Genomic DNA, 72,089 nt, shown 5'->3' on the forward strand with positions numbered 1-72,089 from the left:
CTCCTCTTCTTCCTTTCCCCACTCCCTTTCCCTCTGGTAATCACCAAAGAGTTTTGTTTTGGTTTTTTGGTTTTTTTGCTTAATTCCTTCACCTTTTTCACCCAGCCCCCTAACCCCTCTCCCCTCTGACAGCTGTCAGTCTGTTCTCTATATCTATGAATCTGTTTCTATTTTATTTTGTTCATTAGATTCCACATATAAGTGAAATCATATGGTACTTGTCTTCCTCTGACTGACTTGTTTCACTTAGCATAATACTCTAGGAAGATTATCTTAACAAAAATTTCCTGACGCTCACATGAATAAATGCATGCACACATCTGAATCGATTTAAGGATGCTTTCTCTAGAATTCTTTGCTAAAAAGAGTTTTAACTTGAGACACAAAGCACAAATTACTTTGCAGGCTCAAGCTTAAGCAATTTAGCATTATTTTGAAAGCCCTTGTCATGAAAGCAAACAGAAAACAAGCAGGGCTTTGCAGCGTCTCAGCTTCCCCCTCCAGTTGGATGGACCCACTACTGTGGGATTTTACAAGGTGAGTTGCAAAGGTGGACAAGACAACTCCAGTGTGAGCTGTTGTCTCAGAAATAATACATTTCGAAGTCAAGAGCCAGGCAAGTGGCAATGCTAATCAAGCAAGTGACAGCATTAATCTCCTTTGGCTCAGCTCAGAATACGATATGCCACAGGTAACCCTGAGTCCTTCCCTCCCCTTCTCAATCCATTAACCGAACATCACATTTCTTTCTGCTGCCAACACCGGCGCCAACAGCAGCACAATTCCAGTGGGGGAAAGAACACACGTGATGAGAACAGCTTATTAACTCCATCTGGGAATATCTGTGCTCATCTATGGCTAGTTCTAAGGTGGTCTCTTAATTGGCCAAAAGTCATGACAACATAGCCCGCACCCAATTATCCTACACACATTATAGGAGGCTGAACAGTTAAAAACATTAGGATGGAAACTTAAATTGTGTGTTACAATGATCACAGAGAGGCTTATGCCAAAAGAAATTTCAGGAAGTGATTTAAATATGAATGAATTGTCAGAAAAATATGCATGTTGCTCTTCTGTTGCAGTATCTCAACCATGGCAAGGTGCCACAAATGAACTAGAACTGAAGTGTGACAAGGTATCATATCTCTTGAAACCTGGACAAGCTCTGCCCTGATGGGATGTTTTAAAGAACAAACCAGATATGAATGTAAAAATCAGTCTCCATAAACAAGGGTCCTATAGAGAACCTAGCAAACCCAAACCCAAGGGCTGTCATCATCCATAAGAATGGGAAAATGTCCTTCAACTCTAATTTCCATCCCTTCAAGTTCCAAATGCCCCTAAATGTAAAGGCCAAAAGGCTGGCAATCTTCCTTTTAAAAGTTCTTTACTGTGTCATGCATATTCCCATGTGCCCTTCGATCCAGTTCATAAGAACCCAGTTTTTTCCCTGTGTCGTTTCCTTTGATGCTCTTATGGAGAACATGAATGATGGTACAGAGGACATCAGCTTCACTTCTTCTCCAGCCCCGGCTCTTGTGAAGCACGGAGGCTGAATCCTCATGCTCATTTTCCAGACGGGAAATGCATCCTCAATTCTCTTCTCCTCCCTGGAGCACATGTTTCTCAGGATGGTGCAGTGCCCTCCCCTCTGAATTGCAGGTTCTAGCAGAAGTCTTTGGGTCTATTCCCTTTGGGCAAGGGAGTTAGGGAGGAAATTACCTTGAACATACTCTCCCACACACCTCCACTGTGAATAACTCCATGAGGCCACTGAACGCCCGGCCCAGGGTCAGAAAGCCAATCAGCAGGCTGGCAAGTGACCAGAGACAGAATCTCATACACAAGGGACTTGGGAAAGATACATAGTTCAGAAAAGAACAGTAAGATGCAACTTAGAGTTGGAAATGTGTGGCTCAAAATATAACACCTGCTGTTTTCATAATACTTGCTATAAAATATAATTAATGTTTGACAAGATTTTCTGGCCTGTGGAACTATGATGTGAGATTTTAAAGGTTGAATATTGATATTGAATAATCCCCCAAAAGAGAGTTGGAATGGCCTAATAAGTGGAAGACACAGGGAAGACCAGCATGCCTATGTCAGGGTGGGGATGGCCTTCCCTAGGCTCCTGGTAAGTGTATCCTGCAAGAAAACCCTAAGTACTCGAAGTAACATAGTAAGTCACCCTTCTTAAAACTAAAGAGGCTAAAGAGGACATTAATTAAATAGCATTTCAATTAATACCTATGAGTAAAAGCGGTGATAAATTGAATTATGACTGAATTATCATTATATTATTTATATATTAGTAACTTAAACTACTTTCCCTTAAAAGTTTTCATTTCTAAGAATTACACTTTATATTAATTTGTGCCTAAGTGACTGAATGACCGAATGACTGAATGACCGGTTGACCGGTTGCTATGATATATTAATAACTTAAACTACTTTCCCTTAAAAGTTTTCATTTTTAAGAATTACACTTTATATTAATTTGTGCCTAAGCAACTGAATGACCGAATGACTGAACGACCAAATGACTGAATGACCAGTTGACTGGTTGCTGTGACATGCACTGACCACCAGGGGGAAGACGCTCAACACAGGAGCTGCCCCCTGGTGGTCAGTGCGCTCCCACAGCGGGAGTGCCGCTCAGCTGACTTACGGGCGCCAGATGCAGGCAGCAGAGGGGCTGGGATGAGCAGGAGCAGTGTGGCACCCAGTCTGGCCTCCTCCCTGGCAACCTGCTGCTTCGTGTACTACAGCAGCCCTCGGGGGATGACAGACTGCTAGTTTAGCGCCTCCCCCCCGCCCCCAGGGGTCCTGGATTGTGAGAGAGCTCAGGCCAGGCTGAGGGACCCCACCGGTGTATGAATCTGTGCACCAGGCCTCTAGTATAGATATATATTCACTGTTAAAGAGTAACCAGCTGATGTACTGTGTGTGAAGTTCTGTGTTCCACTTGAGATGTATCTGATGAGAAAAGGGCTAAACTGTATTTTAATAAAGTTAATTCACACAACTGGTGCTAATGATTGCTTTTGAGAGACTGAACATCTAAACAGACAATGAGCAGATCATACACAGAAGTAGGTTTACAGTTGTGAGTATGCCAAACACTGAGCTTATTCTTGTACTGTTATTTATTAATCATTGCATTTTTATCCATATGAACAACTGTAAACCTATTTTGCCCTACCCTGTGTATAAAAGTAGAACTCTGACCCACAACCTGCAGCAACCAGCCCAGGAAACCAACCCATTATCTCTGCAATCAGCCCCGGAAGCCAGCCTGCTCTCCATAAGTCAGACTTCTGGGAAGTCAGACCAGTGTCCCTAGTGACAATCCAGGAAGCTAAACAATCACTTCTGTAGCAATTGGCCAAAAATGTTCAGGACTTGATTAATTACTGATAGCGTCCCTAATTTTGCCTCCACTTCCACCTTGGGGACAACCAGAGAAAGCCAAATGCGCACCCCAATCAATCACATAGGACGCCCCGCTCCTAGTGAGTCCTCCTCCAGCTTCCTGGGCCAGCAGCCTCCCCTGTTCTCAGTATAAAGCTTCCCCACTCCTCCGCCTGCCAGGAGCCTCTGCCAAACACAAACGAAAGGGCTGACTCCCTTGTTGTAGCAAGTAAAGAGCTCACAGGCTATGCTCACTCTCATTCGGATGGTCTTCATATAGCTCCATGCTTTTATGGGCATTTCTGAAAAGAATTCTTATAAAAACAAGCAAGACAGTGAAGCAAGGAAGAAGAGGGGGAGGTGACGTGTCACTCTAGCACCTGGACGTAAGAATCTTGTGTGGTGTCTTTTCCGCCACCTCGTCTGAAAGAAAGACTTGAGTCTAAATCCATCCTGCACATGGTTATGTTTCTGAGGCCTTTTGTAAAGCAGTATTTCCACAGTATATAGATCTTATGGTCGAAACGAGAGTACTTTTCAACACACTTCCAAATGATACAATGAAAGATTTATAAAAGAAAGCTGGGCCAACAGAGAGCTCCCCAAGTTGTCACAAAAATGAGAAATAGAAGAGTAGAGAAGACACCCTTACTCTACATAGCTTATGGATTTCTTTTAAGCAATCTACTAAGAGAAAATGAAAGTAATAATCTGGTGAAAGAAATAAAAAGAAAAGCCAGAAGCCAGATGTCAACAGCTCCACTTCTCACTGCACCTCGAGCCACGTGTCTTCAGGCCCAGCTGTGGGGTTTTGATCTCTGCCCAGTAGATGCCCTGAGGTGACAGCACCCCCAGGAATGGAGGAATCATGAAACAATGGGAGGAAAGTGCTAAAGAAACAAAACAAAACTGATTTTCCTCCCCACTGGTTTCCTCCTCAGGGAAGAAATATGTACATGAGTACAGGGAAACGCAGGCCAGAAATTAGTGAAACAAACAAAAAGCCCCTCAAAGCCCTAGTCAGTTTGGCTCAGTGGATAGAGCATCAGCCTGTGGACCGAAGGATCCCAGGTTGGATTCCGGTCAAGGGCATGTACCTCGGTTGCAGGCTCCTCCCCGACCGGGCCCTGGTGGGGGCTCATGCAGGAAGCAACCAATCGATGTGTTTCTCTCACATCAATATTTCTCTTTTCTTTCCCTCTCTCTTCCACTCTCTCTAAAAATCAATGGGAAAATATCTTTAGGTGAGGATTTAAAAAAAAAAAAAAGCCCCTCAAAAGGGAAATTACAAAGAAGCTTGCGCACTGTAGACCTTTGTGCCAGGTAAATCAGTTATCCCAGGAACATAAGTAGCTAAAAGCCAAGCACAGTTCCCACTGATATTCCGTGGGATCCAGTTCTGCTGAGAAGCTGCTTTTCACTGCGCACCTCAAACCTGTCTGCAATGATTACCTGAGAAGCAGAAAGGTGGCGTTTTAAGTTTCAGTGACACATTAATGAACAGGGCAATACTCTGGACAGATTCAGAGAAAGATCCACCACGTGAAGCCAAGACAGAGCTCCTCCGATCCGAACGCCAGCCGCCTAACTGGTCTTGGCAGCCCCTGCGAGTGTCAGGGCTGCACTTCAGAGAGGCGCATCCCCTGCAGGCCCCTCACAGACACCTAAGGTCACTACTTTGATTGTCCCTGGCAGGCGCTTGGCAGGCATCTCGTCTCAGAAGATTCAAGCCTTTGTCTTGGAGTCCAGAGTTAATAGGCTCCCTTAATTGCAGTCTCGGTTATAACAAGGTCTACCTTTTTCAAGCAATGCCTTCTTCCAGCTTAGTAACTCATCTCCCAGTTTGAGATGAAATAATGTCAAAGTGCAAAAATTCAAAGTACAAAGCTAGAACATTAAAGGAACTAGTTTTCCCATGGAGTAGGATATTTATGGTGGTGAACATGTCCCCAGATGCATTCTATGGCATCTTTGGCTGACCCCCGAGTGAGAGGAAAGATGGATGCTGGGCTCCTGGGTGGCTCTCCGAGGCCCCAGCCGGTTCCTCATGGTGGACAAGTCTCCTGCAGACCAGAAGGTTTGAGCAGTAACTAAGCTCAGGGTCTCCATTAGGGGTTGAATTGTTCCTCAAAAAATCATATGATGAGTCCCCAATGCCTCAAACTGTGATCTTACTTGGATCATTATAAATAGTCAAGATGATGTCATTAGGGTGGGCCTAACCCAACATGACTGGTGTCCTTATAAAATAGGGAAGTGGACACAGAGGCATGAGCACAGGGAGAACACGTGTGAAGATGAAGGCAGGCAGAGAAAGACAGCTGCTGCATGAAATCACTTGTCAAATTTCTTTTTAGGTCAAACACAGAAACAGTAAAAAAGCGGTTGCCAGGGCTGGAGGGTGGAGGCAACAGGGAAAGGCTGGTTAAAAGATACAAACCTTACATTATAAGATGAGTAAGGTTTGAGGATCTAATGTATAACATGGTGACTATAGGTGGTAATACTGTATTGTATAATTGAATTTGCTAAGAACTTAAATGTTTTCACCAAAAAAAAAAAAGTGACAGGTGTATTAATTATCTCAATGGGGGAATTCTTCCACAATGTATATCAAATGACCACATTGAAAAACTTTAAATATCCTACAATTTTACTTGGCAATTATACCTCAGTAAAGTTGCAAAAAGGACATAAACATTAAAAAGTAGAGCAGAGGCCCTAGCCGGTTTGGCTCAGTGGATAGAGAGAGCGTCAGCCTGCAGACTGAAGGATCCCAGATTCAATTCCGGCCAAGGGCACAGGCCCGGGTTGCAGCCTCGATCCCCAGTAGGGGGCGTGCAGGAGGCAGCCAATCAATGATTCTCTCGCATCACTGATGTTTCTATCTCTCCCATCCTCTCTGAAATTAATAAAGAAATATATTTTTTTAAAATTAAAGCAGAGGATGCATCTACTAGCTGAGGAACACCCAAGATTTCAAGCAAACCCCAGAAGCCAGGGGAGGGCATGGAACACATTCTCCTTCATCTCATTGGGAGGAGCCAGCTCTGCTGACACTCTGACCTCAGACTTCTGGCCTCCAAAACTCTAAGATGATACATTTCTGTTGTTTACACCACCCAGTTTGTGGTACTTTTTTACATCAGCTCCAGGAACAAACACAGTCACCTTCTGTCATTCTTGTAAACACCACCTCAACTCCCAATAACCAGCCACATCACCTTCAGTACAAACCCTTGACCTGATGTGAACACTGGGACTAAAAAAAAATTTCCAGCACATTCTTCTTTGGTCTACTCTGTCAACACACCAGCTCTTCTTATATTCTGAAATCCCTCATTTCATATTCTAAAGCATTAACTTATATTCCAGTGAAGGTACTATCTAGTCACTGGAATGTAAAAAAAAAAAACAAGTGATCCTGGACTATGATAGTTTCTTGACTTAATGGCATAGGTTGGAAAGCATTCCAATTAAGAAATCAAAAGGAAGAGTGGCAGAGAACAAGGAGGTGAAATTGAGCTGCCATCCGTTGATGGTTGTTCTAAAATCCAAGACGGTGGTTCTCAAAGTGTGGTCTCCCCCACCCAGTGGCATCACCAGCAAATTCTCAGGCCTCCCCCAGGCCTATTAAATCCAAGGGGGTGGGGGCTAGTTCCTGTGTTGGAATAAGACTTCTAGATGCTTCTGATGCCCACTGAAGTGTAAGAACCACTCTTATACTCAAAGCCAAATTCAGTTAGGAGTGACTGCCCAGGAGCACTGTGTTAAGAAGGGTGCTGAAGCGGACTCTGAGCTCTGATTTGAAAATAAGGAAAATCTCTTGGACAGGACAGAGAAGGGGATGGCAGCTGGCAAGGCACCTAACAGCCACCCCATGAGTCCCCGGCTCGTAAGCCATCACCGCTATGTCTTTCTTCACATCTATGATTCAAAATAGAAAATGTCCCAAATTTCTGAGGTGACTTGGACCCTACATAGACTGATATAAAAATGAAAAGAAGAAATAAAAAGCTGGTTTTCAGTTCTGAGACAAAACTCAAAATTTAAGTACTTGGCAGCAATGCTCTTTCTTCTACTGAATATTTATTTCCCCTTTTCTCTTCATGCCTTGCTTCTCTTTCAGGATGGCATTGTTTTGGTGATGAAATAAAAGAAATGGAGTGTGCGTCCCCTAATTCAGGGAAGCAAGTGATATACAAAATCTAAACTTATAAGGTAATTAAATTGGGAAAGTTATTGTCTGTACCGCATTTACAGGATAACGGATTCTCTTCATTTTTAAAAGGATTTACGAAAGAGTTCTTCAGAAGATTGTGTTCCTCTGAGCAATTTCATATCTGACTTGATTTATTTTAAAAATCGCCTACTGCTTCCTGTTGCCTTCCTGCCTGAACTCCTGGGGATCAGGGCTGCAGCCTGAGTACAGCCTGCTGTCTCCCCGCTTCCCTCCCTGCCCACACCGGCTCCTCCCTGTCCCAGGATCCCACAGAGGCTCTCACCCTTAGTCCTAACGCCTCTCCTGTTGCCGTGGATACCTTGCCTTCCTCCACACCATGGTAACATCCTCCCTTCCTTTGGGCCCTGATGTGGCCCCTTTGCCTCCCAGCAGCCTCCCTGCCCAACCTCTTCTCTGAACTTCCAGCTTCCCATGTCTGCCTTTACTTGCCCTAAAGTCCCATACTTTGTGCTATTCCACGGTTCCCTGGCCACTCCCGGAGAGAAGCATGTCCATCATGTCTCCCACAGCAGCACTATAGCATTTAGTAGATTCATTGCATGAAAAGATTCCTTGCTAGGAGACTGCAGCAAGTCATTCTCTGTTATTGCTTCCACTATGGTTGCACGCATATCACTGGCTCCCATTAGAATGACTGGGTTTCTTACCTCTTAAGGGTCATTCTCAGCCTCAGGGAAGCACTCAGAGAGATATGGCTGCCAGATAATCTATGTGAACAGTTGGGGAGGCTGTGCGACATGTATAGACTGGAAAACTAGGAAATCTGATTCTGTCACTCAGCGGCCCCTAATGAAGTGTGTGGCCTGGGGCACTGTGTTTCTGGCCTGCGCTTTGGCCATTGGATCTCTCTTGACATGCTGAAGAGTAATTCACCTGAGGATCAGATAAAGCGGCTTAGAGCATCAGCCAGGCTCAGCATCCTCTGAAGAGTGCTATTAATCCTTTGCCCTGTCCTCCAAAGACATTCCTCTGATCCTTATATTTTCTAGTACAAATGACAGGAAGCATCTTTATCTTATTTATAGCTCTAAATAAATTGGTATGAGCAATGACCAAACATATTAATTTTATTTCCCAAGAAATATACCCTCAGAAAATGTCAAGGAAATGATCTTTGAAAAATGCACCTCCGAATGCAATATAAAATATTTAAAGGAATGATTATTCTACAGGTTCTTGTAAAAGTGAAGTCAGTGCTTTTAAAGGGAGAAAATGGACACGAGTTAAGAAAAACCCGCAAAGCCCCAGGGTTCTTCTTGATTTCCCTTTTACTTTCAGCATTGGGCCTTGACTGAACGACCTCTAACAACTTAGATATTCAAAAACTGATGAGCAGTACTTAACAAAGTAAAACTCAAAGATGGTGAGAACTAAGCCAATTGTCAATGACTTGAATATTCACGACTACATCTGGGGCTTCCTAATGAGGTATCTCTTTAGGAGACTTTCAACGGGTTCTTCCCATCAACTAACCTTCCCGGAATCCTCCACAACTTAAGGAAGAGTTCCGTGTTAGCCTGTGGTGGTCAAACTAGCAAATCATGTGCTTAGCAAAAAGAACTCCAAAACAGAACATTATTATTTAGATCTCACCAGCAATCTATTCGATTGGCTGGGGAGTGACTACTCACACAGATGGACTCATTTAATACAACCCTGTAAGGCAGGTACAACTGTATCCCCATCCTAAGATAAAGAAACAGAAGCACAGAGAAGTCAAATAACTTGCTCAACAGCCACACAGGGTTTTGACCATTTAACAGGCTCAGAAGTCCATGCCACAGGGGGACACAGGCAACGATGTCACAGTCACACATGCCGATTTCCAAATCCCATATCCTGAGCAGCAGCAGTACAGAGCAGAACGTGTATATCGGTCTATCCCTGGGAAAATGCACCTCCCCTGTAGGGATTGCTCTGAAAACGATCTTGAAAAGAAGAGCTTAGTTAGAGCTAAACGATGCTCGATGCCACACAGGAAAACCCAGAATTATTGGTGTGGCCTAACATTACAGGTTTTCCTGTTCATGGGGTCGAGTGTGGGTCAGCACTTCCCCATCCTATAGCAGTATATGCCGTCCAGAACATGTCCAGCAAGGTTGGCCACAGTCAGGGGAGAGAGGATGAGTCCGGGCATGGGATGGTTTCATCAATTCTGCCCACCTCCTCCCAGCCCCATGGCCTGTCTGCCTGCAGGGAAGTAAGTGGGAGCAGTCTCTTCCCTGGAAAGTAAGCAGCTCTGGATGTGATTCATTCGGACCCGGCACAAAGCCCATGCCCCCAGCCGGTCTCTCTGCTTCCCATCCCCATTCACGCACCTGAACCCCCACAGAGATTCCTCCCTTGTAAGATTACAGGCTGCTTGGAATTCGTGACACTCCCGGACTCTACACACCCCCTGGAAGGGATGCTATATGGTTTTATCCTTAATGCCATTTCAAGGTACTAGCATGTGGGAAGGAAGCAATTATAAAAACCTAGAAATCATTCCTGGCCAAAGGTCAAGTTTCGGGAGTCATAGATGGGTAATGAAAGCTAAGAAGAGGCAGAATGAAAACAAAAATGAATATGAGCCCACATCAGAGTCATGACAAAGAATGAGCTGATAAACTTGCAGCGGGGATAGACGGCCTTCTGAGTGCAGAGCAAGCCGAGTCTGGTAAAGAAGCATGAAGGGGCTGGAAGCACAGGGAAGATGGGGTTGCTTGGAGCATCACTAATGAGAATGCAATGCAGGGAGAAGGGGGTGCCTCTCACTGGACCTCAGTTATGTGAGTTCAGCTCTAACTTCTCTGACCCCCAGCTCACTGAGCCTTGCCAGCCAGACCCACTCCTGTGCCTGCCTACACCTTGCCTGCCTGAACTGGCCTCCATGAATTTGGCCCTTTGTTAGCCAAATGGAAAAAAATAATAATAATCTGCCAGACCTTTTCTTTTAGCTGGTTCCTGAGTTGCTGGTTCTGTGCTGGGCCCCCAGTCCTGGCATCATCCACAACCCAACATGAGAGTGAGGTTTATCTTTTCCTTTTTCTTCTTTTAATTGCCTATTGTATAGTCCTTAAACTTGACCTTTCAAAAGATTTCCTTTCCTCAGTCTGTAATCTTGAATTTTTCTTAAGCCTCTTCAAGAAAGTGGTCTGCTTCCTGTTCTGCCTACTTACTGTAGATATTGAATAAAGCCTTGATTCTCAGCATGAGAACATTTATCCCAACAAATCGTGTTTTGAAAAAGGTTAAAGCAATTGAAAGAAGCCTTTTCCTTGATATCAAAGCTATAAACTTAGATGCTTTTTAGGCCAAAAGAAACCCACTATTAAAAAAAAAAGGCATTTCCTGAAAAGAAGAATGCCTGCTGCTTTTTGTGGCCCAGAAAATTATTAGTTCACGAGGTGACTCTCCCCATGAATAAACTCAATATGGATGGGGAAATAAATCATTTGACTGTCTACATTTCTCCTTTGTGACAGTCATCTTGTTGAAAAAGACCATTCTTTTTTATGCTAATGGAAGTGTCTGGCTAGATAAGACTTACATGTTATCCAAGATATATAGAAAGCTTCATCTCTTCAGTGCATTTTATTCTCTTTAGCCAATAATTTTCTGCAGAAGTGCTACAAAAATAGGTTACAGTATCCACATCTGCCTTCAGAGATATGACTATTGAGAAACCTTACTTGAGTTCACCTTCAAATGACCTTAACATTATCTTGGCTTTTCACTTCTTCATACACTGTACCAATGAACTGCCATCCATGCAGAGATAGGCTATGACTTAACAACCACCTGTCCCAGGTTTATCATCTTTTTTCCAAGACTATATGCTCCAAACAAGCTATGTTACCTTTTTGTTTGGGAAATATGTCCATCAAACCTATATCCAGGTCTGGTATCAATCAGAATACTTTGGTATGATACCAGCCAGCAGCCATTCTGATGTGTCAGTGCCCACGCCATACCAGTTGTTAAATAGCTTGAGTAACTGCCCCACCCCTCACTTCAGCTCATCCATCACCCATTTCCATAGAGGCTTTCTGCTCCCCTCTTCTTGCTCTGCTCCAGTCTGACTTCCATCTGCTATGGTCCATTTGAATTACATTTGTCAAAGATTATTCTGGATATGTCAGTGAGGGTATTACTAAATGAGATTACCATTCGAATTGGTAGACTAACTAAAGCAGATTGTCCTTCCTACTGTGGGTGGGTCTCATCCAATCAGTGGAAGATCTGAATAGAGGTAAAAGGCTGACCTTCCCTCAAATTAGGGAAACTCCTCCTACTTACCTGCCTTCAAGCTGGGACATTAGTCTGTTCCTGCCTCCAGACTCAAACTGAAATATCCGCTTTCATTGTGTCTCAAGCTTGCCAGCCTTCTGACTGAAACTTCACCATTGGCTCTCCTGAGCCTCCAGTTTGCCAACTGCAGATCTTGGAACTTGTCAGCCTCCATAATCATGTGAGCCAATTCCTTATAACAAATCTCTTACTATATATACATACATTCTATTGGTTCTGTTTCTCCTAAGAACCCTGGCTAATGCAGTGCTATTGTACATGCTCTGTAAAGAAGAATTAAAACATTGCAGAACTAATAATCTCCCCATCTGGAATTCATTACACTCTCATTTTCTAAAAATTCAACAAAGTCAACTGATCCATGAGCGGCTTGCTATGGGGTTCAGTGGTCACTCCCTTGGAATGCTGCTTTGTCTGATGCCGCAGGTCTGTAGACCTCCTGGCACATTCAGCACATAATCAGAGCTCATGGGGCCAACTTGCCCTTCACCCTCTGTAATGACACTTGACTTCTCTTAAATCCTAGATGCCTCTATGCTCTTTAAATAAATGATGATGATAATTAATATCAGCCTAAAAATCGAGGGTTAAAAATGAACCATTGATATTAAATATTTAGCAAATGTTATGTACGAATGTAACTTTATTATTATAGGAGTCCTGCCTTAAAATAAACACAATATGCCATTTCCTATGGTTAGAAAAACATTATTCTGTTTAGAAAATCACCCCATGTATACATGTAGTAAAAACAAATAGTAAGAAAATTGCCTTTTTCCCTCATTTATGTGCTCATGCTCAAATATACAATAAACAGGTAAGTCAAACAGAAGCCTTTTCTAAGAATCCAACCACATGGTCATTATAAAAAAATGGGCCAAGAATTAAGTCCAAGAGAAAGTATTGAGATTACAACAGAAAGCTCCCCTGCTAGGCAATGGGAGGATAGAAGTGGAAGAGAATAAAAAATGAATGGGGCAGGATAAAAAACAAACAAACAAACAAAAAACCTCAGAACTCAAGGGGCGCCAGCTGTTGTGGCTCAGTGGTTAAGCATCAACCTATGAACCAGGAGGTCATGGTTCGATTCTCAGTCAGAGCTCATACCCAGGTTTCAGGTTTGATCCCCAATGTGGGGCATGCTGGAGGCAGCCAATCAATGATTCTCTCTCATCATTGTTGTTTCTATCTCTCTCTCCCTTCCTCTCTGAAATCAATAAAAATATATATTTTTTAAAAAGAGGCAAATGGCAAGCTTGTGCTACAACACATTCCTATCCCCATTCATACATTTATATCCATGGTGAGTATTACTAGAGTAGTGGTTGCAATATAAAGCCTATGTAGAAATGGACACATGAAATCACAGGTCCCTAGGACCAAATGGTGATGATTGGCCATGGTTGGAACTAAAAAAATCTTTGACCAGTAAAAGAACTATTTTCTCCAATGCAACACGGAGGCCCACAAGTTCAGAAGCCAACAAATTGCCATTGCTGCCTGGGGATCACCTGTGTAAAACACCCACCCCTTCCCAGGGCTTCAACCCAAAACATCTGAGTGTCACAGATGTCATTAGCACCAGTCATTTTCCCCAGTCTGGTCCATCCCCAATAAGGTTACAATTCACTTTTGTGTCAAAATTTCCAAATGTCTTTTTCTTATGTCCATTAACTATAAATGGAATGCTTGCCCCAGGTAAGATCCTGTGCACTCAAGGTATTTTAGTGCCAAAGATTTGACCCAAATCCCCAAAGACATTCCTCCATAGTAGAGATCCTAATAAGTTTTGATTGAGTGGATAATATTTGACAACAACCTGAAACTTGCCCATATCAATACCTCCATCACTGACAGCAAGAGACACATAGAAAGACAAGCGGGATTCATCTTGAAAGACATATGGCAAAGATAGTGCATGGTCTGAAATTCCTCCTAGAGCCAGAGTGCTGTAAATTGTAAAGGAGCAGCCAAAGCCCTTTGGGCTTATTTTTCAAAATAAACATATAAAAGGCCCAATCGGCATTGATGTTAGAAAAGACTAAAGATACTTAAACCTAAAGAAGAGCCTAATACAGCCTATTTTCCCTAAAATCTCCCATTTTTTTACCCGTCTACACATTGTAGGTGGGTATGCAAATTTTCTAAAGCCATTTCTGTCTTTTCTCTCTAAGTTTTCAATTATATCACCCACAACACCAAATACAGTGGGGCCTTGACTTACGAATGTCCTGACTAACGAGTTTTTCAAGATATGAGCCGTCTCTCGGCCGATATTTTGCTTTGAGTTGCGAGCTAAAATTCGGGTTACAAGCCAGCTTCAGATACCCCACCGCTAGTCGGCAGAGCAAACGTCACAGTGAACACCACAACATCAGCCCAGCATCACGTGTCTCACTCGTTCACTTTTTGACTTGACATACGAGTAATTTGAGTTACGAGCTTCGTCACGGAACGAACTAAACTGGTAAGTCAAGGCCCCACTGTAGAGAGGAAATGTTAAGCAATTTCTTAAATTCATGTAAAATAAATTTAGACCCAAAGGACTTACATTTTATCCAAAATATATAGAAATACGGGTAATATTTGTAACTTAAGAACACATTAGGAGAACCAAGATGGTGGCATAGGCAAACACCTATACTAGCCACCTCCCACAAACACATCAAAATTACTGCTGGAATACAGAACAACCATCATCCAGAACTGCTGGAAAGCTAGCTGAATGAGAGTCCTACAACTAGAGAAGTAAAGAACAAAGCACAGTGAGACCAGTAGGAGGAAAGGAGGTGCGGAATGGCTGGTCTGACACCCATGTGTGCCACTTTTTTAATCAGGAGGGAAATCTTTTCTGCGGAGGCCACCCTGAGGAGCAACTGGTCCCAGCCCCACACCAGACCCCCCAGCCCAGGGTCTCAGAGCTGGGAAAAGAAGTCCCATAACTACAGGCTATAAAAACTGTATGGATTGGGGCTCAGTGACACAGAGGCTGCTGGAGACCCAGCTGTTCCTCTTAAAAGGCCAGCACATGAACTGAACTTACAAAGTCCCACTTCCTCTGAGCTCCAGCACCAGGGCAAGTCTCTGAGGGACCCAGACACATACAAGGAGGAACTGGATTGTCTGGCATCAGGAAAGGAATTCGGAGGTGGCTTTCTCCCAGATAGAGATGCTCACAGGGGTCATTGTTCCTAAGCTGGGACCTCCCAGTCATGGGGGCTGACTGGCAGCCATTTCTGTTTGCTCCACCCTGGTGATTCCCTGAGACCCCACTTCATCCAATTTACAACTCCACTGAAGCTGTGTGCAGCATCTTTTGCATATGAATGGCCTGTCCTTGCTCAGGCTAAAATCTGTCAAACAAGCTGCAGCTGGGTCAGGGAGCTCTAAACCTATCAATAAAAGGCCCACGACCCAGCACCAGCACCAGCCTGCCTTGATTCATAGCTGGGCCTCATCTGGGCACTTTCAAACCTGATACAAAGAGGAGGAATCTAAAGATCTCTCTGTAGCTCCTGCTGAGTGGACCCAGGCAGTGGCTGACTTTGCACCTCCCTGGAGACCCAAGAGCCAGTGTACCCAGTGGTCAGTGTGAGACCACACCAGGTTACAACTCTACACATTCATAAGCGGCACACTCAAGTGGCAGACTCAGTGAGCACCAAAGCCCCACTGAAGCAAGTCCTGCTCCATAGGGGTGTCTCTGAGGGACCCAGACACATACAAGGAGGAACTGGATTGTCTGGCATCAGGAAAGGAATGCGGAGGTGGCTTTCTCCCAGATAGAGATGCTCACAGGGGTCATTGTTCCTAAGCTGGGACCTCCCAGTCATGGGGGCTGACTGGCAGCCATTTCTGTTTGCTCCACCCTGGTGATTCCCTGAGACCCCACTTCATCCAATTTACAACTCCACTGAAGCTGTGTGCAGCAGCTTTTGCATATGAATGGCCTGTCCTTGCTCAGACTAAAATCTTTCAAACAAGCTGCAGCTGGGTCAGGGAGCCCCAAACCTATCAATAAAAGGCCCAAGACCCAGCACTGGCACCAACCTGCCTTGCTTCACAGCTGGGCCTCATCTGGGCACTTCCAAACCAGATACATAGAGAAGGAATCTGCAGATCTCTCAAAGTGGCCCCAGGCAGTGGCTCACTTTGCACCTCCCTAGAGACCCAAGAGCCATTGTACCCAGTGGTCACTGTCAGATCATACCAGATTACAACTCTATACATCCATAAGCACCACATTCAAGGGGCAGACTCAGTGAGCACCAAAGCCCCACTGAAGCAAGTCCTGCTCCATAGGGGTGTCTCCTGCACAGAAGCTCTCCCACTGTAGTCCACCTGGTCCTCACAGACAATTGGCCTCAAGGTCAATTCCTCCCAGTGACACCAATAGCAATCAAGTCTCAACTACAATGAGACTGTGCACACAGCCCACAAAGGGGTGCACCTAGAATTCCCAGATCAGGTGACTGGGGCAGTTGAGCCACTGCGCCCTATAGGACACCTTCTACACAAGGCCACTCTACCAACTCAAGGAGACATAGCGGCTCTACCCAATACATAGAAACGAACACAGAGAAGCAGCCAAAATGCAGAGACAAAGAAACATGTCACAAATGAAAGAAATGGAAGAAAGCAAAATACTGGATATGAAGTTCAAAACCATGGTTATAAAGTTACTCAGGAATCTTCTAGAAACCTCCAAGGGACTTAGTGAGACTTTCAAGGATCTTAGTGATGATGCCAAAAAAAAAAAATGGAAAAGGACCAGTCAGAAATTAAGCATACACTGACTGAAATAAAGAATAATATACAGAGATTCAACAGTAGACTAGAGGATCCTGAGAATCAAATCAATGATTTGAAATATGAGGAAGCAAAAAACACCCAACCAGAAAAGCAACAAGAAGAAAGAATCCAAAAATATGAAGATAGTGTAAGAACAACTCTGGGACAACTTCAAGTGTACCAACATCCACATTATGCAGGTGCCAGAAGAAGAGAGTAAGATATTGAAATCCTATTTGAAAAACTAATGACAGAAAACTTTCCCTACCTGGTGTAAGAAATAGACTTACAAGTCCAGGAAGCACAGAGAGTCCCAAACAAGAAGAACCTAAAGAGGACAAAACCAAGACACATCATAATTAAAATGCCAAGGGCAAAAGACAAAGAGAGAATCTTAAAAGCAGCAAGAGAAAAGAAGTTAGTTACCTACAATGGAGTTTCCATACAACTGTCAGCTGATTTCTCAACAGAAACTATGCAGGCCAGAAGGGAGTAACAAGAAATATTCAAAGTGATGAATAGCAAGGACCTACAACCAAGATAACTCTACCCAGCAAAGCTATCATTTAGAATTGAAGGTCAGATAAAGAGCTTCACAGATAAGAAAAAGCTAAAGGAGTTCATCACCACCAAACCAGTATTATATGAAATGTTGAAGGGTTTTCTTTAAGAGAGGAAGAAGAACAAGAAAAAGATAAAAAATATGAACAACAAAATGGCAACAAACACATATCTATCAACAATTGAATCTAAATATCAAATTAAATGAATAAGCAATCTAATGAACAGAATAAACTGGTGAATAAAATAGAATCTGTAATAATCTCAAATAATGAAGATTTTTTTAAAAAACACACATTAGATAGATGAGTGGCATGGGTTTTTATCCCAACTAGTCCACTAAGGAGCTGTAGGCCTTGAGAAAGTCATTTCACCTCTAAGCTTTTGTTTCCATTCTTGTAAAATAGGGTGCTGTTCATGCACTAATGGCCCAGTTCTTTACCCATCTTGTAGCCTCACCTTTTGCCAAGTAACTCGGTAATTCTCTCCCACTCTGACTCTAGACTCAGTCATGTGAACACAACTCAGTCCAAAGGAATACTCAGACAGTACAAGTATACACTAACAAATCCACACATTACTGCCCCAAAGGAGGCAAGTTACTAGGTTTAAATGCATTTTTTAAAACATGCAATTACTTACCAAACACATACTAAGTGTCCACCTGTGTTAAGCACTGTACACAATACAGAGGACTCAGTAATGAGCAAAACAGACATAGTCCCACCCTCTCAAATGTTACAGTCTGGTGGAATGGGAGTCTGCTCACCATCCAACTACTGAATGAGGAGGGAGGGGGACTGGAAAGATGAAGTGATGATCATCCCCAAAATCTAGATCTTTCAAGTCTAGAACACAGTCATCATTTTACTCAACCTATGTCATTCCACTTATTCCTCCCAAATTACTCTCCAGAATAGCTGCCCCAATCTACAGATTCACGCACACAACACAAAGAGTTCCCCACATTTAAGTCAATATTTGATATTTCCCAACTCTAGTTTTTGACATTTGGGTGGATCTGGATTTAATGCATTCCTCTGATTACTAATGAAATGGAGCATCTCTCCATATGTTTACAAGCATTTTGCTTTCCCCTTTGCCATATTTCTATTGGTTTCCTGCCTTTTCCTATTGACTTATAGATGCTTCTTAAGTACTCTAGAAACTAATCATTCTTTGGTTGTGTGTCTTACAAATAACTCTCACCGTTTATAAATGCTGGCTATGGTCCCCAGATATATGCTCATTGCTAGCCTCGATACTCCCCACCCTGAGGGGATATTACACATGACTGACCCATTGATAACAAGCTTGGCCATGTGACTTCTTTTGGCCAATAAATGTGAGCAGATGTGATATGTGACCTTTTCAAGCAGAAGTTTAGATTCATTGCTTAAACCACCATATAATCTTAGGCAACTAAGTTAGGGGCTGCAGGTATTGGAAAAGAGCAGACCCACAGTCAGCTCATAGTCACCTAAGCAGAAATAAACCTTTGTTACTATAAGCCACAAGTTTAATTGTTTGATTTTGGTTTTGGTTTTCATGGTAGAAGAGCTGAACAATTCGAAGACTGACACCAGAATAATAAAACACAAAATTTGTGCATGGTCCTTCGGATAGAGTGGCAAGTGGCAAGAAAACTGACAGTAAAGGACATTAAAGGGGTTTTATGCAACAGAGAAGCATTAATAAAGCTATCACTTGTGATAACCTAGAAGGTAGAGAGTATAACTAACGAACTTGTGATTTTAGCAAAGTGGGAAAGCAAGTGTTGATAACATTGGGTATTTGATAATGGCTGTTTTTGACAAGGCACAATAAGAAGGAAATGAGCTCACAGAAGAAATAGCCATTTTGCAAGCAGAATTCAAAGAGAGTTTGGAGAGGCCATAAATTCCAGGATTTGCAGGTTAGAAAATAGAACTGTTTCTCATCACCAACCATTAAAAGATAAAACTGAGAAGCCTTGAGCTACAATGCTCAGTTAAGATGCACTCTTCGGGCAAATATGAAATCAAGTAGCCTGGTCAGCCCATTGTTAAAACTCTAATGGAGTATAAAAGAGGAGAGATCAAGTGTTGTAAGGGAACTAACACTTCACCCATCAGAGGAAGATGTACATAGGATGCCTAAAATCAATTTAGAAATATGGAGGTGTAATTACTTTTTATTGCTGTGTAACAAATAACAACAAACTTAGTTGCCTACCAGTAAACCAACACACACTTACTATCTCACAGTTTCCATGAGTCAGGTATACTGGCATGGGTTAGCTGAGCCCTCTGATCTGGTCATATCAGATTAAACCCAGGTATTATTTCCTCTGAGGCTTGGGATCTTCTTCCAAACTCACTGGTTATTGTCCGAATTCAGTTATTTGTGGTTGTAGGACTGAGAACCTCAGCTCCAAGACCCAGTGTAGATTTAAGGTACTCTCATATCTCTCTCTCTCTCTCTCTCTCTCTCTCTCTCTCTCTCTCTTTCTCGCACACACACACACACACACACACACACAACTGTGTAAGGAAATTATATGTTAATTACCTTGACTGTCGTAAATCATTTCACCATATATATGTATATCAAGTCAACATGTTGTACACCTTATATAGAAACAAAAATATATAAATTTTAAAAAGCAAAACAATATGGTTAAAATAAATACATGGGAAGATTTTTCTCTGGACAAAGAAAGTTAGTTTATATTGATGAAAGCAAAATTCACAGTGAACATGTTAGTCTTTGCTATGTAACCAGCCATGCATAACTTAGTAGCCTGAAGCAACAACCATTTATCTAGATCACTATTCTCTTGGGTTGGACTCAACTAGGCAGTTCTAATGATCTCAGCTGGGCTCACTGTTCATTTGGGATTGGCTGCCATGGTCTGCTACTGGGGCTGGCTAGCTGTCAGCAGGGCCAACAGTAGGAATCGAGCATGTGTATCTTCTCATCCAGCGGTTAGCCAGGGCTTGTCTATGTGTCTATGTGGCAGTGGTGGCAGGTCTCCCCAGATCAGCCAAAGGACAAGCCCCAGGGACCAGGTGCTTTCCAGTCTGTTTTCTGCCATGTTTGCATCGCAAACGTTTATAGGTAACTTAGCACCAAAATAAACCACACAACATAAGAAGAAACAAAAACCATAATCAGCTTTATCTTGAGTTGTCAATCTTTAAATGGACAATAACAAATAAGGAATTAGGATTCAAATAATAGAAGGGAATAAGGAGGTCAATAATACCAAATTGGTTTTCTATAGAGAATATATATCATTTTTTAATGTCTTTGGAACATTTATAAAAATTGGTCATATTTTTAGGCCATACAAGGAAAACTCAGCACATCTTTTTAAAAAGAAAAGAAAAAGAAAAAGAAGTTGTTTAGGTAACATTTTCTGGCCAAATGCAATAAAAATAGAAATTAACAAAGCTATAAACAAGAAAATTTAAACCACCTGGAAATTAAGACATTTTCCTAGATAACTTTTAGAGACTATAATTAGACTATTACAAAAATAAAATTAATGACAAAATTATAACTCAAAAACTATGGAATGCTTTATATCAGAAGCTAGTAAACTTTTTCTGTAAAGGGACCCATCTATATATATAAAGAGCCAGGGTCCGTAATGTCCAAAATGACCAAATGGACGGTCAAACACCGGAAGTCAGTCCTGCAGTCAGTGCTGGGTTGCCATGGCAAACCAGCACTGACTGCTGCCACTGGGGGCTTGGTGACCCAGCACTGACTGCCAAGGGGGCTGTGGATCAGGCCTGGAGAGAGGCCCAGAGAGAGAATCAGGGTCTGATCTGCAGCCTCCATGGCAGCTGTTGATCAGCCCTTGCCTCTCTCTTTCTCTCCCGGCCTTGCCAGCAGCTGCAGGGGCTCTGATCAGCCCCACCTCTTTGATCAGGCCTGGAGATAGGCCCAGAGACGCTGACTGGAATAGAAACTGACCAATCAGAACCTAATCTGGGTGAACTACGAGGAGCCAATGGCTGCCTAGGAGGCAGAGCTTTTGACGCTGACTGGCATAGAAATTGACCAATCAGAACCTAATCTGGGTGAACTACGAAGGCAGAACCTAAGGTGGGGCTGAGGAGGGGTTTTAAGGGCAACAGCTGTTTGGTGTAAGGTGTAAGAAAGCGGTTCAATTTTTTAATGACCCATTTGGCAGTATAGTACATATGGTTGGCTATCAGTCCAGATATAGGGATTATGTATTTTTGTCTGCCAAGAGCATCTCCTCCTGCTGAAAAAGGCTTCCCCGCCCCCCATTTAAGCAATCCTATTCTATATAATCTATCTATACTAATGAAAGGGTAATATGCTAATTAGACCGGGTCGATCGACCATCTTCCAAACTTCCAACTTCCTTCCAGACACACAGCCAAGGTAGTCGGGGCCAAGGCAGAGGCAGTTAGGGGCAATCAGGCTGGCAGGGGAGGGCAGTTGGGGGCGAGATCAGGCCAGTAGGGGAGGGCCATTGGGGGCAAGATCAGGCCGGCAGGAGAGGGAAGTTGGGGGTGATCAGGCAGGCAGAGGCAGTTAGGTGCAATCAGGCCGGCAGGGGAGAGCAGTTAGGGGTGAGATCAGGCTGGCAGGGGAGGGCAGTTAGGGGTGATCAGGCAGGCAGGCAGGTGAGTGGTTAGGAGCCAGTGGTCCCAGCGGTCCCAGATTGCGAGAGGGATCCCCAATTGGAGAGGGTGCAGGCTGGGCTGGGGCTACCCGCCCCCCTTGCACACGAAATTTGTGCACCAGGCCACTAGTAGTAAATATTTGGCTTTGTAGGGCACATGTCTCTCTTGCAACTGAGTTCTGCCACATGACAGCAGCCGTATACTGGACACATAAATGAATATATTGGATACATAAATGAATGAACATAGATGTGTTCCAATAAAATTTATTTAGCAAAACAGGCAACAGACTGATTTGGCCTATAACCTTAGTTTGTTGACCCCTACTTCATATTAATTAAATGTTCAACACTGAGAGAGAAAGTCCTAACTTTACATGTTTTACTTATTACTAAACAAGAAGAAGTAGAAATCAATGAAGTAAGCAATGCACTCTAAAAGCTAGAAAAAACATCAACAACAGCCACACGAAGAAAGCGGGAATTAAAGCTAAACAATATATTTAAAACCAAAAATTAATGAAATAAAAGACTGAAAAACAACAGCATTGATAAAGAAATCCAATATTTTAAAAGACCAATAAAATAAACAAACCCCAAACTAAATTAACCAAGAAAAATGAGGGGCAGGAGAGAAACACAAATACATGTTATTAAGAACTAAAAAGGAATTGCAACCACAGATGGAGAAAATGCTTTTTAAAATCATAAGCAAAGCCTGGCCAGTGTGGCTCAGTGGTTGAGCATCGACCTATGAACCAGGAGGTGAAGGTTCGATTCCCAGTCAGGGCACATGCCCGGGTTGTGGACTCAATCCCCAGTAGGGGGTGTGCAGGAGACAGCTGATCAATGATTCTCTTTCATCATTCATGTTTCTATCTCTCTCTCCCTCTCCCTTCCTCTCTGAAATTAATAAAAATATATTTTTTTAAAATAAAATAAAATCGTAAGTGAACACTATGAATGACTATGGTAATGTGTTCAACTCTCAGTGAAAAGGTTAATTATCTAGATATATTCTGATTACTAAAATTAACTCCTGAAAAGGGAGCAAATCTAATTAGACCAAGAGTAAGAAAACAGCTAATGTTTATCCAGCATTTGCTAGTATCAGGTACTCTTTGGGTAAGTGCTTTACTTGTATTGTCTTGACAACCTCATTTTGTAGGTCCCGTTACTATTCCTGTTTGTTTAGATGATGGCGGAGAAGTTTATAATGATTCAGAACCTTCCCCACATGTGTAGCTGGAACAGGCACACTTTGACCCAGGCGGTCCAATGGCTGGCACACGGCAGAAGAAACTGAATATTAGGTCAAAGAGTATCCCCCACGGAGACGGGTGCAACATGAGTTTCCCAGCAAGCTACATCAAGCTCTTGAGCAACTGATAATTTTTATCATAAACTGTGTCAGAAAAGGAAAAAGAAAGTGTTTCATTTTATTTTAAGAAGCTTGAACCACCTAAAATCAAGACATGATCAAGATAATTGAAAATTAATTGCACAAGTATAGATGCAAAAATCCTAGCATATCAAATCTAGAAATACATCAAAATAATAACATGCCCAAACACAGATAGTTTGTAATAGGAATGTATAGATGGTTTATCATGAGAAATAAATTCTGAACATAAACTCATTATATTAATAGCCTAAGGGAGGAAAACTATTCTTCTCAATAGATGTTAGATGTAAAATCTTTTCTTATTTAAAAAAAATCAGAAAAATAGGAATAGACCAATACTTCTTTAACATTTTAGATATCTTTTTTTTTAACCAACAGTGTGATGTTTACTGTTAAAATATTAGAGTGGCATTTCTCAAATTGTGCTTTATAGACTATCAACCTCAGAAAATAAAAATTCTTTCTCTACTGTTGAAAGAATTCCATATTTCAACAAACACAGAAAATAATACAAGACATATCCCCACTTGGGAGATTCAAAATATACCTTACTGTATTAAATCTAGAAGAGTAGCAGAAAAAGCAAATAAATTCTGAAAAAGTAGATACACAAAGCAGGTTATAAATATTCAGTATTAAAATATTGTGGTAATAGTAACTGAAAGAACAGACATAATAAAGCATTCCAAAAAGAGTAAATAAACTATTGCAGCATACAGTAAATATGCCATTTCAAAACAAATAACAAAGATCAGATTATTCGATAAAAGATACTGGGACAACTAGGAAAATATCTATCAGACCTCAACCTCATCTTTTACAAAAAGAAAATGCCTGAGGGCTTAGTTTTAAGTCAAAAATAAAATCATAAAGGTTAAGAAAATATAGATGAACTTTAGGTGTGGACATGTAAGTCTATATTTCTCACCTTCTACTCCTAGAAATCATAAAAGCAACAAGAAGCTTTACCAAAACAACACAGACACTCCATTCTCAGTGAAATTCGGGGAAAAGTATAATCAATGGACTTTGAAGTTCATGTAAAGATTGACAAATGCAGCTGAAACTGAGCAGAACCACATGGAAGGAAGTAAAAAGAAAAACATACAGGGTTGAGAGAAGACACAGTGTTGCCAGGAATCACAAAATGCCCCCAGGATGCACCTCCTATACCAGGTGGGTTCCTTGTAAACAGTGGTAGTTGTGAGAGGTGGGAGAGAGGCAGAGCCAGGGGCAAAAGCCCTCTTTGATGGTGTCTGGCTGAAAGAAGCAGAGTAGGGTTGACATTATAAATTATACAAAAAGCCATGTTTCCAAGAAGTAGTCTGTCTTTGAAAAGCTGTCTTAGCCCCAATGTACCTCATCCCCACACAGGAACCACTTACCAGCTGGTCAAGGAAAATATGATCATTCAATGATGAATAATGAAAAAGGAGTCAGTGCAGCATTAATACAAAGATGACCTAGGAGATTATGGGAGAAAGAGAAACACAATGTGTCATAGATGAAGAAGGCTCACCAGGAAAAAAACAGCACAGAGCAAGTAAAAAAAATTAACTATTTCCCCATGAATTTTAGAATATGCAATTTGACCATTATCTCTATAAAGGAAGATGAAAAACACAGGATTCTAGGAAAGATATGATCATTCAACAGAGCCGGTCTAAGAATAAATGAATACATATTGAAAGGATTGGAAATGAGTCTGATACTCTAGAAACTCACTAAAAAACATAAAGAATAATGAGAAAAATAAACTTTATAAAACAAAATTAAAGGAAAGTGGTTGTGTGGGGTTGTTTTTAATTATAGAGAAAAATGATAGATCTGGAAGACAAGTAAAGGAGATTCAACATACATGTAACTGGAGTCCCTGAAGAAACCCAAAGCAATGTAACCAAGAAAATATTTAATGACATAATTCATGAAATAAAAAAAGAAGAATGCAATACTGTGTACCAGGGGGGAACGTTGCCATGAAATGACTAACATCAAGACTTAATCATAGCAAAGTTCCTGGACTTTAAAAGAAGAAAACATTTCCAGACAAAGAAATCAATCGTGTTTCAGATTTATCCACCATTAGACACCAAAGATAATGGAACAGCCTTTATAAAGTTTTCATGGTAAAAGTACAACCTGTCCTTCAAGTATAAAGGTGCATTTGTGTTTAATTGAAAGAAATCAGGGTGTATTTTTACCAGGAGTCCTTGAGAAAGCTAGTAAAGGACAAACTTCAGGCAACCAAAAGATAACTAGGAAAACCACATAGCAAAGAACCTAGCGGTGAGCATCAGATATATTTAATGTAATATAAGACCAATACAAATGTGTGGACTAGGGTCACAGAGCAGAAGTAGATGTATTCGCCATGACAATTCAGAAATGATATAAAAACAAAAGTCGGCAGAAGAAAGGGACGAGAAAGTAAAAGGCAGAGTAAGTTCACCGACTGCCTCATTTTTTAAAACCAAGAAGCAAAGGTCATTACAGCCAACACAGAGGGTGGTAGAAGTATAAACGTAGCTGCCTTGCAAGGATAAATACGATGACAGATGGGTATTACTGACTAACACTGGGTGTCAGGAGAGACAAAGGGGCACACACTGACTTTATCATTATTTTACTGAGAGGAGCAATGTACACTGTGTAATAAATACAAGGCTACGGGTGTTAATTTTACAAAAGTAACCATTAGAATAAAAGTACAAACTTTCCTAAACTTCGGGAAGATTTTCGAAGAAACAGTCTACCTGGTGGATGACTTTATATAAATGCATAAAATTAGAAACATAATGTAAAATAATATTAAGAGCAAAGCCATCTACCAGTAATAGAGGTAAATGAGCTTAACTGATCTATGATTGACAGGAGGGAAGAAAAAAGGGAGGGAGGCGGATGAGGGAAAGGTCAATGCCAAAGCAAAACCCAACTCTAAGCTGCACACACAAGCCATTCCAAAAACAAAATATTTCATAAAGGCTTTTCAGTCTTTATGAATAAAAGGCTTTCTAAACTCAAGCACCAAAAAAAAGGCAGGGGTTGTGACCACACAAGACAGACTGCAGACCACAAAGCATTTTTTAAAAAGACAAAAATGGGCACTTATATTAGGCTAAATGGTATAATTCCACAAGAGATACAACAGTTCTGAATTTCTGTGCCCTCCCTCTGCCCTTGATACATAAAGTGGACCAAAAATAAATTACAGAAGACCTAAACAGCATAATTAATAAAGTAGGCCTGGTTTATATATACACACACACACATATGCCAACAGTCACACACACACACACACACACACCCTGAAAGAAAATATCTTCAGTTCAAGTGCTCGTGAAAGTGTCATAAAAATTGAACGCAGTGAGGCCAAAAAGAAAATCTCCAGAAAGTAAAACAGGGCAGAAAAGTTTCCATGATCACACTGCAATAAAACTAGAAACTGAAACTGAAATCAAAATACAAAAAGGCCTGGGAGGGGGGGAAAATGCCCTTAAATTATCCTTGAGTGAAAGAGAATAAGCAAACAGAAATACAAAATGTCTAAGAAACAATAATGAAATGGTCACAGCAAGAACCCATAGGAAAAAGCTAAGCAAAGCTCAGCAGAAAACGCTTCCATTCTATTGATTAAAAAGAGAAGAAACACAGAGAATAAATGGAAATAAATGAATTAAGCTTCCAACTCATAAAACTGGGCAAGCACAAAGTAAACTCAAGGAAAGATACATGAAGAATTATAAGAAAAAGCAGAATTTAATAAGTTCACAGACAGAAAAAAACATTGAAAAATAAATCTGAAAGCTGGCTTTGCTCAGAGAAGGGTTTCTTTTGCCGAGTAACTTTTGACGGTAGTGGCTGGAGTTAACTGTCTGCACAATGTTAAATGGCCATGCAGAGTAGGAAGGGGGAAGAAAATTTCAAATAGAAGGACTTGACTATTTATAAAAGTAAAAGAGAATTTCCCAAGGAAGAACCAGTATGGGTCAGGAAGACAAAGAGAGGAATGATTTGCTTTGGATAATAAAGTGGAGGAGCTTTGTAGAGACCCTGAAATGAGGGGATAGGGTTCTGAAGAAGAAAGAAAGCAGGAGATAAGAGAAGGGGAGGGAGGGAGGGAGGGAGGGAGGAATAATAATAATTGAGGAAGGTTAAGCCTCTGGGTGCTCCACTGTCATCTACATTTTGCACCCACTTTGTTGCCTGCTTGCTCCTTAGTCTTGGAGCACACCCTTTACTAACTCCCTAACACAGGAAAGTAAATTATGTTCTGGCATGTCTGAAAATGTCTCTAAGTGTCCAACTTTGACAGATATTTTCAGCGTAGAATTCTAGTGTAATTCTAGTGTGAAATCACTTTCCCCCTGGATTTTCAAGGTATACTGTCCTATATGTCTTCATAACCTGCATTGATCAATTAAAAAATAAAGGATCAATATTCACTAAAATGGATAGCTCTCCAAGGAACAATGTTGAATGAAAACTACAAGTCTAGGAGAAATTCATAAGGTGTGATACCTTTTATATCAAAAGAATCTAGAAGAGGAGATCCTCTGGGGGCAGAGGAGGGGCACTGGGATTGTGGGGGTCTAGTCTGTGTATTGCTTAGGTATTTTTCAATTTATCTTATAAATACAACTTCCCCACTAATCCAAAAAAAGTTTGAATAAAAATTTTCTCTCACCAGAAACACAGTAAGTACACAATTCTATTTTCCTACAGCTTACCACGTTTATCACTTTTTTTATTTAACTTTTTAATACAACTGGAATTGATTTAGTCGTATGGTATGACTTGACATCCCACAATATTTTTTCCTATTACCTTACTGATTGTTCCCCCACCATTCATCGTATATTCTTTGCCGTCTCTACCAATTTAAAGTGCCTCCTGGAGGCATATATCCAGTTGAAAAATATGTGGTAGAGAACTCAGGTTTCCAGCCTGGTGATCATTCCACTACATCACCAAGTAGTTTTTAAATTACTTTAGTTTTAGACATTGTCTTTTTCTCAATTTTTAAAGTGTTTCACATTTCTAACTCACCATTTTGTTCTTGGATTTGACTCTAGTTAGATTTTATTCTCTGTTTGGGGGATCTTTTTCCAGGACATGGACAAGGGATGGAAGGAACACTGGGGTTCATTCATTTATGTTCCAGCTACTCTTCCCAGTGCTGGGATATTAGGAGATGAGGGCAAGGACTTCCCTCTTACTTTTAAGTTTTGCCTTTTATTTCAAGCTATGTAGCCTTTTCTCCAAGTCTTTGCAGTTTACTTATTCACTCCACCCACCCTATGACCACCATTCCATTGGCCAGTACTGACATTTCCTGCTCGTTGGTTTGGGATAATTGGTAGCTTTGATATTTATTAACTTTCCATTGGTTTTCTCCATTGCCCCAAAAAGCAACTTGCACCCAGAACTTGCAAAGACCAAAGCCTTTCCTGCTCCCATCATGGGAATGAATTTCACTGTGTAGAAGTGGGGGTACAAGCTGCTGGCACCTGGGGAGACTCAGCCTTTTTACCTCTGCCTCCGCTAAAAGCAAAAGGGATCACCCACGAGATCTATTGTGCAGTTCAGGGGGCACTTCGAAACCTTTTCCAGGTAGTTCTAATTTATTATACAAACTCCAGGGCTCCTGTACCACGTGGTTTCATGGAACTCTCTGTGGTGTTCTGGATCTATAAACCAATGAATAGATATTACATCTAACCACAGGAATCGTCTCCTCTGTGGTGAGTATAGCATGGGCAACGGTCTTCGTTTAATAAGCCATTTAGATGCAGTAAGTGGCAGAAGGAAGGAGGAGACACTCTTCATTGTAGGTTAACTCTTGCTTAGATGAACTAGGCTCAAGGGAAACTAAAGCACAAGGGTGTTTTGTGTTTGGATCCATGATGAATCTAAAAACACGAAGAGTTGTACGTGGTCATCACCCTTTTTTGAGAAGCAGGTTATCACTGTCCTTGACTTTGACTGTACAGTATACATTACTGCCTTACTAATGGATAGTGTTTGATACCAGGGTGCAGATTTTCTTCATAAAGATAATGATTTTGAACCTGAAACAGCCCTCACGAAGAGATTTTCCCAAGCAGGGTGCCACCCTAGTGGCGTTTGGTAGCCATTTGCATAGAACACACCCAAAGCTGGCGAGGGCCCAGTGAAAAGGAGCTGCCCTCTTCAGCAGGCCCCCTGAATACCAAGCTGGCCCCCAAATACCAAGCCGGAAGGACAACCCAGGAAAGCAGAGGCTGCCTGGCACCTGCCTGAGTCCATCATAACTCTTCGCTGAAGGAGTGACACTTGGTATAGCCCTCACAGGGGAGTTTCTACAAAAACTGTTTCAATCTTCCTTTTGAATCCAGATAATGAAACATCTGTGGTGAGAGAGAAGAGGGGAGGGAGAGAAGTGTGTGGGTTTCTCGAGCTGATGTAACAAGAATTGGATGTTTAAATGTATTATTTAGAGTTCCACGGTTAAACAAAAGTGGAACTAAATAAGTGAGGTAGCGAAGGGGAGGCGGGGGAGGGTGTGGGGCTGAATCCTCATCTCTCTCAGCAAGAAGCCTGTACGGCATTTGGAGCTGATAAAGCAAGAGGGAGCCCAGTAAGTGCTTTGTTTAGAGACTCGGAGGTGACCACCCGAAGACTGAAACACGGAAACACTTCAAAGCAGTTTTGTTTGAGGAACTGACTGGGGTGAGTAGGGCAGAGCAAGGCACTGCTACTTTCATTACATGCCCCTTGGTATTATTTGGTTTCCTAATCCTATGCATACAATCCTTTTTTATATACAAAAGGAGGAGAGAGAGAGAGAGAGAGAGAGAGAGAGAGAGAGAGAGAGAATGAAAAAAGAGGGAGAAAAGAAGGAAGGGAGGTAGGAAGGGGAAGAAAGGAGAAGAGGACATAGACTCCACCTCTTGGTAGAAGAGCCTGTGGGATGAGAGATATTATGGGGACCCATCTTTGGACAATACAATCTGCCATAAGACCTCCTCACATGTCCCTCATCCTCTCCTCCATCCTCGGGGATACAGAAACCTCGAAATCCTGGTGACTTGATCATACAAAGTAATTCACTGCTCCCTGTGCCCCTCCTGACCAGGCCCTGGGAGACTCCCACTTCACACCAGAGCATTTCCCTTAGTAGCCAACACTGTTCACAGCCTGCAGGGCTTGAATCTAGGAATTACTGTGAAATACCCAGTCAAAGGGTATCATCCATAAGATTGATTTTGAGCTACTCAGGCACAGAGAATTTGTTTCACCATAAGTTATGGCAGCCACATCTGCAAAGCTGTACTAATACTTTACCCATAGTCAGGAGGCAAAAATATTTAGTGAGTGAATGGATAAATAAATGAATCAATCAAATATGGACTATCAGCCAAAACATGGAAATAATCTCATTACTAAGAACTGAGTGTTTTAATGTTATTCATTAAATAGATTCTGTCTGTATTTTTGATATATGTGTGCTTAAAATCCATGCAGAAAATGAGGATTTTAATTACAAAATGCTGAAATCATTAATAATTTAAAGATCATCATTCAGCATCCCTTTCTACGTAACCAAGTCTGCTAAGTCCTAGACAAATCAGACAAGTACAAGGGCACAAACAAAGGGAAAGGAGAAAGGGGCCTAAGCCCAACCAACCAGAATGTATGAAGTGCACGGATGCTGTGGGAGAAGGGGAAGAACTGGGGGTCTCAGGGGGACTATGACTCCTGGGTGATCCCAGCCTCTGCTGAGAGACCATGGCCCTCCCCAACATACAACCATCCCCAATCTAGACAACCTCCCCCAGTGGCAGCCGAATTCTCCACCTTGATTCCTTTGTAGACTCTGCCTCCACCACCAGAGCAGCACCTCTCCTCAAGTTCCATCCACTAACTCAAACCCCCCCAATCTAGACAACTTCCCCCAGTGGCAAGGGCAGCCGAATTCTCCACCTTGATTCCTTTGTAGACTTTGCCTCCACCACCAGAACAGCACCTCTCCTCAAGTTCCATCCACTAACTCAAACCCACCCCTGAGGACCCAGTCAAATGCCAATTCCCCCAAGAAGCAAAAGGGTACCATCACCCAGCCCAGTATTGATTCCGCCTCTTCTGTGCTCCTCCATTCTCTGTACTGTCTCTGCTACTATACTTCTCATATTCTCTTGTCTCTAAACAATCACAAAAGCCCAACATTCAGGATGCTTTGTGTCCTCGCCGGCTCCATTTCATCCAACCAGCAGTCCCATGAGGCACTATGACTATGTGGACTGTCATTTCACAGAACTGAGGCTGGAAAGTGAGTGGCTTACTCCAGGACATACAACCAATGCTTGAAATACAGACGAATTCTGGGGCACCCACTGGTCAGTGTGATGACCAATCATGAGGTCACCTGGAGTGAGGGGCAATGGCCTCAATAGGGAGGTCATCGTGGCACCCCCATGTCAGGACCAGTGGTGCATTATAGTTACAGCTGCCCGGTTACAGAGATGTGCAGATTATATGCCTTTAAATAGCAGAATATGTAAAGAAATAAGGGGCCACAGATACCTTCTACTACTTCACAGAGATCCTTTAGTGAAGGCAAGATACTTATAACAGGTGTCAAATACAAAGAAGTTAGTTACACTTTACTTGCACCAAAACAATTAGTTTTCCATATTGGCTTGGCTTTTTTAAGACAATTAATGGGCATTCAGTTATCCAAATACTTAAAAAAAAATAGACACACTCCATCTGTCCCTTCTAAGTAAAGTATATTTTAATCTGAGTATAAAAGAGAGTTGTTATGCAGAGAGCTTCTGAATACAGATATACAGAAATGTTTTCATTATTACATGACTTGGTGCCCAAAACAAGATAGATAAGATGGTATCTATTAAAGCAGAACGCCAACCTTAGTCAAGGTTACTCTGCGAGCATGACAGAGTGGGACCAAGCAAGCCCCTTCCGTATTTTGCCTAAGCACAGACATGTCTGCACACTTAAAACAGAATGTTCAAATCAGTTTAAAAGATTACAATGAATCTTTTCAATGGATTTTTATTCCATATATTTTAAATTGCATAACTGGTGGATGGAGTCTTTAAAATGAGTTTAAGTTTTATCAAATACATAAACTCAATTTCTGGAATTTATCATAAAATGGGATTTTTATGAATCTTTGCCAAACTTATCCATTAACATCTTAGACATAACTTTTCCTTCTTCCTATGATTTAATGATAAAAAGGTGTTCTTCAACTACAAGTGAAAACAGGTAAACAAAGCTGGCTATATTATGTATTGAAAATAAATATGCCAAGATCAAAATTTATAAAAGTCATTGACAAATCTGAAGAAGTTAGACTTAAGAACAGAAACTCTAATGTTAATATTTGCAAAAAAACACACAAAAAACTGGTATGTACATATAAACTTTTATTCCTTTTTCCTAGAAATATATTAATGGATTTTTTTAAGTATAAATCTGTAACTTTTTCATTTTTTACTATAACTTATTTTTCATTTTTTAAAAAAACTGTACTGAAATTATTATATAAAATTCAATAAAGAAAAATTTTCACTGTCACAAAAATGAGTTTCATGGTTTAGTAAGCACAGCCACTTTGTTGTACATATATTTGTGAAGTCTCAGCTAAGACAATATTAAAACAAGCTGAACTTAGAATCAAGCCTTCAGATAACCATATCACAATAGATTAATGAGATTTTTTAATAAAGCCTATTTTATCATATTGCTATCATTAAAATTTCTTCATATATTTTAATGACAGTAAAAAGAAAAGGCACAGAAAAGTTCAGTACTGTTATAAATAAAGAGAAATAGGTTATTTTAAACTATTGTATATTTTATCTATAGATCATTTTTAATTTCTATTTTCATATATTTTTTTATTATTTTTTAATTTTCATATACTTTACATATGTGTATTGTCAATGCCCTCCAGCCAAAAGCCACCAGAAATACACTTGTCATCGGACAAGTTTTGTTGGTTACGCATTGTGATGAGGGAAACCACCCGCAATGGGGAAATGAGAGGGGTGTGTCTGTTAGAGGGTGTTAGAAAGGACCTGTTATAGGATTTGGGCTTTGACTTGGTGATTTGGAGGAGGATTTAAAGGAGAGGTTCACTGTAGATTGGCTGTCAGGAAAGGGCAAGTCTATAGTTGGGCACCTCCATATATCTTATCTATGGCGAAGGCAACTAGACAAAGTTGTAATTGGTAAACTATCAACCACTCATTCTGACTGAGAAGGGCTGTTAGATATTCTGTGGGTGGCACGGTGATCTTGTTTTTGTCTGTGCTTAGACATCATAAGGAAAGGGGCTTGCTTGGTCTCACTCTATCCTGCTCTCAGAGTAACCTTGACTGAGGTTGGTGTTCTGTGAGATTGTGTCCAACAGGAGAACAGCACACTTGGCTGAGTGCCACGCCACTTCTGGATGTCAGCTGCTCTGCTTGCTTTCCTGGTATATTAACTCCATACTGTATATTAGTACAGTAGTTCATGTTGGTGACTATAAAAAACAAATATACATATATTGCAGGTGCAGGCTCAACATATTTTTACTCGTGGGATACTTTATCAAAAATATTTGGAGACTAGCTTCACCAAATCTTGTTGAGAAATAACTACAGTGGGGCCTTGACTTATGAGTGTCCTGACTAACGAGTTTTTTGAGATATGAGCCGTCTCTTGGCCGATTTTTTGCTTTGAGTTGCAAGCTAAAATTCGGGTTACGAGCCAGCTTCAGATACCCCACCGCTAGTTGGTGCAGTGAACGTCACAGTGAGCGCCACAACATCAGCCCAGCATCACGTGTCTCACTCGTTCACTTTAAGATTTGACATACGAGTAATTTGAGTTACGAGCTCCGTCACGGAATGAATTAAACTCATAAGTCAAGGCCCCACTGTATTTCTTGATGATCTTACCTAATAATAGACAAACATGTAAATTGACCATCCCTCCGATATGCTCACCAGCCAATCAGGAGAGTATGCAAATTAACCCAACAAAGACGGCAGTTATTTTGCATACATAGGCGCCCAGTGCCCTGGGTCCTGGGAACATCATCGGCACCCAGGTCACTCCAAGGTAGGCCCCGTGTGGGCCCTGAGCAGTGTAGGAAGGGCCTGAGCCAGGGGGCTCCTGGGCAGGGGCAGAGCAGGCCAGCAGAGCTGTGGGGGGCCCTGTGCAAGCCTAAAGCCTCGGCCAGAGGCATTAGGCCTGGGTGAGGGGCCGATCCAGAGATCGGAGGGAGATGGGGGTCCCCTGCCCAGGCCTGATGCCTCTGGCCGAGGCATCAGGCCTGGGCGAGGGACCAATCCGGCAATCAGAGGGTGATGGGGATCGATGCCTAAAGAAAGTTGTCATTTTTTCATGGTGAAGGGACTGGAGTCCGTGTTGATGAAAAAACCTTGGTGGCTGCGGTGACTGGCAGTGGCTGCAGAAGCGGGGGGATGGGGCTGGTGCCTTCCCCTGATCAGCCCGGTCACCTCCCACAAAGGGAGGCCAGACTATGGCTTAGGCCCGCTCCCCAAGGGGAGCAGGGAGCGGGCCTAAGCCATCACTAGGACATCCCCTGAGGGCTCCCAGTATGTGAGAGGGGGCAGGCTGGGCTGAGGGACCCCCCCCCAGTGCAAGAATTTCATGCACCAGGCCCCTAGTATATAAATAAGATACACTGGATACTTACTCAACTTCATAATTTACATGACTTTATAGAAACCACTCTATTGAAATATAATTTACATACTATTAAGGTCATCATTCAAAGTGAACAAGTTTTCTACTTGCTCTTGGGTCAGTTTTGATTATTTATATTATATTAGGAAGTTTTTTATATCAGCCACGTTCTTAATGTATTAGTACAGAGATATTCAACTCTTTTATAATTTTTAAAGGTCAAATGTATCTATAGCTATAGATCTTTTTTTGCTTTCCTCACAATATTTACTTATGCTTAATTTCTTTTTTCTTGATTATACATGCCAAAAGCTTGTCAACTTTATTAATCATTTCAAAGAACTTGCTTTTGGCTTTGTTGACTCTACTGGATTTCTGGATTTCACTTTCATTAATTTCTGCTCTTATCTTATTTCTGTCCTTCCACTTCCTTTGAATTTGGTTTGTTGTTCTTTTTTATTGTTTCTTAAGTTGAAAGCTCAGCTGCTTTGTTTTCAATCTTTCTTGTTTTTTAATAAATGCAATTCTGGCTCTAACTTTCACTTGGCTTTATCTCACAACTTTATATGTAGAACTTCTATAGTCATTTGTTTTTAAGTACTGTTAGTTCCATTTTTATTTTCTCATTGAAACATAAATTATTTAAAGGTATTTTTAATTTCTCAATGTATGTGGGGAATATTCTGCCCCTTTTTTGTTGGTGGTTACTATTTGTGGTGCATTGCACCCAAATAAGGACTCGATGACTTCAACCTTGGGAAATTACAAATATTTCTTTGTTGCCTAGGACATGATTAATTTTTACATACTTTCTTAAATATTTAAAAAGAACAACAATACTCAGTTGGACTTAGTTAATTGACCTCTTCAAATCTTTGATGTTCTTATTAATTATTCTCTCACTTGATCTGTCCGTTTTTGAGAATAATATTTGATTCCTGTGGCTGCCATAACAAATTACTACAAACTTAGTAGCTTAAAGCAATAGATATTTATTCTATCACAGTTCTGGAGGCCAAAAGTCCAAAATCAAGGTGTCAGCAGGTCTACTCACCTTCCTGAGACCCCGGAGGATGCCTCTTCTAGGTCCTGCTGAATGCTCACATTCCTTGTCTTGAGACCATATCACTCCAACTGCTTTCCATCTTCTTATCACCTTCTCCTCTGTGTATCTCATCTCCCTCTGCTTCTCTCTTATAAGGACACTTGTGATGACATTGAGGGCCCACCTGGATAATCCAGGGTGATCTCATCTCCAGATTCCTAACTTAATTACACCTGCAAAGACTCTTTTTCCAAATAAGGCCATACTTAGTGGTTCCGGGAATGAGGACATGAACATATCCTTAGAGCCACCATTCAACCCACTACAGCAAGGGTGTGTTAAAAATCTCAATTCTGGGTTTGTCAGTTTCTCTTTATCATTCAAAGAAATCTTGCTGTAAATATTTCAAAGCTATGGTATTAGATGTATGCATTTTCAAAACTGTTATATCTCCTTAGTGCATTTTTACTTTCTATGAATATAAAATATCTGTCTCTGCCCTCCTTGATATGTTTCATCTTCAGTTCTAACTTACCTGTATGAACGCTGCTACATTATCTTTTTAAATTAGTTTTTAAACTTTCAGAGTCATTTTGTTTCAGCCTGATTTTATTTCATTTTTATACCATCACATCTAATAAATTTGGGCTTATCTCTGTCATTACAACATTTTTTTTTCTCTTTACCCTGCTTTCTCAAGTTTCTCTCAACCCTCTGTTCCTGAAATTTGACTTCTATTTACTCCTCTGCACAGCTGAAACCACAGCCTCAGGTGTTTTCAAGTTCAATTATAATTTCCAGGGTAGGTTTGGGTTATAGGAAAAATGCCATCGCTCCCCAAAGGGCACACATCATGTTTCTTGCAAGCATGGGTTCTGAGAGCTCTGTGATTGACCAGTTACACTGTCATTTTGCCAGAACCACCATTACTTCTGGCCCCAACATGAAACTTCTTGCTCGATAAGGTATTTCAAGTGAATTCACTATTTTAAAATTCATCTGGCCACACTCTTCTCTTGTTGAAAAATAATAAAGAATTTAAAAGAATCCTGAAGACACAGCCAAAGAACCCACAGTGAGGGCAGCTGTGGAAGGTGCTCGGTCATAAGGGCAGCAAATGAAAGCTGAACAAACCCTGCCCTTTGAAATTGTTTTATCATCCACTGCCTTTTTTTAAACCACGCTGTGGCAGAGTTGATTCTGAAAAGGACAGAGTTACATAAGGGGACCAGTGTGCTCAGAGAGAGAGCAGGACCACGGAGGCCAAGCCTGTGCATTTCTTCCCCACAGCAAGTATTCTTGGCTCCATTCAGCTGCAGCTGCTGAGCTAGTAAAATCCAAGAAAAGAAGGAACCCAGTGAATAAAGGAGACAGAAATGAAAGAAGAAAGCTTGGCCAAGAGGATCTCCTGATAAGGCAGAGGCATTAGAGAGAAAAGGAATTTATAACCCGGAGAATACACTTAGCTGGGCTTTCTCACATGTCTACTATCTGAGTTCAAATCATCTGGGTTCAAATAAAAGAATGCTCTGTCCCAGTCATTATTCATGTGTGTTTTTTAAGGCGCAAATTCCAGCATAGGCAATTTTGGGGAGAACTGAACTATTTATTTACTGGAGTCTTGCTTATGACTGTTTTATCCAGGCAAGCAGAAAAAGATCCAACGCGCCCAGAAGCTGGGCTGCCTTCCTTCTGCGATGATTCTGAAGGGGGCTCTGCCTGACCCAAAATGAGTGCTGGTTATAAAATCTCCGCAAGGCCAAGGGCAGAGGCAGCGCCGCTGGGTGAGGGAAGCCATAAACTAGACAGAAAGACATCCTGGCCCCGTGCTTTCTCAGAACATACCCTCGGGCCTGGGGTTTAAATCACATTATAAACCAGTTTCCACATCTGTAAATAGGTCACTGGGCATCCACGAATTCAGCACTGCGGAGAGGAAAACCTGCAAGGTGATTTAAGAACCAGCACAGGAAGTGCTGGGTTGGGACATAGCATCCCTCACCTGGACCCAGGGCGCAGAGCCTCTGCCCACAGGGGATGCGGTGATTAAGGGCTGCAAGGAAGAGGACTCTTAGACAGCTCAGGATTTGTCAAGGTTCACAGTTATCTGGGGATACCTAGTGGACTGTCGATGGAATAACTCAAGGAGGCTGTCTGCAAACCTAGAGATGGACATTTTTACAAAGTGACAGAAAATATAGTGGAAATAGCTTATAGTTGTGTTTTCCTGGGTCAGAACTAAGCCCTGGAGGATGAGGAATGGATACTCCCTGCACAATGGACCACTCTTCTCACCTCAGCCTTGGGTTGTGGTGTGCGAAGGTGTGGTCGGTGTTGAGAAGGGAGTTCATATCCTATAAATGCGGTGATGAGTATCTACAGAGTTCAAGATATGGTTGGAAAGTGTGTTATTCTACCCATCCTATGTAATAAAAGCCTAATATGCTAAGTGTCCAAACGTTGGACGTTTGACTAGTCGCTATGATGTGCACTGACCACCATGGGGCAGATGCTCCAACCAGTAGGTTAGCTTGCTGCTGGGTCTGGGCAAGATGGGCCAGACACGCCCTGGAGCCCTCCTGTGGTCCCTCCGCAGCCCCGATCGTGCACCGGTGGGGTCCCTCGGCCTGGCCTGCACCCTCTCACAATCCGGGACACCTTGGGGGGATGTCGGGTTTCGGCCTGATCCCACAGGCCAGGCTGAGGGACGCCACCAGTGCACAAATCTGTGCACCGGGCCTCTAGTATGCTATAAAATCAGGACATTCAACATGACCAGAAACATATGATCATTCACATTTTACTGCATTCTCTGGGTCAGACTTGCATTTGTGGTTACTAATGAGGAAGCATAGTAACCACCTTTGAGAGAGACCCTGGAAATCAGTGTGGATGGACAGACAGATGAATGGGTGGATGGGTTATGCACTGTAATAATATAACCAGGCTTCAGCAAACAGACTGGGGAACTGTAGAGGCAAGATGAGCTATATTGTTTCAGTACAAACAGGTTTCAAAAAGTCGTGGTGTTATGAGTGAGAAGGTGGGAGCTGTGGAATTATCGGGGAATGGCATATTTGTCAATAAAGATAATGAAGAGATGGTTCCTAAACCTGAACAGGAATAGATGGTGGCACCTGGAAAGAAAGAAGAACTTCACCTGCATTGATTAAAGAATAAATAAGTACATACGTATCTCTTAGCACCCATCACTCTGAATCTTCATTGATAAATCATTGATAAATGCTTCAATGGGCCCATACATTTTATAACACATTTTTCAATCAAATTGTTAATATGGACAGGAGCCTCACAAAAGAATATTTACCCATTCTCCTGAACAACCTATGGGAGGCCCTGGTGAGTACCACAGTAAATACTGGTTGAGGAGGATAAGGAAAAAGAAAGTTATGGGCTGAAACATGAAAGTTAGGAGAAGCCAAGAATGTACATCGAAGGAAAAGGGAGAATGAGACATTAGGAATTAGATGGTAAAAAAATAAAATAAATAAATAAATGATGGTATGCTTTGCATTTCAGAATAGTTATGTTGTCCTTGTGTCTTATATTCTGGATAGGAGAAAAGAAAATCAATTCTATTCTTGTCAGAAAATAAATACATTGAGATTTAGAAAGTATACACATGGCTGGGACATTTTCTTTTCTAATAATATACCACTAACTTAGCCAACACAACCAATAGAGACATTAATATAGGTTTAAACAAGTGTATCACCTAGGCAGATCCCTAAATTTCTTTAATTTTACATTAGAATATAAAATCGCTCATTCTAATGGGTTAGTAAATGCATAGTCCTTCAGAAGTCCCATTGACAAAAATACCACAAATGCAGAGGGAAATATACTGTTATTTCTGCTCTAGCTGTTTCTCCATTTTCTAATAACAATAATGAACTTGAAGCATCGTATTTGCATACAGATAGGTCTAGATTCCTGTTTTGCTGAGGCTGTACAGTTAAGCATGTCACTGATGTGCACTTCCCAGCCTCAAAACACAATTTAAAGACCACTTTATGGAAAGTCGAATTACAGTGATGTGCTTAAGCATTAGAGCTGTGGCTTTTCCAAAAATCGTTGGTGACAAAGGCAAAGTTCTATGGCACATAAGTCAATCACAAAGTTCTGAGCTATTACAGCTCACTAATTGCGGTTGTTCTTTAAATTCCTTAATGTCCCAATCCATGCAATATTGCCACCCATTCAATTTCCCAAGCCTTGACTCTGTCCCTTCCCTCTACTTCTGTTCATGCTCTCATATTTATAAAGGACTGCAGGGTCATGCACAGCACCAAGAATCAGTGCAGCCCTGGCCAGTTTGGCTCAGTGGATAGACTATTGGCCTGAGGACTGAAGGGTCCCAGGTTCAATTCTGGTCAAGGACACATGCCAGTTGGGGGCATGCAGGAGGCATCCAATCAATGATTCTCTCTCATCATTGATATTTCTATCTCTTTCTCCTTCTCCCTTCATCTCTGAAATCAATAAAAATATATTTTTTTTAAAAAAATCAGTGCAAATACAGTCTTGCACAGGCCCTACCTTCTAGCAGCTCAAAGTCTCCTAGGCCGACAAGAAGACAAAAAGGTGCAATACAACATGAATATTGGTGTGTTCCAATTGCCATGAAAACACAGAGAAAGGAACATTTGCCACTGCCCATTCAAACCAAGCCTTTGCGAATATAAGTTCAACAAGCAAAGAAATGGCGAAAAATAGCATCCCCAATAGATGTGAAAGCGCAAAGGTGGATTTAAAACAAAACAAACACACAAATGCACAACTTTCTCAGGAAATAGGGGCAAGGTGGCAGGTGATGTGGCTGGCTGACCGTAAGACAGGAGAAGGGGCTTGGAAGTGAAGGGCAGATGATGAACATCCTTTAACATTAAGCAGGACTCCATCCTACAGGCAACTGAGGGCCACCAAAGAGGTTATATTGATGCTTGCTTGGTTGTTGCTGTTCTTATTGTTGTTTCTTTGCATAGCAGGAAGAAATAATAACAGGTGTACTCTGTAGAGAGGCAGTGTGGAGGAGGATGGTGATAGGATAGAAAAAAGAGCAAACAGAGGCAAGGAGACTAGCTAACGGGCTATTGCTGTACTTCTGGACAAACCCCAAGTTTAGAGAGAAGTCAATGGCAGGGAGGGCAGAGATCAGTGGAAGACTTTGAGTGATATTTACCAAGAGGATTCACCAAGGGTTTGGTGTCCACGTGGATGTGACGAAGAAGAGAGTGACAAATGGCCACTTATATGTGGAATCTCATGGACAAAAAAGATCCAGAGACATTGAAGTATACAACAGACTGACATATTTCAGAGGGAAGCGGAGGGGAAAGGTGGCAGGAAGAGATTAACCAATGAACTTATATGCATATATGCATAGCCCAAGGAGAGACAACAGTGCAGGGGTAAGAGTGGGGTGAAGCGGGTCAATGGGGAGGGGGACTGCTATAATAATTTCAACAATAAAGTTAAATTTTGAATAAGGCATGCTGAATACAATGGGGTATCTATAAGGGAAGGTGGCTTAGCCACCAGGAAGGCCCACGGGTGGCATTTACCTTGGTGATTGCTCCCTGGTCTGGGCTTGGCCTCTGGCTGGGCACCACAGAAGCTCCATCTGTGCAGCATGTCAGAGGGTGTGGAGCTAGGATGCTGACTCATGCTAACAAAGCAATTCTGTAGAGAGGCAGTGTGGAGGATGATTGTGAAAGGATAGAAAAGAGAGCAAACAGCCCTAGCATGTTTGGCTCAGTGGATAGAGAGAGTGTCAGCCTGTGGGCCCCTGGTTTGATTCCGGTTAAGGGCATGTGCCTGGGTTGTGGGCCAGTCCCCAGTGTAGGGCATACAGGGAGGCAGCCAATCAATGATTCTCCCTCGTCATTGATGTTTCTACCTCTTTCTCACTTTCCCTTCTTCTCTGAAATCAATAAAAATATTTTTTTAAAAAAAGAAAGAAAAGAGAGCAGAGACAAGACTTACCAATTGTAAGAAACACAAATCTCCTGTTTAGAGTGGCCATTGGGTTCTGTCTATAAGTAAACTGGGGAGAGGTTACCTGGTAAACAGGAAGTCAGCCCCCATGAGCTTTGTGGTTTCCTGTGTAATGGATACAGGCTGGTGGTTCAGTATGCCACACAGCCTGCAAGTCACACCATCCTGCCCTTCTACCTGGGCATACCTGAGGAGGCACGGTGAGCCTTTGTCTTGCTATCAACTTTCCCTTTGTCCCCCTCCTGATGAGATCTCTGTTCTCTCTACACTAAATCATACTCCCTAAATCCCATCTTCTCATTCCTGTCTCAATTATCTTCCATGCTCCCTAATACCAACAGGATGGAGCTCAAATGCTCTCATGAGACTATCTGGGATCGGGCTATATCCCACCTTTCCAGACACACCGCCTTCTGCATTGTCACATACACTTGATTCATTACAGAAGACAGACTTGCAACTTTGTCTCCTGCTCTCTCTGTAAGCCCTGAGTCCTCATTTCCATGTACTAGTGATGACAGTTCATACCCGTTGAGCGCCTTCTCTGCTCCAGATATTGCACTAAGATCTGAATACCTACATGTCCACCTAATCCTCATCTAGTGCATCTAATACTCAACACTAGGAAGCTGATACCACCAGAAGACCCATATTACAGATAGGGAAACAGAGGTTTGAGGAATAAAGAAACTTTTCCAATGCCAAATAGTTATCAAGCAATGCTGCAGGTCTTTGAACCTAGCCCCAAGCCTGGAGTTTATATTCTCAAAGATTCTGCCTTCCCAAGGCACTTGCATGGTCTGTACTACAGATATTTGTTAATATGTAAATAGTTTACATTTGTACTAAGAGAAAACATGAATTAGAATCATGAAAGCAAGACCCTAAAATAAATTTTTATTATTATAAAAACCAGACATTTTCCTTTATAGTAAAATTAGATCTTTGATATTGCTTGTCTAATTTTAAAACCCTTGTTTAATTTATTTTATGCCCCTCTCCTTGGAGATATAAGATGGCATTGCTTTTCAAACATTCTGTCTTTCAGACTGCTTCTCCCCCAGATCCCAAATTAGTCTGTATTGATGAGGTTTTAATACAAAGCAATCCTCAGCTGTTGTATAGCATTGTGTAGGAGTTAAATGTCTCCACTCCAAGTGTTCTTCTTGAGTGTACAAGTTGACTCTACCATAAAATTTCTGGGTGAACTTAGGCAAGTTAATTAACCTCTCTGACACATTTCTGCATCCATAATAACCATCCACCCCTCATTGGTGAGGTAGACAGATGACCAGGGTATGGAATGGCACAGAGTAGACAATACCAGCCATTACTAGTTTATACTATGTCCTAGAGACATTGGGAGAACATTCTATTTGTATTTACAATGAGATGTGAGGCTGTCTTTACTCAATTCTAGCTAAGAAACTCTTGGGGAAATTGTTGGAAAATAAATGAAATAAAAGCTCATGCTTGCTTGGACAGATGGCCCCTTTCTGTTCTCCGCTGTGGCTCTCTGGGAGGAAGGTCTCCGTTGTGCATCTGTGCCATTATAGCAGCATTGACTCATTGCGAAAAGAGAGGAAAGCTCAGGACTCTAAATTCTGAATCTTTCAGACAGTCCCACCATTTTCCAAACATCATGAAATATTTTAAAATCAATAAAAAATGGATCTGGCAGCAAAAGGCGATCATTCATACATTACCTGAAAACAATAAGGTGAAATACATGTCCCATTCACCTTTCAGGATTGTATGCATTACAGGTGAGGATTTATTTTTAGCTGACTTTCCCCTCTTTCTCTCTTTTTGCTCCAATTGTTAGTTGCAGAGGGTCAGAGAGAGTTCAGTGGTATAGAGAAAGTACTAACTGCCGAATGGCTCTGTCAGGTTCCTGTATTTAAGGAGACGGAATTGCATATTACAAGAAAATGATTGTTCAGCTACCTTTTCATTAACAATTTGTCTAAAAGGAGACAGACTTAACTGCTTCTATTGAAGCTGGGAAGCAACAAATTGAGTGTGTTCCATAAGGATTATGTCATACTTCAAGCATATGGTGAGCTCCAGACTCAAAGATACCGCATTTGGAAATGGCGGTGGGTCCACTGTCGTTTGGTGGCTATTTAATTGAATAGCTATAAATACTACTAAAAAAGGGGGGGGGACTGATATTATCTGAACAAGAACCTCAAGTGAAATACTGCAATGATTTCTTTTTACATGTGTGTTTGGTCAGTCTCTGACACATTAAAGAAATATTTATTTGGGGGTCCTATACTGAAGGTTGTTAAGGAAACATCAGTTACAAAATGTTGCTCAGGTGAGTTCCAGTAATGGGTTTCCATGTGAGAGCACAGAGAAGACATCCAACGGTGAGGTGAGGAAACTTCTGAATGAGCCCAGGGTTCATGGAGAAGGGGGCTTCACCAAGGTTCATGCTTGCTTCTACGTCTGTCAATAGAAAATCCAGTCCTTCCCCATCATCACCCCATAATATTCTACCTTTTTAACACACCAAATGATAGCATTAACTTGCATTGTCATAACCTACATGGCCAACAAGTCCACAACAGGTAATAGCCCAAAAACTCCAACCATGGATTCAAGGGGTCCAGAATTATTCCATTCTGTCTGGGAGACATATGTCCACCAGGAAATCCACTGTTGCTCAGTCATGAAGTGTTATTCATTAATTCTCATTGTATATAAGGATCATGTGCTCAATGCCAAAACAGCTATGCTATTCTCCTTTCTAATAGAAAGAGATCACTCATTACTGTAAAGGGAAAAACATATACTGAAAAATACCTAATTCTTCATAGAACAAAGGAAAACCATGAGGCCACACTGGGCAGAACTGACCCCAAGTGTCAGCTGTGGGAGAAGCAGATCGTTGCTAAGAGAATGAAGAGGTGGTTTTCTAACCAATGTTTAAAGGTGGTATATTGATATGGCCATTGCTGAGATCATAAAGAAAGATACTAGAGCAGTTGTTCTCAACCCCTTTTCATAACAAATATTTTATAACTACCTCTTCACTATCTTGAAATAAAATTCATATAAAATGTAAGTTAAAACAAAACCCATTAGTATGGCAACTATAAAAATAAAAGAAAATGCCCTAACCGGTTTAGCTCAGTGGATAGAGCATTGGCCTGCGGACTGAAGGGCCCCAGGTTTGATTCCGGTCAAGGGCATGTACCTTGGTTGCGGGCACATCCCCAGTGGGGGGTGTGCAGGAGGCAGCTGATCGATGTTTCTCTCTCATCGATGTTTCTAACTCTCTATTCCCTCTCCTTTCTTCTCTGTAAAAAATCAATAAAATATATATATTTTTTTTAAAGAAAATAACAAGTTGATGAGGATGTGGAGAAGTTGGAAACCCTGAGCTCTGTTTGTGGGAATGTAAAATAGTGTGGAAAACAGTATGGAGGTTCCTCAAAAAAATATAAATAGAACAAACAGCAATTCCACTTCTGGGTATTTAACCAAAGGAATTGAAAGCAGGGTCTCTAAGAGATATCTGAAATTGAGGTCCTGTGGTAAACGGGTATCCCTATGCTCATCACAGTATTATTTACAATAGCCAAGAGGTAGAAACAACCCACGTGCCCATCAACAGATGAATAGATTGACAAAATGTGTTCTACACATATAATGGAATATGGCTCAACTTAAAAGAAAAAGAAATCCAGTCACATGCTACAACTCAGATAACCCTTGAAGACATTATGCTAAGTGAAATAAACCACTCACAGAAAGACAAGTTCTGTACAATTCCACTTGTATGAGGCATCTAAAGTAGTCAAATTTATAGAAACAGAAACTAGAATGGTGGTTGCCAGGGATTGAGATAAGGTAAGAATAGGGAGTTGTTTAATGGATATAGAGTTTCAGATTTGTAAAATGGAGAAGTTCTGGAAATCTGCTTCACTGCGATGTGAATATATACTTAACACTTCTTATTGTACACTTTAAAATTGTTAAAATGGTGGCTCAGTTGATTATAGTACACCAAAAGGCTGCGAGTTCAATTTCTGATCAGGGCACATATACCTAGGTTTTGGGATCAATCCCCAGTCGGTGAGTGTATGGGAGGCAACCAACCAATGTTTCTCTATCACAGTGTCTCTCTCTCTCTCTCTCTCTCTCTCTCTCTCTCTCTCTCTCTCTCTCTCTCTCTCTCTCTCTCTCTCTCTCTCTCTCTCTCTCTCTCTCTCTCTCAAATCTATAAAAACATATCCTTGGGTAAGGATTTTAAAAATGAAGAAAAAGATATATATGTATCTTCTAACACAAACATAATTTAAAAAATAATCAACACAATGCCCTAACTGTAGTAAAAGGGGGAAAATAAATTTGTAATAAAACAGACATATATTGCAACACAGAAATGCTCAGAGAAGGCAACACTAAAGGATGCAATACAGTAGTGAGATGCTTATTGCTGTCCCTAGAAGAACATGAAAGCAACAGAGGCAGATGGACAGAGGTGGCCTACACTGGTAAGTCAACCAGAAGGCACTTCCCAACTCTCAGTAAAGTTCCAAGCAAAATGATTTACATGGTGACTGACTTCCTAAAAAATTTAGGGTACCTGAAAACAGAATATTTTCACCCACATGAAAGTCCAATGGGGCATTTGAAAGGCTGTCAGGACATTGGGCAATTCTTCAACGGGCAGTGCTGCCCCACCCATTGCTCCAGGCCATGCTCATTAAATGCTAGCAGAGCCCCCTGGTCATTGTCACAACCAAACATGCCCCCTCCAATATCCATTATGTAGCACCCCAGGTAAATCACCTCTAGAGGACACAGTGAGCATTGCCCAACTAAACCATGAGACCCTAAGAAATAAATCAAAGGGTTGGGCTCTTATTTGGAGTTCTGTCCCTGTCGAGCAAACAGCTCAGGCCTCACCTACCAGACACTTGCCACAGTTCTCCAAACAAACAACAAACAAACAAACAAAAAGGTTCTTCTTGATAAAGCCAACTTAGGACAAAATTTGGATTTTATGGTTTTAATTTCTTTAACACTCAATGTATGTCCTGCCCACATACATGTCCCTGAAATAGAGTTTTATTTTACGTAAGACTCTTAATCCCATGCCTGGAGCCGCCCATTCTATTTGGCACTGATCTTGGATTGAAGGCTAATGTCCATGCATTTTCACTTTGTGACTGGCATCTTTATTCTGCTGTGCTGAACTGTGCAGCTGCCTGGAGGCTGAACAGAACTGTCACAGCTACAATGTCACAGCTACACAGCAACACCGGCCCACAGCACTGACTAGTGCTTAGAGGAAACAGAGACAAAGGGCCTAATGAGGAGTTGTCAAGGAGAAAATAATAGTCTAAGCGCCAATCAGACATTGGTTAACATCTTAACCACACGCCCTACCCATAAGGAGAGGGACAATGGCCTCCCTTCCAGAGCTAAGACCGCGTAGGAAGGATTTTAGAGGTTCCTATGCCAGCCGGTTCTCCCTGCACTCACGCATTCAACATACATTTACTGAGCACCAACGGTGTGCTGCTACTAACGCTAAGCACTTATTACTAAGATGAGACCCAGTCCCTACACCCAAGCAGCTCTAATTCAGGGTTCCGACTGCTGTAACAGAGGTAAATGCTACGTCGTCGTCGAGGGAAGAACAGAGAGGCGTTGACAGCAGGCAGTGAAAACTCTCCCAAAACAAAATGCCTGAGATCCTGAAATGATTGGGGCAAATGAGTTTCATATGCCTGGATGACCAACAACATTAAATACTGTGGGCAAGTTTTGTGTCTAGACAGAGCTGAGCCTAGGAACTGTTAGCTGATATGCAATTTTCTACTTAGCAGGCAGGTACGCAGAATTCAATTTGGGGGTGATCTGTATTCTCTTCAGTTTCCACAATAGCATTCAAATGCAGGCAGGGACAGGGGAATTTATCTTCCTGCAAATTCACTCCCTAGGGGTCCGCTGGCTCTCAGCGGGTCTCAGTGCTAGGGAGGTGGTGGCAGAACAGACAACAGCAAGAAATTACAGGCACAATCGCCCTGCAGGAGCCGCTGGCTTCTGCCTGCTCCTGTAATTGCAGACCCAAAACCAATGCCTGGGAAGGAATAACTAGCCTGAAAAAAACATGCTTCTCCAGCTACCCATGGAGCTGGTCTTGCTCTAATCTACAGCAGAAATCTTCTCTAACATATTTCCTTCAGCAAAAGCTTTTTACTATTTCATCGAATTCTATCATTTCTAAAATTTGGAATGTGCTTTGCAGTTAAATTGCACATTTTAAATGGTAGGATTTTGTTTTCCGACTCACACACAAAAATCCTGTTATTAACTTGAGAATGTGTTTTACAATTAGTGATACCTTGGAATCCATGATTTAAAACATATGTCTATGAGACAACTAGAAACATAAAGCTGAGAGGCTAAGCGTTGCTTCACACACACAACTATGTCATCAAATATCTTTTGCTCGAATCTGAGCAACCCAGCGGTTCACCTTTTGGAATCCCCGGGGGAGATAGCCTTCTGGTAAGACCTACTTCACACCAAGCCCCTGCCAGGTAAGTCCTCTGGCCAAGCTCTCCTCAGGCAGGATGAGCCAGCCTGTCATCAGTCTTAGGGAACAACTCAGAGACCAAGCTGAGACACAGGGGTGGAGTCAAACCCCTGAGCTCAGTCAGTGTCCAAGAACGGTGTGGCCCTGGCTTCTGAAGGGGCCAGGAGGGGTCGTGAATTAGGTCGGTGAAGGCTCGTGTTTGCCCCAGCATCCCTCCGGTGCTGCAGAAAGCTGGGCAGTCAAGCTTCATGGACATCCAGGGGAAATGGCATGTTTCTTGAAATCAGTGACTGACAATGCTGCTTAAAGAGCAGGAACCCAGAGAACAAGTGTGATGGTGACCTGGTCCTGGGATAGAGCTCATTGGTGGGGAATCGGTCAGGACGTGATGGGATCACCTTGAACCTTTCAACCTCATGTTCACTCATCCTTCATGCTATTTAATCTCTTGGGCCCCAAAGTGGCTCACTAAGAAAGAATTGATAACAATGAACTATAGACACTTACTTTTAAAGTCTTCATCCAAGAACTAGATAGATTTTTTTTTCTAACCCATCTAGGATTTCCATGATAAGCAGACTTATCTGGAACAAGGTTCAGAGAGCTTTAGGAAGTGCTGCAAACATTATCACTAGCGACAGACATAGGCAGTGAAAACTCCCCCAAAACAAAATGCCTGAGATCCTGAAATGATTGGCCAGTGAAGACTGGAGAGCAGAGTCTGGGTGAATCCATTTAAGGAACCGTCAGTAGCCAGAGCAGTGACTCAGGAGAACCCAGAAGCATCCAGTCTCCGCGGGAGCTTGTTTGGGCAGGCATCTGTCTACACACCTACAGAAGCCAACTCCCCAGGTGGGAAATGAGAAGGGGAGCAAAACACAGACACTCTTGGGAAATGCAGTTTCACTGAAAACACACACACACAGAAAAAGCTGAAGGAAAATAGAAGGCTAACGTGAGAGTCTGAAAAAAATGCATTGGTTCTCTGTTGTTTTGGGAAGTAAAAATTTGGGAGACAAAAATTCTCAACATTAAGTTTTACAAAGTTAGCGTACCATGGCAATATGAAAATATAAAAATCACCACATGTGAGCACACCTGTGCATATTCATAGGAAAAGGTAGGGTTCCAGAATAATGAAAAGGCAGGAGCTTAGGTAGATGCTCCAAGGTCCTAGAGAATAGGAGCTCCACAAGATGGAAGGACCCTGGGGACGAAGGTCACCCACCAATGAGCAACCCCAGTTGAGCTGTCCTGTGAGTGAGAAACAGAAGCCTGTGTTCAGCCCCCATACTTACAAGTGTCCTTATTCAGCCACTAGTGTAACCTAGCGAACACGCAGCTCTATCTCTATTAATACACAATCTTAATGACCTGTCCTAAGTTCTCTGAGCCTCAGTGTCCACATCTGACCTGTAAAATGAAACTAATAATCCTTCTTTACAGGTGTGTTGTAATTACATTGGCAAGGGGATGGAAATATAGACCTGACCCATTTTAAGTCTTCAATAAAGGGTTGTGTTTATTTGCTTTTCTCCAAGGAATAGAGATTAATAACCAGGAACTGCAATGAGGTCAATAAAATTTAACAGCATCACTAATAACTAGAAACAGATACAAGGGGGAAATAAAAGGGTTTAAGTATGGTTCTGTTGCATGTAACAGGAGGCGTTGTTTTCCAGCTTAGAGCTCTTTTCCTTTGAACTGTTCTCAGTGTTGGGGCAATTTGGAACTGTACAGTGCAGGATGTGAGGTAGAAAAACTATTCTTGAGCCCTATTCCTCCTCTGCCTTTGGTTCACATGCTGATCTTATCCCATCAAACTGAGCACATCCTGAGAGTGCAGGCAGGAACTTTGTGGAAGGAAGGAACTTGAGTGGGAGCAATGAGTACCACTTCCAGGACTGGCCCTTGAAACATTGCATGTATCCCCCCCCCACATTCTTTCTCCTCTTCCTGCCAAGATCACAGTGGCCTTGAAAGCCATATGTTGGGAAGTGCACAGTCACTGTCTGCCGAAATCCCCGAATGACCACATGGAGCAGAGCCACTAACCAAACTGAAGGGCTCCCCTGAGAAATGAAACAAAACTCTGACATGTGCAGCTTCTCTAGTGTGAGGTCTCTTCGTTACAGCAGCTAGTGTTACCATATCATACACAGACTTACCCATCTTTGTATTCCCAGTTCCTACAACAGAGTGTGGCTGTGTTATTAATTGAATAAATCAAGTGCAACATCTACACCTGTGAAGCAGAGCTGCCCAGACTTGCTACCAGTTTAGGAAAAACAAAATAAAATATATACTCTTTATTATTAAGAAAAAAACATCATAAAGAAATGAAAACACTGAAGTCCAACCAACTGTAGAGTACATACAATCTAGAAAATATCCTCAGACAAAGTAGACCACCGCGATTTCTCCCCTCAGCATTATTTCCCTTTAATCAAGGTACAGAATTCCAGAAATCTTTACAAATCTCCCCTCCACCACTCAGTTCTAACTCATCCCCATTCAAGGTTTGTGCCTGACTGGCCAAAGTCAAATAGATTATTCCACATCCCTAGCCATGGGGATTGATTTTTGGATGGTTTTGGGAGCTAGGCCAGAACACAAAGTCTAGCCAGGGTATCAAAACTGACTAGAATTGAAAGCATTCATCCAGTCCACTTCAGTATACTACTGAGACAGCAAACAGTGCCAAAGATATTCCTGAGTTTTTGGTTGCATGCATGAGAACAAGACACCCTGTGCATTCCTGATGTCCCATCCTAGAGGGATGTCAAAGTGGAGGACAATTTGATCCTTCTAGTTTCCTCCCTGATGAGGTCTCCACTGAGCCCACCCATCAGAGATGGGAAGGAGATGGCTACAAGGGCCAGCAAGCTGTCCGACTTCTCCAATGAGTGCATAATTTAAATGATGCACTGGGGTCCAGAGCGGGTGAGGCCTTCTCCATGTGCGTCTTACCAAGTGCTGTCATAACCCGTTTAACTCTAGGTGTGACCTGAGCTACTCAATCAGTAGAACTGGGGAAGGGGGAGCAGGGAGACAGAAATGTCCACAGGGGATTCTGACAACAACCCACCCTAGGTGAGCTCCAGGGATAAAAAGCAAAATGTTACCTCCCTAATTCTGTGCTTTATCTTTTTGGTTTTTTCTGATAATAGGAAATAATGCCTGTTCATTATGAATTTTTAAAATTAAGTAAAAAGTCAGTGAATTAGAAAGTGAAAAGCCTCCAAAATCTGCCCATACCAAAAACAAACAAAAAACAAGTAATAGATAGATGTATATCTTATAGAGCTTTCTTTATCTATAAAATATGTGACTTTTCTAATCAACCACTGAGCCACACTATCATTGTGCCTTAATCTTCTAGCAATTATATGGGCTTATAATCCATTGAAAATGCAAATTAATTATTAGAATACATTTAAGGGTGGGTTGATTTTTTTTTATAATAAAAATGTTCTGGCTTCTGAAATTTCCTGTTTTTTGTTGTGTGTGTATTTTTTTTCTTTTCTACCTACCTCCACCTGGAGCAAAATTCTCCCTGCTCTACACATAGTTTCCTAACTTCCCTTGGGTCAAAGCATACTCAGAAAATCACTGAGGGAAGAGCAGCTGAAATGATGAAACCACTCTCAGCAGGAGAGCATCCAATCTAACACACATAACGAGCAAGACAGCTTTCATCTGTGTGGTTGGTATTTATTTTTCTACTTCAGGTCATTTATCTGATCATATTTTCCTTTTCATTTGCAGTCAGCATATGAAAGAAGTTTGGGCTTCATAATTTAAGGAGCTTGAATTTTGGCATAACTATATTAGCCAACATATTCTTGGGTTGAATCTTTCCCATAGCAATAAATATGGGGTGGGAGGAGGAAGAGGAATAAAAGTAGCCCAGCCAGTGAGGCTCAGTGGTTGAGTGTCTATCCATGCACCAAGACGTCACAGGTTTGATTTCCTGTTAGGGCACATGCCCCAGTTGCGGCTCGATCCCCAGTAGGGGGCGTGCAGGAGGTAGCCGATCAATGTTTCTCTCATAGATGTTTCTATCTCTCTCTCCCTCTCCCATCTCCTCGCTCTAGAAATCAATAAAAACATATTTTTTAAAATCCTATATAAGATAAGCCTAATATGCTAAGTGTCTGGTCAGCCGGTCAGCCATTCAACCAATCAAAGCGTAATATGCTAATGACATGCTAAGACCACTCAACTGCTCGCTATGATGTGCACTGACCACCAGGGGGCAGACGCTCCAACTGGTAGGTTAGCTTGCTGCTGGGGTCTGGCCAATTGGGACTGAGCAAGACAAGCTGGACATGCCCTGGAGCATTCCCACAGTCCTTTCCTGGCTGGCCAACCTGCCGCATCCCTCCCTGGCCTTGATCGTGCACCAGTGGGGTCCCTTGGCCTGGCCTGTGCCCTCTCGCAATCCGGGACCCCTCGGGGGATGTCAGAGAGCCAGTTTTGGCCGGATCCCGCAGGCCAGGCCAAGGGACCCCACTGGTGCACAAATTCGTGCACCAGGCCTCTTGTAAATAAATAAATAAAAGTAAAGTGATGCAGTATATTGTTTCTCATTCCATACTATTCCTGGTTTAACGTATGACTTTTATGTCTTTAACATTTTTATCTTTGTGCAAATAGATGGAAAAACAGCTAATGTGGTACAAAATATAACTGTGAAATAAAAGCTCTAGGTAAAGAAATAAGAGGGAATAATCAGCTACAAAAATACCTCCCACGTTGAATAAAATAGTTAAAGTTTTAGTTGAACTATCAATTCTGAATATAATCACAGCCCAGTAGTTAGCAGATCACTCAGAAATGGATATTTTTAGTGTTCTGCTTTTCAAATTACAATGTGGAACTTTCAGCAATAAAGGGCAGTTTGTAGAAGTGAAAGTCATAAAATGGAGAATGTAAGACATCTCGCATGAACACAGGGAGTAGAGGGGAGGAGGAGTGGGGAGCATTAAATGGGAAGGCTGTCCCTACAACATTAGGAACAGCAGTGTCTCTGATCTGAAAGTGAACCATAAGGGGAGGTTAGATGAGTTGACTTTAAAAATAAATAGAGTAAGTACTCTGAAATAAATCTGAGAAGAACATTATAGACGATGTCTGCTAAAATTAAAATCAGGGTTGCTAAATGGGAATTATCATTAGCCCATTGCTATGACAACAACTGCAACTTCAGGACTATTCACACTACCACAGAAAAAGTGATTGAAGCCCAGCTGGCATGGCTCAGTGGTTAAGCGTTGACCTATGAACCAGGAGGTCACGGTTCGATTCCTGGTCAGGGCACATGCCTGGGTTGTGGGCTTGATCCCCAGTGTGGGGCGTGCAGGAGGCAGCAGATCAATGATTATCTCTCATCATTGATGTTTTTCTCTCTCTCTCTCTCCCTCTCCCTTCCTCTCTGAAATCAATAAGAATACATTTTTTAAATATATTTTATTGATTTTTTACAGCTATGAAGGGAGAGGGAAAGAGAGTTAGAAACATCGATGAGAGAGAAACATCGATCAGCTGCCTCCTGCATACCCGCCACTGGGGATATGCCTACAACCAAGGTACATGCCCTTGACTGGAATCGAACCCGGGACCCTTTGGTCCGCAGGCCGACACTCTATCCACTGAGCCAAACCGGTCAGGGCAAGAATACATTTTTAAAGTGATTAAATACTCAAGAAAAGTTCATAGAGTGATTATTTACTTAAATTTGATAAACATCGTGTCTAAATGGTAATCCCTATGTTCCAAACCAAAAATCACAAAGCTGAGCTCAACACATCTCCCAACACAAACGGGGAGGTGGGGTGAGGGGAGAGGTGTTGGACCTCAATGCATTGAGGACAGCTGAAGATCCTGAGGGAGCTGCAATCCTAACTTCCAAGGTGCTAAACAAACCTACCACTTGCTCCAGAAGGAAATACCACCTCTATCTACCAAGGCCCTTTGGTCTACAATCACCCTTAAAAAGATGGCCCAGAACTGTGGCCATCAGTGCCTCCTTTGCAAGACATTCAGAAATACAAATGGTCATTCCAGTGACACAGACTTCTCTCCAAGAGCATCAGATTTCAGAAGGCAGTGGGGTAATATCATTGAAGTGATTAAAAAAATAATAATAGCCTAGAATTGTGTCACCTCAAGAGCAAGGGCAAAATAAAAATATTCTCAGATAAATGTGACCTCCATGATGGACTATGCAAATTCTGGGATATAATCATAAAGGGAATGAAATTTATAAACATCCACTTTCATCTCATTTTTGCTTTAAAACTGCTAGTGGACAAGTTCCTCCTCTACGGCTGGATAAAGCTCAGTGCCATAAATGTACTGGTCACTGTTAGAGTAAATATACTGTTCGAGCCCTAAATCACAAAAGATCAATTCTGCATTTTATTTATTTTTAAAATATATTTTTATTGATTTTTTTTGCAGAGAGGAAGGGAGAGGGATAGAGAGATAGAAACATCGATAAGAGAGAAACACCAATCAGCTGCTTCCTGCACGCCCCCAACTGGGGATCGAGTCCGCAACCAAGGTACATGGAATTGAACCGGAATTGAACCTGGGGCCCTTCAGTCCGAGGGCTGATGCTCTATCCACTGAGCCAAACCAGTTAGGGCCAAGTCTGCATTTTAAATATCCATGCCCAAAGAAGCATCAAAATTCAAACCTTGATTCCAAGCTGAGGTTTCTCTACTTCCCCCAGTCAGGCTGTTGCAGGTAAAGTACCTGCAGTCAGGAGAGGAGCTGCCATAGCCCCTCCTCTCTTCCCCCGCCTGTGCTTCTACTCCTGCTTGTGAAAGCCAGCTTCTGACCCCTCCGGGTCAAGCAGGAGGGAAGAGAGGCAAGGAGAGCAGGAAAGCTCTTACTGGCTAGTATGGGATGTGAGCTAGCATCAGTGCTCTAGGGATTCAAAAGTGTTTATGTCTGACTTTTTTTAATGTTTCTATTGATTTTAGAGAGAAAGGAAGGGAGAGGGGGAGAGAGAGACAGAAACATAGATTGGCTGCTCCTATATATCCCCTACTGGGTAGGGATTGAGCTCGTAACCTGGGCATGTGCCCTGACCAGAATCAACTGGTGACCTCTTGATGCATGGGATGATGCTCAACCAACAGAGCCACACCAGCCAGGCACTTTATACGTGACTCTTTATCTCATGGTATATTGTGAACTGAATGTTTGTTTCCCCACACACACATCGCAAAAAAAAATCATATGTTGAAATCCTAACCCCCAATGAGATGGGGCTTTGGGGAAGTGACTTGGTCATGAGGGATGAGTGCCATGGGAGAGTAAAATAAGATGTGCATCAGATTGCTGGAAGAAAAGTTCATAAACTCCAGTAAAAAGACAGGGACATCCCAGGAAAAGTGCCGGCACAACAGCAATATCTGCAGACAGTGACCGTGAAGGCTCCCAGTGAGATGGCCACATTCCTGCACATTCACCAGACAGTCAACCAGCCCCATTAATGCACCGAGTCCTGATCACTTTTTTAGTGCTCCACCTTTAAAAATGAACCACAGCCAAGGATCTCTAGACATATGAGAAAAGCCCCTCATCTGTACATAACCAATAACCACAAAATCTAAAGAGTGAAAATTGGGCAAGAAAAATAAATAAAAGTCAGAAAGGAGGAGATAGCTGCACCCCCACGTTTACTGCAGCATTATTTACAACCGCCAATAATATAAAAACAACCTAACACACACACACACACACACACACACACACACACACACACACACGTATGGTTAATAGAGGCTTGAAAGTTTTTCTTGCTGTAGTAGGTTCATATAAAATATATTATATACATTATATATAATGGAATGTTATTCAGCCATTAAAAACAAAAAGGAAATCCTGCCATTTCCAACAATATGGTATATGGTGGATGGAAGGATGGTCAGACCTTGGAGGCATTACATTAAGTGAAGTAAGTCAGACAGAGAGACAAATGCCATTTGATTTCACTTCTATATGGAATCTAATAAAGGCAAGCCCATAGAAACAGGAGTACAATGGTGGCTGTCAGCTGAGGGTAGGAGAAATGGGGAGATGTTGACCGAAGGACACAAATTTCCATTTATAAGGTGAATAGGTTCTGGGGATTTAATATAATCAACTATCGTTGATATTTTATCATTGATAAAAGAATAAATCTTAACTGTTCTCACCATAAAAATAGGTAATTATGTGAGGTGATAGAGTGCTAATTAACGCTATGGTGGTAATCATTTTGCAACATGAAAGTGTATCAAATTATCACACTGTACACCTTAAACTTATGCAATGTTTCATGTCAATTATACCTCAATAAAGCTGGGGAAAACCTACAAAATCTCAGTAGTTTACCAAAACAAATATCTAAGCGGTTATCTGAGAGGTTTAACCTTGTGGAGAGTTGGAAAAAAAGTTGGGAGGAAAAGAGTTGGTTGAGAGTGTGGAAAGATAATGTCAGAGAGGTAAAGAAAGACAGAAATGAGAGAAGAAAAAATAATTGCTAATAGAAGGAACCAAAAAAAATGCACTGAACAGTGCCTCTGAACTACTGTAATATTCTGAAATACATTTTATCATAGAGAATTTTTCACACTCTTGTGATTTTCATAACTGCTCTGAGCTGGAATGCTTCGGATTTAAGTAAGCTTCGGTTTTGACAAACATGGAGTGGACCATACATGGATCTCAGCCAGGAGTCTTTAAACTTTGCTCTATGGGACCCTAGAGGAAGGAGGGTAGGGGTGTAGGAAGAAGAGGGGTGCAGCAGTTGAGGCATCTCTGCTTCCACAGTGTAGGTTTATTTTATATTTTACTTCCTGGAATTCTGCAAATGATTTAATATGAACCAAGTCCAAAAGCCACACACCCAAGTGCTATGTTGGTGCCAGGCTGTCAGGAGAAACAGGAGACACTTTGGGACACCTCCAAAGTTCATGGGCAGGTGCGATACAAGATACCAAGAGCCTCAAGGAGACAGGCTCACGAATTCACAAATTCTCAGAGGATAAGCAAATGCAAATTTGGAGCAAAGGTCCCGGTTGCAAGCTTGGCTCTTTCATTTCTCTCAATAAAACTCTGCCGCTTTAATTACAGATTGTGGATGGTTATAGCAAGGAAGAGAGCAGAAAGGTTAGAAAGGTGCCTGTAGAGAGATGGAGGGTGGCAACCTGTACAAAACTTTATCCAAATGTGCTCCTTGCACCTGGGCTTCCAATATTTCATCACCGACCCTTAAGATGCAAGCATGGAACTGGAGGCCAATGAAGTATTCTATCCCAGTCTCCACAGCTATCCCTCTCTGCGGTATTCCAGGCAGGAACAACTACTTAACTTGCAGGACTAGTGCAAAATGAAAATGCAAGTTTCCTTATTCAAAAACTAGTAAGAATTTGACGACAGCAAGAGCAGAGCATTAACCAAGCACAGAGCCCTTCGAATCCAGGGACCCTGTACTGAGGTCCAGGGGGCATGGCCCTGCAGCCAGCCCTCATCCCAGGCCAGAGGAAGACCCTACTAGTGAAGGGGAGAGTGATAGTCTGCTAGGAGAGTGCCTAGAGCAGTGGTTCTCAACCTTCTGGCCCTTTAAATACAGTTCCTCATGTTGTGACCCAACCATAAAATTATTTTCGTTGCTACTTCATAACTGTAATGTTGCTACTGTTATGAATTGTAATGTAAATATCTGATATGCAGGATGGTCTTAGGCGACCCCTGTGAAAGGGTCATTCGACCGTCAAAGGGGTCGCGACCCACAGGTTGAAAACCGCTGGCCTAGAGACTGAGCCGCCTCCCTTTTATATGAATATGGTCAATCCTAGAACTTTGGTTTTCTTATCAAATAATTGCACAAAAATAGCAAGTAAATGTGAAGAATAAAAGTAACTAAAAGAAGCCACCTTTTCTCCTTCCATATTTCAGAAAAATAATCAAATCTCTGCTGCCTGTGCCCTGCAGAGAACGTGCAGGGCAAAAGGGAACAAAGTGGCCCCAGCCTTTAGTTGTAAACCTTCTCTCTTATGGAAGCCACAGTCTCCCTTTAAAGGAATGCCGGGCACCTGTGAGAAACAGACAGGTATTCTGGGAGGCAGAGGGTTTCTCCCCAAAGAAGTTCCTAAAATCCATGTAGGCTGTTGCCTGCTTAGACTAAAATGAAGGTCACTAGTTCACAACTACTTCTTTGTACATCCCTAAGGCTAGGTACATTTTTAACGATAATGGCACAGTGTACACATGAACATGAATCTTCGCCCTTTGCTCATAACCAATAGCAGAGAAGCCCTTTTGTTGACGCTGGGTCACAGGGGCACAACTTCGCAATGGCGGGAGCTCCAGTTCTGGGGTCAGAAAGATTCCCCTCTAGCCCAGTTCTACCGTTTTCAATCCTGTGACCTGAGCGAGTTGGTGGATTTTGTTGAGCCTCAGTTTCCTGATCTATAAAATGGGGATAAGAGGAGGTGAGGATTAAATGAGATGGTACATGTAGAACTCACCCACAGCCCGGCACATCGGAAACTCACAAGGGCACTCCTTCTGATGTCAAGTTCTCAGGGTCGACTCAGGAGCAGAAGTCAAACACCAAGTATCGGGGACCCTGGGGATGCTCCGTTCTGGCTCCAGGGGCTCTACTGAGAGTCCTGACTTGAAACTTGCCCCTGGTCCTCAGCCTCCCACCCAGCCCTAAAAAAGGTCCAACAGGCGCTGGGCTCAGGCTGGACCTACGACAGCCTCAGCTCAGGCTCTCCTGCTGTCCTCTGCCGCTCCAGTCCTCCACCAGGCCAGACTTCCCAAAACACAACGCTGTTTCTTATCACCTTGGCCTGGTATTGAGGGGCTTCCATAGCAGATCCCTCCATGTGGGCCGACCTTATTTCTTCCTCTACTCCACATCCTCCACCTCCGTTCCACAGGCTGGTCATGCTCCCTGCTGTGAGCACACCAAGCGCTCCTGCCTCCAGCACTGCCCCACTGGGAAAGTCCTCCCCAGTCCTCTGCCTGCCCATCCGGACCTAGGAATGCTTGAACCAATGGGTGGCATTTTGGAAATCATAACTTCTAGAAAGCATTAGAAAGAATGTAATTTAACCCAGATCCCTCCGCTTTCCTTTAATTCATGTGGAAAATATTAAGTTGGATACCTAATACACTTCGTCATAACAAAATCAATTACAAATAGATCAAAGATTTAAAATTTTAAAAACCTATCTATATTGTTGAGGAAAACTTGGACAAATTCCCTTATGTTCTAAAAGTAAGGAAGGCCCTTTTATGCATGACACAAAATTCAGAAGCTATAAATAAAAGATTTTTTACATCTGAATAAAGAGTATTAAAATTTTCTGTATGGCAAAAAACATAGCAGTACTGATATATGCTTACAGCACTATGGCAAAGGGCTCCTATAAATCAATAAGAAAAAGTACAGCCACATAATATAAAATGGGCAAAGGACATAAACAGACAGGTCATGGAGGGGATGGCTTTTAAAACTATGAAAAATACCCAATATCATCATTTGAAAATACAAATTACAAACTACAATTGAATATTATTTTCCATTATTAGTTTAGCAAAGATAAAACTTTTATGTGATCATTGTGTTGGCAAAAGTATAAGGAGAGAGGCATTCTTATAAATACCCTTTTATCCTCGTGGCTGGAGATGTAAACTGGTACAGCCTCTTTGAGCAGCAATTAAACAGCAGTCAATTAAGATTTAAAATTCACATGCCCACTGACCCCGCGCTCCTCTGCTCATCGCTACACTGGGTTGTCTGCTGTCAGCTCTTCACCACCACCCGCTTCTAACACCTCTGCATCACAGCAGAAAAGCAAGGCGCTCCATTCCCCATAAGCCCCACCCCAGGTGACTCTGAGGTACTCCACCAAGGAGAAGCCTGTGCAGACCGGACGCAGAGAGGAGCCTCTGTTATTTTCCATCCACAGGTGGAGCCAGACACAAATATTAAGTAGGATACCTAACACACTTCGTCATAACAAAATAAATTGCAAATAGATCAAAGAGAGAGGGATCGTTGCTCCTGGTGAGCTCTGGAGAGCCACCCACACTGCCCTGCACCCAGGGCCTTGGTGAGAGCTTTGAGAGTCCTGGGAACTACAGCGCGTTCCCAGTGAGCTTGTGAGACCCACCCACTCAGGCGCTTCTGGCTGAGGTTCCATTGACTTCTTCCCTGATCTTCGCTGCCCAGGATCTGCCAAGGATGCTTAAGCCCTCACTCCCTTTACTAAACCTTTAACACCAGAACTACGTAGACTGGCTTCTGTCTTCCTGACGGACCCATCTGACACATTTACTAGTATCCTTGAGGAAATTATCCTATGAATATACTCACCCATATATGAAACCGTGTATATACCCCTCAAAATTAATTGTTTCTAATAGCAAAAGATTGAAAACAACCTAAAAGTATAGCAATGGTGGACAATTAAAAATATTATGATACATGCATATGGTAGAGGTCCATTTCCCATTAAAAAAAGCACAATGCTTCATGGATCCTTATGAACTGATCTTCAAGGTGAAAAAATATCCAGATTAGTTTATATTGTATGCTATCATTTGAATAATAAAGTAATGTACAGGATATCACCAGGTATATACATAAGAAACTAGTGACCATGGGTACCCTTGAGGAAAAAATAGGGAATCTGAAATGGGAAATAGAACTACACAACCCCAAGTATCCTTTTCATTCTTGAATATTCTATCATGTACAAATATTTTTAAAAAAACACACACAAAACAAAACTACTGCCCTAACCGGTTTGGCTCAGTGGATAGAGCGTCGGCCTGCGGACTGAAAGGTCCCAGGTTTGATTCCAGTCAAGGGCATGTACCTTGGTTTCGGGCACATCCCCAGTAGGAGGTGTGTAGGAGGCAGCTGATCGATGTTTCTCTCTCATCGATGTTTCTAACTCTCTATCCCTCTCCCTTCCTCTCTGTAAAAAATCAATAAAATATATTTTTTTAAAAAGAAAGAAACTACTAATTAATTAATAAGATATCATAATCATTATTAAATTCCAGAGAGGCATCAACAAACAAGACACCATGCTTTCTTCCCTTTTCCTCTTCCTGTTTTTAATTTCCTCCTGAAATTTAAAACAAATGAGAAATAGGAACTTGACCTTTTTGTTAGCATACTTTGGTATAATGTCTATTTCACCTTTCTCAGGATTAATTTCCTACATCCATCTACATGCATTTAGAATATAAAGCTCTCTCCTTATACCCCAACAGATGAGGTAAAAACAGTATTGAGATTTAAAAGTTCCCTAGTGTTCGTCTAATATAGGATTACTTAAGGTTCAAATCCATGCACTTTATCTTATAGAGCAGAAGTGACTACTGTCTTTTGGTTGATAAATTCTAGAGATTGATTTGACTGTTCTCTGATCTAATTAAAAAAGAATAAAGAAGAGGAGGCACCCTGACTGCTTGAAAGTAAAAATCCACATTATTTAAGTTGGCCACCATTCTCACCCTTATCTAGAAATTGGGAGTATGAATAGATGCCTTCCATTGAATGGTGACTATTTGAATTCCAATAACACTACTGAAACTGGGGTTCAATATAATTAGCCCCAAAAATTCCAGCTTCAAGTCACGATTCACCAAATATAGTTGCTATTTTAACTCCTCCATGAAACCTTTCATAACTACTCCAGCAAAAAGTTCCTTCTTCCTTCTTTATACCCCTGTAATATAGGGTGGGGCAAAAGTAGTTGTATAGTTGTGAGTATGTGAAGCGCAGTTTATTCTTATAATATTTATTATAGTATTATTTTCTATAAGAATAACTGTAAACCTACTTGTCCCACCCTGTATTATGTATAATTTCAGTTATTATTTTAGTGTCATAATACCATAAAAATTGGCCATTCACCAATATGTTCAAATATATTTGGGTGCCCTTTTTAAAAATATTATTACTGCTATTATTAATTTCTAGACAGTGATAAAGAGAAACTTCCAGGTACTTCCTGATCTCGCCACATGAAGACCAATGATTGTGTTTTACTGCCTCATATATAATGTCTCCTATCTTCCCAGTTACATGTGTCAATAATTCCCTTCTCCCCATTTTTGACGTGAGCAGTTTTGTGCTGGGTTTCTCTGCCTTCCAAAGTTTTGCAAGAGTCCCTACAGTGCTCATCACATCTTACTGCAGAGCCAATAGTATATGCAGCTTTGAGCCATTCCCGTAACTTGCATCCTAATCAAGTATTTCCTCCTGACACTGATTAATCCTTCTACAACTCGCTTCAGTGTCTCTTCCCTCACACTCACTCTGCCTTCCAGCCCTTAAGTTCTGCCTCCAGTGCCTTCCCTGATTACCCAGGTGAAATTGCAAGAGACAGAAATTACTTCCAAGAAGTTAAAGGAAAAGACATGTTACAATGTAATATGGGTTGAATTCTGTCCCCAGCACCTGTGAATGTGACCTTATTTGGAAACAGGGTCTTTGCGGTTGTGATCAAGTTAAGTTGATGTCATGAGGGGGAACCCTAATCTAATATGACTGGTGTCCTTATAACCAGAGAAGAGACACAGAAGAGGAGACACAGTGAGAAGACAAGGTGAAGAGAAACGGGGAAAATGGCATATAATGCCAGAAGCAGAAACTGGAGTTATGCATCTCCAAGTCAAGGAATTGCCACTGTCACCAGAAGCTAAGAGAGAAGCGTGGAACAGATTCCCTCTCTCAGAGCCCTCAGGAGGACTCAGTCCTGACAACACCATAACCTTGGGTTGCTGGCCTCCAGAACTTTGAGAGAATCAATTCTGTTGTTTTAAGCCATCCAGTCTGTGGAACTTGGTTGCGGCAGCACAGGACACTAATACACAAAGGCAGGACCACATGAAGCCAGGCCGTTGAACATTGCCAGGCCTCCTTCTTTGTGTCCATTTTTCCCCCTCTACACACTTGCTTTATTCTTCCTTCTCCCACTGCAGATGTTCCAGAGGGGCAAGACCACTCTGTCAGCAACTCCAAGCTTTGTCTCTTAAAACTTCTGCCACCTGAGAGAGACTGGCTCAACTCTAAGCCCTGGGTCAAAAATCCTGGGGAAGGGCCAGTTTGGGTCAAGAGCCCCCTTGTGGCAATCAGAGGAGGAAGGGTCACGCTGTACAAAATGACTGATTAAGCAAATGTGGTAGAAGACAACTTCCAGAAGAAAGGAACAATGCTTTGATTTAGACTAAAATTCCACCTTCCCCCTCATATGCAATTCTTTCCAAGAGTTTCTTCAAGATTTACTTCTGTCCACACCTCTTACACACACACACACACACACACACACACAGAGAGACACACACACACCCTTCAGACTCTCTCTTTTCTTAAGTATTTTTGGAGAACAAACACCCAACCATACAACAGACAACAATTCATTCTATTCTGTAGAATATTTTAAACTAGCCTTAACTCCCTATTATAACAATGCACCAGACAACACTCTTAGAGCTCCTCAATGAGTTCTTGGAATTGCATGTGGTAAAAGTTCCTGGGAAATCGCATTATTCAGAAAGGCATGCAGCAGGTATTCCTCAGGTCACTATACAACTGGCCCTTGAATAACACTGTTTCATTCAACATCATTTCAATGTAACATTTCAATGCAACATCCATGGGAACTTAACTCTTGTTTATATTAATTAGCCTGTGGTAAAACGGGGTTCGTATACATTATTTCACTGCAGTTCCAACAGCCTGTTGACGACGTTAAGTGAGGACTTACTGTATCTTGATTTTATAAACATTTACAATCTGTGGGTTGCCCATCCTGTTCCTGGTTTGTGGTTTACTTTTAAGCTAAACAAGATCTGAAGATTCATTGATGAGTCTGCTTTCTTGCTGTCAACTGTTCTTGCCCATCTGTTGCTGCACAAAGTGAACAGAACTGACATGGGTTTGAGGCCCAGGCTTGCTCTAATCCATGATTACATGTAACCCTTGCCTTGCTAGAGGCAACTGCGTGGTTTTAAGAGAATCCATTACCTCCATTATCATTACTGACAAATTAACTTAAAACATGTTCTTCCAACATTGATTTAATAGCATCACCTTTGAATACAAAGGACAACTCAGTGTTTAATGGGCAACTCTACTTCTTCATCTAAGAAAGGACAAACTCCAATATATTGGATTAATCGATTGTATTACACAAATTCTCTGAGAATTTTGGAAATTTTCCCTACCCTTATTATTGATTAGACCAGTCAAGATAAACGAGGTTATGCCACAATAATAAACAGTTTCCAAACTCTCAAAGGCTGAAAACATTATTTCCTGTGACTATTGTTGATTGTCTAGGACCCTGCTCCATGTCATCTGCATTCAGGGACACAGTTTGACAGACACTCTACCATCTGAAACAACACAGATGCTGTGACAGAGGGAAGGGGAGATGGCCAATTGTGCATTAGCTATAAGGGATTCTGCCTAAAAGAAACACCTGTCACTTCTACTCGTGTTTCATTGGTCAAGTGAGCCACATGACCATGCCTATCTTCAAAAGCTCATGGATGTACAATCCTACCATGCTAGAATATTGGCAAACATCTAAAGAGTCCTAATAATAACTGGAATCCAACTCTCTCTCGTTGCCAACTAATCCTCTTAGTCTTTTTCCCTTGAGCAAAATTCACTTATTTCCTCCCCAAAAGAGACAACTCAAATGTTCCATCCAGTCATGGGTCAAGTACCTCTGGGTGATGCACCTCTCTTCATCAGAAGGTGTGCATTTATCTGCTCAGGCTGGCATAAAAAATTACATAGACTGGATGGCTTAAACCACAGAAATTTATTTCACAAAGTTCTGGAGGCTGGACATCCAAGATCAAGGTGCCAGCAGGATTGGTTTCCCCTGAAGCCTCTCTCCTTGGCTTGTAGATGCCACCTTCTCACTTTATTCTCACATGGACTTTTCTCTGTGTGCATTCCTGGTGTCTCTTCCTCTTTCTATAAGAATATCAGTCCTTTTGCATCAGGGCCCTCCCCTTATGACCTCATTTAGCTGTAATCACCTCTTTAAAGCCCCTATCGCCAAGTATAGTCTCACTGGAAGTTAAGGTTTCAACATTTAAATTTTGGGGGACACAATTAGTCCATAATGGAGGTGACACACAGTGACCTAATGGGGCTTGGATGTGTCTCCTCTTATTCTGGAAACTTACAAACTAATAAGCCAGTTATCTACCCCATAAACACCCAATTTAAAGGATGAAGGAAAATAGGAGTTATACATCAGCCACTGGTCTTTGCAATTCTGAAATCCCCTAGACAAATACCATGGGGTCTATTCTGGGTGTGGGGGATATCAGTTCCTAAATATACTCTCTGTGAGAAGCCTCATTCTCCATAACCCTCCATGGCCCCTGGTTTCTTTTTACATTATGCTCTTTGACATTCTGATGTAGGCATCAGGGCATTAGCTTTGCTTGAGGGCTGCACAGCTTCCTGCCCTACATGTTTGGGGCCCAAGGGCCATTTTAAGTCTTTAATAGTTACAGTCTCATTTAGTTCAACCTAATGATTCTTTTGGACTACACCTCTTATAACAACTTAGCCTCTTATCCAGTGGTTCTCAACCTTCTGGCCCTTTAAATACAGTTCCTCATAAAATTATTTTCATTGCTACTTCATAACTGTAATGTTGCTACTGTTATGAATCGTAATGTAAATATCTGATAGGCAGGATGGTCTCAGGTGACCCCTGTGAAAGGGTCGTTCGACCGCCAAAGGGGTCGTGACCCACAGGTTGAGAACCACTGCTCTTATCTATTTGATTCCAGAAAGCTCTACCTGGCACAGTCACACCCACAGCTACCTTTAAGACATCTTATTGATGCACCTTAGTCCTCGTAGAGGGTAATGATGGTGTGATAGCCAAGGAAATATAATCAGTTGAATGGTTTTTAACAGTAGGTAGAGAGGTCATGTCCTTTGCTGCAAGACTCAGATTTAACTTTTTTTTATTACCATAAGGCTCTCTTGAATTTATTTTCTGCTGTTTAGAATCTAAAATCAGTCAGCCTTCCCAAAATTTCAATGCCTCAAATTTCCCATTAACTCCTGCTTGGAGTCCAGCTAATTCTCTTCTGATCTTGTCTCTCATAATACCTTGTCAAATGCAGCCAACAGAAACCAACATACATCATTAATATTCTGTTTTCCTATCTCTTTCTCTAGAGCTACAAATTCATTAGGCCTTCCAAGTTACTGCGGGCAACAGTTTAACCAAATTTTTTGCCACTGCATAATATGGGTTGTCATCTTTCCAGATTGTATAACAATTTTTTCAACTGACTACAACTTGTTCTTCATTCCAATAACAAATTATAATTTTCTTGCTATGTTAGTACCCCACTCTTGGTAGCAAATTCTGTTATCAGTCACAATAAGCTGAATTATGCTACAATAAGAAACAACCCCACAATTTCATGGCTAGAAAAAAATAAATAATTATTTCTCTCTTGCCCTGACTGGTTTAGCTCAGTGGATAGAGCGTCGGCCTGCGGACTCAAGGGTCCCAGGTTCGATTCCGGTCAAGAGCATGTACCTTGGTTGCGGGCACATCCCCAGTAGGAGGTGTGCAGGAGGCAGCTGATCGATGTTTCTCTCTCATCGATGTTTCTAACTCTCTATCCTTCTCCCTTCCTCTCTGTAAAAAATCAATAAAATATATTTTTTTTAAAAAATAAAAAATAATAATTATTTCTCTCTTATATGACATGTCCATTATTCATCAGCTGGTGGGGAGGCAAAGAGCAGGCTCTGCTCCATGTCATCTTCGCCAAAGAATATAGTCTGACAAAGACTCCACCCACCATCTGGAACTGTTATGACAGGAAGAAGTGAATGGAGTAATTAATGCATTAGATCTTAGAGACTTCTGCCCACATTTTGACCAAATCAAGTCACATGGCCATGCCTAACTTCAAGGGTTTAGGGAAGTCCAATCCTACCATGTGCCTGGAAAGAAGAATATCAAAATAATTGTAAACAGTCCTTATGATTATCACACTCATGATCAAGACACCTAAGAATAAGCTTCAATAAATTTCCCAAAAGACCACACCCAAAAAGAAGACACCAATTTTTGTTTGTGTTTCTATATGTGTGAGAACACCTTAGGACCTTTCCCAGGCTGATCTTCAAATTGCAAGTTCCATTGGATTTTAAGAGATGCTATGTGTGGGGGGGGAAACTGTGTTCCAAAAAAAATGAAAAAAAGATAGATAAAAAGGTTAACCGGTTTTTTCACTGCAGAACTTCTCAGGAGCATCTCAAGGAACTCGTGTACCATGAAATACACTTTGGGGAAAATGGCTTTCGTTTCTAAAAATATAATTCAGTAAACGAATTTATTCTGTGTTGTGTCTTCAGCTTTTGTTTCTCCGGTGAATTAACTCTAGGCTTGGTTATTTTAGAGGAAATGAGTCATGGAGTCCAAATAATTCCCTGTAACTAGAGAAGGGTATCTCTACATTAGGGAACCAACTCCAGCATGCCAAGGTTTCACCTGCTGCACTTCCATGACTTAGTGAGGCATCTGACAGCTCATTTGAAAAGACTTGATATTTCATACAGATAATTATCCTATCACAGATTCTCTCTGCTCTCAACTTCTGACCATTAATCAGGCAAAGTTATGAAGTTGTTCCTCTTCTCTTCTACACAATGGTCAGGTTGCCCTTTTAGAAGTTCCTTTCCCATAAAGCAAGTGTGTAAAACCATAAAAGGCCAGAGAAATCATTTGATCTGGCCCTGCCAAGGCATTAGGGGTGAGTTAATTAAATGTTTGACCAAATATAGCAGGCTAATTTTTAAGTTGATAATATTGTAATGACCTCGAATGATGTTATAAATATCCAAATGGCCCTTGGCAGAACAAAGTTTCCACACCCCTGTACTCTCTTGTCATTCATGTTAATTCAACTTCACTCATTTAACAATAGAAGAAAGCTACACCTAGATTCTATAACCTCATGGGCCTGACTCAAACTTAACCTGTGCAACCTCATTGATTCTGACCCAATCACTCCTGAAGATTTCTTTACTTTCAGCCACAGTATAACTTCCATACCCATTTATATCTAGTTCCCATTGTGTTTATGACTTCAGAAATGCAAGACTGATTTATCTCCTGATACCAAACTGCATTATGAACAATTTAATCTTTGATATACTCTCAAGAACGAGTGTCCTCTCTTCCTGCTCTCTTGCCTTATTTACTTGGAAGGACATTGGAAGCCCACTCGAGAAGGATAAGGCCCCGTGGTTATGTCTTCTCTGGGAGTTGCAAACAAGGCTCTATCAGCCCGCCAAGCATATGCATGAGAATTACAATGTGAAACAGAAGCTTCAGTGATCAGTGAACAGAACAAACCACAGCTGCTAGTTTAGTTCTGGCTCCAATCAGAAGCTGTGACTTATGCCATCTCCAAGGGCTGGTTAAAGCTCTGATTCATGCATGAGCTACCCAGTCCATATGGGTAGGCAACTCAGCCTGAGCTGAAACTTTCTATCGAAGTTTTATAGAGCTCAGGAAAACAGTGCTTCTGAAACCAATCCATTGCCATTTTCTGATCATTGCTTGAAACCCATCATTTAAAGGCACACACTTTTAATCTCTAAAGATACAATCTGACTTGCTCATAAGTAAAATTTGTGGAGAGCTGCTAATAGTTATCTCCCAACCAACGGCCATCTCCATCTCTTTAAATGAAGGTATTAGTCTCTGGAAATCCCCATCCTGGCATTATTATGCCCTCAGGAATAACTCATTAAGTCTATGCTTCTCAAACTTCCCCACTAACAGGACAATGAAAATGTCCAGAAGGGAAAATAGAAGAAATTTCTGAAGAGATGTAAAATCCCTTTGAAGAAGTTCCTACTTCACCTTTTAAATGTAAATAAATTTTGTGTTCTACTCCAGAGATTTTTATAATTATTCTAATCTAACAATAAATACTGATTGAAGTACTTGTATCGGTCAGGGTCTGGTCAGGAAACAGAAATCCATCCCATTATTTTAACAGAGAATTAAACATTAAAAGTTGATAACCAAGCACTGGTGACCTAAAAGAAAATGCAAACAGGGGACACTGAGGTTCAGAGAGATCATAATTCAGAAAACAATTAACACACCAGGAATGGGGAACAAAGGGAAGAGGTTGGGATTATTAAACCCTCGAAGCAGAGGGAGGAGCCCCATAAAGAACTGAGGTTTCTAAGGAGGGGACATGAACCGCCAGTGTGGGCACTTCTAAGGAAACCAATGACACTGGTTCTGGGCATGTGTAAAAATACTGCAGACTGAAAGCAATCATTGCTACAGGGACATGTGATGCTGCAAGGTAAGAACCTTCAGTGACAGGAAACAAACTGAAGAAGCTAGTCCCTCCTTCCTCCCCCAGCCTTGCAGCCAACCTGTAGCACTACCTCTTGGCAGAGTCTAAAAGGGAGCAGCTGACAAAGCAGCCCAACACCACCATCCTGAACATGGAAGGGTAAGGGGTGCTGAGCGACAACAGCTTAATCGTCACAGTACTTACTTTCCAATAATAGTTGTAGTCAAATTGATGCTAAGATGTACCATATTAATTCACTCAATGGCTTTATATACTTCTGCAAAACACGTTCAAGACTTGGCGATGTGTCAGCATTGGCTTTTACCTGCCTAGTGTGAGTGAATTTATCAGGGATTTCGCAAAGTCCAAGACACCTGCATTCCCATTCCAGTCCAGCCACTTTTTGTATGGCCTGGGGCACATCACTTCTCAGTTACCTCTCATCTAACATGAAGGAGGTGGATTCAATTTCCTTAAAGCCCATTCCAATTTTGTAATTACTAGAGATTATTATGGGAAAGGGCGCCTTTTATTAGCATGGCTTTTGTGGAAAGAGGAATCCAAAACAATAAGATTTCTATGATATTGTTGGACCTCAAGAAGTAACTTGAGGGTCCTGGGAGGAGGAGAGCCTTGGAGAAAGGAGATGAGGGAGGAGGAATGTAGGAGTGCTGAGGAGATAGACATCTGTAAGGGATGCTAGGAGAGAGCAGACAGCCGAGCAGGAGAGAGAGCCTGGCATTTCTGTGTCTCTGATTATTTGAATTTTTCTCAATGGTTCATCTTATGTTTTCTGGCTTGTGAAATGTAAGTTTTGTGTGCTCTATAATCCCATGTGGAAACAAGATAGGATGGGCGCAAGTCCACTCAGGGGAATTAAGAGTCCAAGGTTGCACGCTTAATCCTCTTTTCCCTCCAGGACTACAAAAGTGGAGGGTGGGAGACCTGTGCATATTGCCATCTGGCACAAAGCATTTCTTGACATCACACCACCTTCATATAGATGAAATACTTTGTGCTTTTTGGCAGAACGGTGGTGCTATTTCTTTCTTTTTTTGTTTTTTTTTAATCCTCACCCGAGGATATTTTTCCATTGAATTTTAGAGACAGTGGAAGAGAGAGGGAAAGGCAGAGAGAAATATCAATGTAGGAGAAACATACTAATTGGTTGCCTCTTGCATGTGCCCCAACCAGGGCCCAGGCTGGGCAGGAGCCTGCAACCAAGGTACATGCCCTTGACCGGAATCAAACCCAGGACCCTTCGGTCATCCGCAAGCCAATGCTCTATCCACTGAGCCAAACCAGCTAGAGCTGGTGGTGCTATTTCAATGCAATGTAAATGGAACTCACTTCCTTGCAGAGGAAAGAAATGCTTGTAACTGGATCACAGAAAATCCAGGTGAGCACCAAAGGATAGGCAATGTTTGTGGCTAGTCCCTGTGTGTGTAGTGTTGATGTCAAATGCTTACAATTTCTCTATAACTCTCCCACGAATCTGGTTACAAATCACCCAGTAATTAAATATCCTCTTTGAGATATCATGGCTAATTTAATGAGGACCAAACCCATCACAACAGATTTTTCATCTGAGCTGGTGGGGTTTTTTTCCATTGTTTCATTTTCAAAGATATTTTATTATGGCAAGATATTTGGTAATATTCTTTATTAGGCTGATAAGTTTTGAATTGCTTTTCATTTTATTATCACATTAGTTCCTTCTTAATGGTTTTACTAGAACTCTGAGGTCTCCCGAGTTTTAATAACCTCCCTTTTTTCAGTACTTATAGTCATGAAATTAATTGTATAAAATCATGATCCTTCACTGAATGTGTCACCCGGGCCAAAAGAAGAAAATTCAGTAGGAAGAATTAGACCTTGAAGAGTGATTGACGATTCATCCCACTGCAGATTTTTCACTATGAGACTTTCATTTGCTTCTCAGTAGCACAATTTCCTTTCTTTCTAAGAATGTCCTTCAGATTGAGGAAT

The 72,089-nt window shown here is 41.7% G+C and overlaps 1 long non-coding RNA gene across 1 annotated transcript; it reads left to right on the plus strand.

Moving 5' to 3' along the window:
• The first annotated feature begins 41,472 nt into the window (after window positions 1-41,472).
• Window positions 41,473-57,851, plus strand: LOC106726888. Its single transcript, XR_001363013.1, has 3 exons — window positions 41,473-41,549; window positions 48,851-48,855; window positions 57,840-57,851. It is a non-coding gene; the product is annotated as an uncharacterized LOC106726888 (long non-coding RNA).
• The last annotated feature ends 14,238 nt before the right edge of the window (window positions 57,852-72,089 follow it).

The sequence above is a fragment of the Myotis brandtii genome, unplaced genomic scaffold (genome assembly GCF_000412655.1).
Source record: "Myotis brandtii unplaced genomic scaffold, ASM41265v1 scaffold328, whole genome shotgun sequence".
NCBI classification, from domain to species: Eukaryota; Metazoa; Chordata; class Mammalia; order Chiroptera; family Vespertilionidae; genus Myotis; species Myotis brandtii.